Source organism: Bos taurus, chromosome 23 (assembly GCF_002263795.3).
Source record: "Bos taurus isolate L1 Dominette 01449 registration number 42190680 breed Hereford chromosome 23, ARS-UCD2.0, whole genome shotgun sequence".
NCBI classification, from domain to species: domain Eukaryota; kingdom Metazoa; phylum Chordata; class Mammalia; order Artiodactyla; family Bovidae; genus Bos; species Bos taurus.
In genome coordinates, this window is record NC_037350.1 from 28,634,735 (window position 1) to 28,695,768 (window position 61,034).

A 61,034-nucleotide genomic window follows, 5' to 3' on the forward strand; every position below is an offset into this window, starting at 1 on the left:
ATTTCATTTAAATTTAAATAGCCATATGTGGCTAGGAGGCTTCCCTGGTGGCTCAGACGGTATATAATCCTCCTGCAGTGCAGGAGACCAGGGTTCCACTCCTGGGTTGGGAAGATCCCCTGGAGAAGGGAATAGCTACTCACTTCAGTAATTTTGCCTGGAAAATTCCAAAGACAGAGGAGCCTGGTGGGCTACAACACATGGGGTCACGAAGAGTTGGACATGCCTGAGTGACTTACACACACACAGACGTGCCTAGTAGCTGCCATATTTGACAGAACATATCTAAGTGTTTTAGTTTTCATTCTCCCGAGATACTGTATGATTCACAGGTTGAAGTGCACTGAAATTATCTTTATACATTTATTTTTGTGGGTCTTAGACATCACCTTAAAGTACAGAAGTCCAGAAAATTTAATCTGCCTGCAATACAGGAGACCTGGGTTCCATTTCTAGGTTGGGAAGATCCCCTGGAGAAGGGAATGGCTACTCACTCCAGTAATCTTGACTGGAGAATTCCAAGGACAAAGGAGCCTGGCAGGCTACAGCCCAGAGGGTTGCAAAGAGTCGGATATGATAGAGCGACTAATGCTTTCATGTTCTTTAACATCTAGAGTGCACAGACATTAACCAAAATATAATCTATAACTTCAAGTTCATCAGTTTTCAAAAACACCCATCATTGGAGCCAATTTTGGTCTATATTACATTGAGACTCTTGATGTCGTTTTTGCTAACCTGGTAAACATAAACAAGCACTTATGTCTTCACATAGCCACGAGAAAGTACTTATTGAATACCCCATTGTAAAATACCCTGTAGTTCCAACATAGTTAGGAAATACAAAGCAGAAGATGTAAACCCTAGCATTCCACCACCGTAGAATTCTTTACCTGTTATTCCATAGTGTGTGTAAAGTGGTACCTGCCCCCAGTTTCAGCTTTTTGTTTCCTTTCACCCTTGGACACCATCCTCCTCATAGTCTCTACTTAAATGAAAGTACACATAGAATTTTCACAGTTGTAGAATGAAGAATTTTCTAAGCCCGACCCAAAGATAAAAAAAAAAAACCACCACGAAAAAATAAACTTTCTATGGCAACTACAAACTCACAACCACGCAAACACATGTGCATAATCAAATTCAAAGACACATAACAAATCCGACAGACAAAAGGTTAGCATATGTCGATATTTTTCAGCCAGAGACCGCCAGGTACATGCCTAGTTGAACACATTGTGTTTACTGCTGATACAGCAAAGGAGGGCACTCATCGTGGGAAATCATAGGGCATTTTAGAATGAAAGTATAAGAAAGAATGTGTTATTGTGGAATTTGGGCTTTGGTTGGATAAAAGAAAGGCTTACTCTAAATTGAGTACTGCCAGGAAGCATGGTCAGTTACATGACTTGGTGTCCTAATCAGTCATATCTATAAGGACAGATGAGAGCAAGGGTAAAGCAGCAGTTGGTAAAGGAGCTGCCATCACTCATGTTACCCAGGACGGGATGTTCAGTACTTTGTAAGTTGCACTGTACCCTGTGTTCTCTGCCCTTAAACAAAATTATGTATAGTCTTGTCTTGTTTTGTGTCACTTTATTATGGTTTCAGTGTATCTTTTTTTGATATTGGTATTTTATAAAATAGTTTATTCCAAAGAGAATTACATGGCCTAGATGTGAGCACCAGGCTAGCTTCAAATAACACTGAGGTCTAGCTCAGGAGGCTGATTTTTCTTCTTCCTTAAATTCAATATTTTAAAATTCTTACATTGCAAGTGAAAAATAAAATTATAAGCAAACAATTTGGAAAAGAAGAAATGCAAATACCAAATAATTTATTATTAATAAATGGGAAAAATGAGACTATGAAAAGAAAAGTGGAAACAAAAATTAAAATCTGTCAGCTTGGCAAAGATGAAAGGAAGATAAAGGCTAGGAACTTTAGTGGGTCTCCTTGGGAAAGTCACTGGAGAAGGAAATGGCAACCCACTCCAGTGTTCTTACCTGGAGAATCCCAGGGACGGGGGAGCCTGGTGGGCTGCGGTCTATGGGGTCACACAGAGTCGGACACGACTGAAGTGACTTAGCAGTTGGGAAAGTCAAGGGAGGGCAGGGTAAACAGATTAGGATTGGCTGGTATGAATAATTTCAGCAGGCTTTGGGTTAGAGGTACTCTTTAGTTGTCTGGTACCTGGCCCTGGGATCATTGGTGGTGGTGGTGGTTTAGTTGCTGAGTCATGTCTGACTCTTGCAACCCTGGCATCTGTAGCCTGCCAGGCTCCTCTGTCCATAGGATTTCCCAGGCAAGAATCCTGGGGTGGATTGATCAAACCTGGGGCTCCTGCGTTGCAGGTGGATTCTTTACTGACTGAGCCATCAGGGTAGCCCCCAGGTCACAGAGGCAGAGGAATACTGCCTCTTGGGGTCCAAGGCCAGACAGGGGATGGAGGGCTCTGGATTAGTTAGTTTGCATATCAAAGGCTTGCTCCTGCCAGGGGAAAGCAATCTCTCCTCAGTGAGAAAGGTGTTTTTAAAAAATTAATTAATTTTTATCTTTCACCTGGGTCTTCATTGCTGCACGTGGGCTTTGTCTGCTTTCAGAGAGCTGGAGGGCTACTCCCTAGCTGCAGTGCACTGGCCTCTCACTGCCATGGCTTCTCTTGTTGCAGAGCACAGGCTCTGGGCCTGGGGCTTCAGTAGGTGCAGCACATGGGGTCAATTGCTCTGTGGCATGTGAAATCTTTCCGGATCAGGGATCATAACACATGTTCCCTGCATTGGCAGGGGGATGCTTACCCACTGTACCACCAAGGAAGTCTCTCAACAAAACATTCTTAAACACTGAGCTATCAGAGCAAATTTCCCCACATCTTGAGCCCAGGAGTTTAAGTATGGGAAGTTCTTTGGCACCTAGCCTCTGCTCCCATGCCTTGAGAATGCTGGCTTACATGAGTCTTGAGAGACCATGTCTTATTACAGAAGCTGAAAACATACTTCCCTAACCTTTTGTTGTTGTTGCTGAGGCACAGGCAGGCATCCTATACTCTGGCAATCTGGTGCACTTATGCCAGATTTTGATTTAGGAGTTAGTTCCATGAAGAACTAGGGCCTGTTCCATCCACTGATTTCCTGAGCCCGTTCCCTCCTCAACTCTTCATTCTCATTTCTCTATCCAGGAGAAATATACTCATCAGTTGGGTCTGAATCCACTGGGATAGCTAGTGCCAAACACACCTCTGGCTCCATTCCCATCTATAGTAATTACTTCTTCATCCTCTGCCTCCCACCAGATCATATCCACTCTCCATTTGCTTGGACTCATGCATGTGTCTGTTTATATGCTGATAATCCCTATGATCCTCTCAAGTCCTGCTGACTCCTCCTCCTCCTCCCCCTCTCTCTGCAGCTCCCAGCTCTCTGGGTGTCATTGGATCCACCTCCAGAATTTGCAAGCAGGCAGGCACATGTATCCCTCTCTCTTTGCACTCCACAATCCCTAGTAATGTTTAACAAAGTTCCTGTTTTCTAAAATTAGCCAAATTTGTTTTCTGCTGTTTGTAGGTAAGACTGCTAATTTAATATTAAGCTAAGTATCTATTTGTACCATCTCAAAACACAGCTGACATAAAATTTACTTCAGAACCAAATGATTTCCAAAAACTCACATACACCTGAATCTCACGTGGCTTCCTCTGGCCCCTTCCTATTGCAAAAATTATTGGAACACAGCAGATAAAGGAATTCTCACACCAGATACCTCAAATCTCATAGCATATCAAATGTGAAACAGGTATGAATTGCCAAATATTTACTGTTTCCTTGGCTGCTTAGAAGGATGACAGGAGAAACTGTGGGGCAGAAAATGTGCTTTGGAAATATCGGTATGGATGTTGTCATCAATTACTATTTGTGGCAGGGGCTGAAATTCTATGTACAGTCACTCATTCTCATACATTTGTCTCGGCAGCAGATGAAGAACCAAATCAAAGGCAACAAAAGTGATTAATAGTTAACACATTTTAATAAGTACTTTAAAGACACTCCAACCATTCCCCTTAGAGAAAGAAGATCATCTATTACCGTCTTCATTATAGAGACAAAGCAGTGAGGACAGGAGACTCCTAACTCTGCCATAAGGCTCTAGTCATCTGAGTGCTTTCAGAAACCCAGCAGGACCATCCAGCTGAGGCAGAGCTGGGACTGATGAAAAGGAACAAAGGGTGAATGACAAAAGCTGGGGCTGTGCCGGGAGGTCTTCTCTCAGGTCTCAGTGTGAGTTTGGACCTCCTGCAGTTAAGCCACAGGAAAGGGAAAATTCTCCCAGTGAAGGCAGATGAGAATTCACAGATGAACTCTTGAGTTCTGGAATTGGTAAAGGTTACCTTCCCACCATCATGATCCAGAATGACTCCAATGTGCCGGGGGCAGTAGGACAGGATTTGGAAGGGCCCTGGGCTGGTGCATATAGACACCCCAGCTGAGGACAGCTGCAGAGTCCAGACCCCTCCACGGGGGTGAAGTTGAGAAATCCCCTTCTCACCACTGACTCTCTTGCCACGCCCACCAGGCAGAATTTTGGCCATATTCCATTTTCCTGAAACCATTTCTCCTCCAACTCCTCATTCTCCCCTCCATATCCAGGAGAATGATACCCATCAGTGATGCCTGTAAATCCACCAAGATCTCTACTGCTGAACACACCTCTGCTTCCAGCCCCGTATCTCCTTGCGTCTTCTTCCTCCTCTGCTTCCCACCAGATCCTGTCCACTTTCACTTCCCAGTACACTTTGCCCCATGTGAAGCCCTTACTGCCCAGCACCCCGAGCTCCAGATCAAATCTCTGACCACACTGGCATTTGTTCATCCACAAGCCAGTGAACATCATACTCTTCCCATCTGGAGACACTGAGAGGTAGCCATTGGCTGTCTGGGAATTCAGGATGATCCTCACTGTGGGGACAAGGAGACAAAGGTGTGGCCTCACAAAAGATACAAATGAGATTTGTCCCATAGGTTCTGGGCCTTCATGACAATGGTGGGAGGCTCCTCAGGGGACCAGGACAAAGACTGCTTTTGACCTTAGCAACCATATCTAGAGAGTGTTAAGAACATAGAAAATTCAAGGCCTCAGGCAGTGCCATGAGACTTGAGAGGGAAAATGATAAGGCCTGGGACCACTTCAGTTTAGTTCAGTCGCTCAGTCTTGTCTGACTCTTTGTGACCCCATGAACCACAGCATGCCAGGCCTCTCTGTCCATCACCAACTCCCGGAGTTCACTCAGACTCATGTCCATCGAGTCAGTGATGCCATCCAGCCATCTCATCCTCTGTCATCCCCTTGTCCTCCTGCCCCCAATCCCTCCCAGCATCAGAGTCTTTTCCAATGAGTCAACTCTTCGCATGAGGTGGTCAAAGTACTGAAGTTTCAGCTTTACCATCATTCCCTCCAAAGAAATCCCAGGGCTGATCTCCTTCAGAATGGAATGGTTGGATCTCCTTGCAGTCCAAGGGACTCTCAAGAGTCTTCTCCAACACCACAGTTCAAAAGCATCAATTCCTCAGCACTCAGCTTTCTTCACAGTCCAACTCTCACATCCATACATGACCACAGGAAAAACCATAGCCTTGACTAGGTGGACCTTTGTTGGCAAAGTAATGTCTCTGCTTTTGAATATGCTATCTAGGTTGGTCATAACTTTTCTTCCACGGAGTAAGCGTCTTTTAATTTCATGGCTGCAGTCACCATCTGCAGTGATTTTGGAGCCCTCCAAAATAAAGTCTGCTACTGTTTCCACTGTTTCCCCATCTATTTGCCATGAAGTGATGGGACCAGATGCCATGATCTTCGATTTCTGAATGTTGAGCTTTAAGCCAACTTTTTCATTCTCACTTTCACTTTCATCAAGAGGCTTTTGAGTTCCTCTTCACTTTCTGCCATAAGGGTGGTGTCATCTGCATATCTGGGATCGCTGTAGCTGGGCAAATCTGATTTTGAAATCAGGATAAAGAATTTGGATACATTAGTTACACAAAGACCTTCCTTTTTAAAACAGAATTGCTGACCTTGAGTAATGGACCTTCACAGGAAAGCTGCAAACTTCAGCCACTATCCCCTCCAGATACTCACTTGTCTTATATTCCAGATCCCTCATCAATTTTCCTAGAATAAAAGAAAAAAGGACAATTCTTTCTTGTTTTTTTTTTTTTTTTCTTTAGCCACACTGCTTGACTTGTGGGAAGTCCAGCGTTGAACCCAGGCTGATGGCAGTGAAAGCACGGATTCCTACCCACTGGACCACCAGGGAATTCCCAACAAGAAGCAATTTTAACAGCACAGCTTCTAGGTCAAGTTCTCTTACATGGGCTCATATAACTTTAAATGATGACAGGGCACCATGAAAGTTCAAGTGAATTCGAGAAAGCAATTCGGAAGACATCCAGACCTGTGCAGTCTAAACTGGTTCTTGTAAGCATATACACCAACAAGTGCTGAACCCACCTGCTGCTTCATTAAAGAGTACCTTTGGCCACACCACCTGTTGTTAAACTAAGTCTGAAACTTATAGTCCTAAACCACACTGTTTCTCTCCACTTTCACAGATATCTCTTTGAGATTCATTCTCCCAGTATTCTTTAAATTGTTAAAAAAATTTTTATTGTGGTAAAAGCACATGACATTTACCATCTTTACTATTTTTAAATGTATAGTTCATTAATGTTTAGTTCAGTTCAGTCACTCAGTCATGTCTGCCTCTTTGCAGTCCTATGGACTGCAGCACGCCAGGCCTCCCTGTCCATCACCAACTCCCGGAGCTTGCTCAAACTCATGGCCATCGAGTTGGTGATGCCGTCCAGCCATCTCATCCTCTCTTGTCTCCTTCTCCTCCTGCCTTCATTCTTTCCCAGCATCAGGGTCTTTTCCAGTGAGTCAGTTAATCATTAATCATTAATGTTGCTGCTGCTGCTGCTGCTAAGTCACTTCAGTCGTGTCCGACTCTTAGCGACCTCATGGACTGCAGCCTATGAGGCTCCTCTGTCTATGGGATTTCCTAGGTTAAATAACTATGCAATTGATTTCCAGAACTTTTCCATTTTGAAAAATTGAAACTCTGTACCCATTAAACAGCAGCTCTTCATTTCCCCCTCCTCTCTAACCTGGCAACTGCTAATCACTTTCTGTTCCTATGGATTTGACTGCTTGAGAGACCTCATATACAGGGAATCATATATTACTTGTCTCTTTGTGACTGGCTCCTTTCACTTACCCTAATGTCCTCGAGGTTCATACATGATATAGTACGCGGCATGATTTCCTTCCTTTTTCAGGTTGGATAGTATTCCAGTGTCTGCATCTGCCACATTCTGTTTCTCCATTCATCCATCGATGGGCATGTGGGCTGTTCCTGCATCCCATCTGGGGTGAATAATGCTGCTATGAACCTGAGAGTGTGAAGATCTCTTTGAGATTAAAATTCTCTTTTAATTCTTTAGGAAGTGGGAATGCTGGACCATATGGTAACCATATTTTTAATTTTTTGAGGAAATGCCTCACTTGTACTCTCAGTGTTTTGAGATTCTCTCCCAATGTTCTTTTTACCTCACTGTTAGATATGAAATATCTTTTTACCATCTGGAGACCTCTGGCTGTGACTGTATTTTAGTCTAGGTTCCATTCTTAGATTATCATGTGGTGAGGATGAGATGGCTGGATGGCATCACTGACTCGATCGACGTGAGTCTCAGTGAACTCCGGGAGTTGGTGATGAACAGGGAGGCCTGGCGTGCTGCGATTCATGGGGTCGCAAAGAGTCGGACACGACTGAGCGATTGATCTGATCTGATCTGATCTTGGACTTAGATTCCCTCTCCAGCGTCCTTGCCTGGTGTGAATGACACACAAAGAGCAAGGAACTCTGAGAAGTCACAGCCACGCTCACAACCTAAGGACACATTATAGAGAAAGAAAGAAGGTTTCTAGGTTCAGAACCCCCTCCTTTATGATTGACTTCTCTGAGTCCTTTCTCTGAAGAAAGAAGTATATCTGAAAATTCTTCTGCCTGATTTTTGATTGCAGGACTGATCAGCTTTTCAACCCAGAACTTCTTCCAGGGTAGTCAGAGTAATGACGTCACAGTGAGAACTCCTGAGAGAAAGGTGTGATTTCCCACCATCACCTCCTGCACATGCGCACGAGCACTAACAGTAGCCCAAAGACGCGGAGAGGACAAGATGGCTTCCAAGTGGTCGCTTTCAAGGTCAGAGTCAAAGAGTAGAATATGGAGTTCTGAAGAAACGGTCATGATCCAAGGATTCTCTCCCCGCCAATATGTCATTTATAGACAGTATTCAAAAAGAAAGAAAGGCATTTTCCTCCTTTGAAACTCTTTGAAACATGCTACTAATACTACAAGCTCTAAAGAAATTACCTGAGGATATGAACTAGACAAATTAAAATTAAATTTTAAAAGCATTAAATTTAAAATTAAGGTATAGCTAGGCAGATATATAAACTAAACCCAAAATGAAAGAAGTCTGTGGTTTTGATCTTATTATCAAAAAGTATTAGATTCAAGGCAAAAAAAATTTATTAATGAAACAGTGGCTATTTTACGGTACTAAAGATTATAATCATCAATTAGGATATAACTCACCTTAAGAATCATACAGGGACAAAACATCAAAATATAAAAAGCAATATGTGTGCAGCCAAGTCGCTTCAGTCGTCTTACTCTTTGCCACCCTATCAACAGTAGCCTGCCAGGCTCTTCTGTCCATGGGATTCTCCAAGCAAGAATACTGGAGTGGATTTACATGCCCTCCTCCAGGGAGAAGGACTCTTCCTGACCCAGGGATTGACCCTGCATCTCTATGTCTTCTACATTGCCAGGTGGGTTCTTTACCACTAGTGCAACCTGGAAAGACCTAATATATATATATTAGATCTATATAGTGTCTTTTTAGAGATGAGTTTTTGCCCATAGTGTACTCTCACTATCAGAATACAAGAAAAATGGGCAAAAACTCATTGCTAAAAGGAAACTTTGGGTGACTTTTTTCTAGTCTATGACATATCAAAAAGTCAAAAAATCAGCATCAACACAAAATACCTAAATGATGTAATTACTAAGGAAAACCTCGTGGACATGTATCAAATTCTATTCCAAAGACAGAGAGAATGTAGCTTCTTTTTGAATATTTGGAACTGTCCAAAAATTCACAACATACAATACAGAAAGCCTCAATAAAGTCCAAAATAGTGAATTGGCAGCAAACTCATCTAATCCCAAGATTTAAAAACTGTGAAACATAAGAGTATTAGAAACTGCCCTCTTGCCCCCACTGGCACCCCTGACAGAAGAAGAAAAAGATGAGGAGAGTCTCTGAAGAGGCTCTTACCTGGAGGGGAAGCTTACACAGAGTCTCACCTCCTTGTCCTGGTCCTGCTTACCTGTGCTGGATCCCGTCACCTGCTGCCTACAGGACCGTCCTGGCATCGGGCTGGTTACAGACAAAACCATCAGTCTTGGTCTTTGGAGTCAATGCTGCTCAGCAAGGTCTTGCCTCAGCCCTCCCTGGTTTGTTACCACTGACCCTCCAGAGCGCACCCGACCCCCACACACCAGCCCTGAGGCAGGGGGTCACAGTAAGTTTTGGACCACGTGGGCCAAGGTCTTCTCTCCAATCCTCAGCGCACTTCCCACACAAGGACAACACAGATTAGCAGGGTTCCAGGGAAGTCATGGACTGACACTGACCCTCATCAGGGTGAGAGGTTTAGGTCACCAGAGCATAGACCTCAGTTTTCTTCCTGTCCCCAGCAGGGGGCGCTACTCCTGACACACAGGAGGTTCTCCATCAGTTCCCTCCCTCCTGGAAGCTATTTTCCAACAACTATAGACTGTGTTGCATTTGCATGTCATTCCACCCCACTGTGAATCCCTTGGTGTGTCACTCACTGAGACCCAGTACAGAGCCTGACATCTAGTAACCACGTAACAAATGATGAGCAAATCAGTGTGGGGTTTTCTTCAACTAATACATACATAAAGTCTAAAATATTCATATGACATAAAGGGTTACAGTGAAAAGTAAATTTCCTCCTCCATCCCATCCAAAATCTTTCCACATTCCCTCCCTGGACAAGGTAAGTGTTACAGTTTAGACAGTATTCTAGAGACAGAGTCCATGTTGTAAGATGGTATTTTCCATACATTCTATCTACAACTTTGTTATCAATTAGCAATATATTCTGAGACTATTCTATTTTTAAAAATACAAATCTAATTCAGTTTAAGATATTGATAATAATGATTCACCACTGCTGATTTTAAACATTTAAGTATAGGAATAATCCTCCATCTTCCACAATAATAGAATTTTTTTCTAGACAAAGTCATCCAGATTTAAAATATACTCATTCTCCAATCTCCCCGAGGCTGCTTGTCCTCATGAATAATTTCTGGCCAGTATGATGAAGCAGATGTAAATTTTTGAATTTTGATCTTCAAGGGAAGAAACTTTTCCTCCTTCCCTGCTTTCCCTGGTTGCTCCCAAACCATGAACGTGGTCTTAGGTCCTCGGTCCATGCCAACAAGGGCAACGTCCCAGGGAGAACAGAGAGGAAAGGTCCCAGGGACCTGGATGCCTGGACAACCTCGTGTTGCAGGGCCGCCCTAAGGTTAAGATGTTTGTTGCTCAGTCGTGTCTGACTCTTTGCGACCCCATGAACTGTACCCTTCCAGTCTCTTCTGTCCATGGGATTCTTCAGGCAAGAATAATTGAGTGGGTTACCATGTCCTTCTCCAGGGGATCTTCCCAACTCAGGGATTGAACCCCAGTCTCCCGCCTTGAGTGGTGTTCTCTCTACCATCTGAGCCACCAGGAAAGCCCAAGCAGCACTGCAGCCACTCTAGCAGCCCTGGAACTCCCTGCCTCACTGTCCTGGGAGACACACACCAGCTTCCTTCCTGTGAGACCGGTGTTACTTGGGTTCTGCTGCACAGAGTGAATTAATACATATCGGGAGAACAGGATGCCCAGAGTGTGAGTTCATGATGGTCTGTTGTGAGATGAGCAGAGATGTATTTACAGTGTCACCCCTGGCTCCCGGGACATTACTGTGAGCTGGAGGAAGGGAGAGCTGGGCTGGGGGTGGGGGGCAGCACAGGGAGCCTGGAGATGTTACCTTCCTCATCTTCCCAGCCGTGGGGTCTGACAGAGGAGGGTTTGGTCACCAGGTATCCATTTGGGGGCGTTTGCCTCTTCACGTTCCTTCCTGTCCTCTTTACAGACAATTTCCTTCACGTTCCAGACAGGATGAGAATCTGCAGGTGCTCTCTTCCTCCTCGTCCTCCTGTCTGAGGGCAGGGCCTGCGGAGGCTGAGACCTAGAGGAGAAACTTCTCAGGTAGGACAGGAATGCAGGTCACTTATCCTCCTTCTGGAATCTATGCTTCCCCAGCCTGGCCTGGACAGCCAGTCTTGAGACAGCTGAATCCCCAGTATAAGTGAGGCATATGGGGAAAATAAAATAATGTGCATCCATGGGTCCCTCATATCTTTTCCCCCATAATCCCAAAATGTACATTTATTAATCTCCTAATTGTTACCAGAGAGTCACTAGTCCAGCTGATGTTCCTAAAGTGAGTATTATACAGGGGCATGCCTACCAGAGGAGGGAACACTGGGAGCACCTTAGATCTGCCAACCACAGGATGACTTTGGGATCATCTGGCTTCTCACAGAACTGAGGGTAGGAATGCAGAGACTTAAATAAGTAGAGAGTTCAAGTCCAAGGATTTGGAACTCACTCCACAGATATCCAGATCAAAATTAAGTTCCAAAAATACTAGTGCAATCTTCCAGGTTATTTGGAATTAAAAAAGAGAACTTTGTAGGTAGAAACATAAAGGTAGGAAATGAAGAGAAAGTAGCCAGCCAGGCTGAGAGTTAGAGTTGTCTCATTATCACTGGCAGCTATGGTTCTGCAAGAACCACAGTGGTGAGTTAACTGCTATATGATGTGATCACCATGCTTGCATCCTGTAAGTCTTTGAGGATGACATTAACTTCTTTCATTATCCCCAGGACACAATATTGCTTTTAATACTCTGTCTTGGCTGAGCTTTGAAGGCTTTTTCAGGGTCTTCCACTAAACCTTTCTTACTTTTACTCCACACACACAACCACACAAAAATCAACATGTGGGTTCTTGCCAACTCTAAATATGTCTATAGCCATGACTCTAGGTGGAGAAATTGCCACCAAGAGAATGTGTAGATACAGAGAAGCCATGAGATATATATGGCCCTAAGACAGGATGCACATTATTTTCTGTTCCCCATATGCCTCACTTATACTGGGGATTCATGATTGCAGGCAGGTATCAGGGTCAAATCTGACTTGTATCCATAGACCTAGAAGGATCTAGATGTTCCCTTTCATCAGTGAGTGAAATAAGAACAATGGCCATTGGTTCCCACATGGAATGATGTGGGGAATTACTGTTGAACACAACTGCTCTGTATTGCAGGGTATGTCCTCAGGGTACTTAGGTTCCCTTAGGTTCAGGAAGTGAGTTCTGGGTGTGAGAATTGGCTCAGGTCTGGAAATTAGATAAAGGATGGTAACTTTCTACTAGGCAGCTAACCTCAGCCTTCAACTCATTCATTTTGATCTATTAATATAATACTAAGAAACACTCTTGTTGCCTGTCCATCGTCCTTGCCTCTAGAAACATCACAATCTATTAACCATTTCCACAAACCTCTTACAGTTAGAATATCCTGCTTCTATCCTGACATTGTTGGTTAGTTCATAAATTTGGTCCTTGTTCCTGCCTTGCTGTCACCTCTTCCCCTGCTTTCTGGGATCCTGTTATCCACGCTGCTGCTGTAGTCCTATCTCCTAGATCAGCTCTGCCTACACAGGACAGCGAGGTTAACACTGCTCACTTGTTCATTCCCTATTGTCTGATAAACACTTTCCTTCTGGAAATATTTGCCTGAGTTTTTTTTTTTTTTTTTCCAGTTTTGTTTTTATACCAGCATGCCTACTTCTCTGAGTTTTTTCATGACTTTCTGTACAATTGCCACATGATTCAGGCATCAGTGCTTCATTTAATGTGAGCCATAGCACTTGTTCTGGCAGAGGGGCTGAAGTGAAGCTATGAGCCATGCTGTGTAGGGCCACCCAAGATGGATGGGTCACTGTGGAGAGTTCTGACAAAAACGTGATCCACTGGAGAAGGAAACGGCAAGCCACCCCAGTATACTTGCTATGAGAACGTCATGAACTGTATTAAAAGACAAAAGGAATGACAAGGAAAGATGAGTCCCCCAGGTTGGAAGGTGTCCAATATACTACAGGGGAAGAGCGGAGACCTACTAAGAGCCCTGGAAAGAATGAAGCGGCTGGGCCAAAGCGGAAGTGATGCTCAGTTGTGGATGTGTCAGGGGATGAAAATAAAATCTGATGCTGCAAAGAACAGTATTGCATAGGAACCTGAAATATCAGGTCTAAGAATCAAGGTAAATTGGACATGGTCAAGCAGGAGATGGTAAGAATAAATATCAACATCTTAGGAATCAGTGAACTTAAATGGATGGCAACGGGCAAATTTAATTCAAATGACCATTATATCTACTACTGTGGGTAAGAATCCCATAGAAGTAATGGAATAGTTCTCATTATCAACAAAAGAGTCTGAAATGCAGTAATGGGGAGCAACCTCAAAAATGACAGAATGATCTCGGTTCATTTCCAAGACAAGCCATTCAACATCATGGTAATCCAAGTCTATGCCCCTACTGTTGATGCTGAAGAACCTGACGTTGATCAGTTCTATAGAGACTTAGAAGACATCCTGGAACTAACACCAAAAAAAAAAAAAATGCATTCTTCATTGAGCATTGGAATGCAAAAGTAGGAAGTCAAGCGTCACCTGGAGTAACAGGCAGGTTTGGCTTTGGGGTACAAAATGAACCAGGGCAAAGGCTAACTGAATTCTACCAAGAGAATTCACTGGTCATAGCAAACACCTTTCCTTCAACAACACAAGAGATGACTTTACACATGGACATCACCAAATGGTCAAACAAATCAGATTATATTCCTTGTAGTTGAAGATGGAGAAACTGTATACAGTCAGCAAAAACAAGACCTGGAGCTGACTGTGGCTCAGATAATCAGCTTCTTATAGCAAAATTCAGGCTTAAGCCACAGAAAGTGGGGAAAACCACTAGGCCAGTCAGACATGACTTAAATCAAATCCCCTATAAATATGCAGTGGAAGTGATGCATAGATTCAAGGGATTAGATCTCATAAACAGTGTGCCTGAAGAACTATGGACAGAGGTCTGTAATACTGTTCAGGAGCAGCAACAAAATCATCCCAAGGAAAAAGAAAAGCAAGAAGGCAAATGGTTATCTGAGGATTCTTTACAAATAGTTGAAGAAAGAAGTGAAAAGCAAGGGAGAAAGGGAAAGATGCACCCAACTAAATGCAGAGTTCCAAAGAACTGCAAGGAGAGACAAGAAGGCCTTCTTCAATGAACAATGCTTAAAAATAGAGGAAAACAACAGGAGGGGAAAGACGAGAGATCTCTTCAGAAAAATTGGAATTATCACGGGAACATTTTTCCCAAAGATGGGCACAATAAAAGAGAGAAATGGTTGAGATCTAGTGGAAGCAGAAGAGACCAAAAAGAGATGGAAAGAATACACAGAAGAACTGTACAAAAGAGAACTGGATATCCATGATGATGTGGTCAGTCACCCAGAGCCAGACATTCTGGAGTGTGAAGTCAAGCAGGCCTTAGGAAGCACTGCTGTCAACAAAACTAGTGGATGCAATGGAATTCCAGAGCTATTCATAACCCTAAAAGATGATGCTCTCAAAATGTTGCACTCAATATGTCAGCAAATCTGGAAGACCCAGCCGTGGCCACAGGACTGGAAGAGGTCAATTCTCTCATCCCACGTCCCAAGAAGGGCAGTACTAAAGAATGTTCAAACATCAGACAGTTGCACTCATGTCCCATGCAGATGTTCAGGCTAGATTTAGAAAAGGTAGAGGAACCAGAGGTTAAAGTACTGACATCCATTGGATCATAGAAAAAACAAGAGAATTTCAGATAAACATCTACTTCTGCTTCATCGTCAATGCTAAAGCCTGTGACGGTGTGGACCACAAGAAACTGTGGAAAATTCTCAAAGATACGGGAACATCAGACCACCTTACTTGCCTCCTGCAAAACCTGTATGCAGGCCAAAAAGCAACAGTTAGAACTAGACATGGAACAACACACTGATTCCAAATCAGGAAAGGAGTACATCAAGGCTGTATATTGTCACCCTGCTTATGTAACTTATATGCAGAGTACATCATGTGAAATTCCAAGCTGGATGAAGCACAAGCTGGAATGAAGATTGCAGAGAGAAATATCAATAACCTCAGATATGCAGATGACACCACCCTTATGGCAGAAAGTGAAGAGGAACTAAAGAACCTTGTGATGAAGGTGAAAGAAGAGTTAAAAAGCTGGTTTAAAACTCAACATTCAAAAAACTAAGATCATGGCATGTGGTCTCACCAATTCATGGCAAATAGATGGGGAAACAATGGAAACAGTGACAGACGTTATTTTCTTGGGCTCCAAAATCACTGCAGATGGTGACTGCAGCCATGAAATTAAAAGATGCTTACTCCTTGGAAGGTAAGTTATGACCAACCTAGCCAGGAAATCAAAAGCAGAGACATTACTTTGCCAACAAAGGTCTGTCTAGTCAAAGCTATGGTTTTTCCACTGGTCATGTAGGGATGTGAAAGTTGGACCATAAAGAAGGCTGAGCACCAGAGTATTGATGGTCTTGGACTGTGGTGTTGGAGAAGACTCTTGAAAGTCTCTTCGACTGTAAGGAGATCAAACCAGTCAATCCTAAAGGAAATCAACCCTGAATATTCATTGGAAGGACTGATGCTGAAGCTGAAACTCCAATACTTTGGCCACCTGATGCAAAGAGCTGACTCATTAGAAAAGACCCTGATGCTGGGCAACATTGAAGGCAGGAGGAGAAGGGGATGACAGAGGATGAGATGGTTAGATGGATCACCAACTCAATGGATATGAGTTTGCGCAAGCTTCGGGAGATGGTGAAGGACAGGGAAGCCTAGCGTGTTGCTGTCCATGGGGTCGCAAAGAGTCAGACACAACTGAGCAACTGAACAGTGACCCACACTAGTAAGATCATGTTTAAAATCTTGAATGCTAGACCTCAGAATAATGCAAACCAAGAACTTCCAGATGTCCAAACTGGGTTTAGAAAAGGTAGAGGAACCAGACATCAAATTGCCAATGTTCGCTGGATCACAGAGAAAACAAGGGAATTTCAGAAAAACATCTACCTCTGTTTCATTGACTACACTAAAGCCTTTGACTGTGTGGATCATAATAAATTGTGGAAAGCTCTGTTGTCACCTTGTCATACTCTCTCAATACTGAGCCATTCTGTTGTTCTACACAGCATTCTAATTGTTGCCTCTTGACCCGCAGACAGGTTACTCAGGGGACAGATAAAGTGGTCTGGTACTCCCATCTCTTTAAGAGCTTTCCACAAAAAGATTTCCTCTTCTTGGGCTCAAAAATCACAGCAGGTAGTGACTCAGATCAGATCAGATCAGATCAGTCGCTCAGTCGTGTCTGACTCTTTGCAACCCCATGAATCGCTGCACGCCAGGCCTCCCTGTCCATCACCAACTCCTGGAGTTCACTGAGACTCACGTCCATCGAGTCAGTGATGCCATCCAGCCATCTCATCTTCTGTCATCCACTTCTCCTCTTGCCCCAATCCCTCCCAGCATCAGAGTCTTTTCCAATGAGTCAACTCTTCGCATCAGGTGGCCAAAGTACTGGAGTTTCAGCTTTAGCATCATTCCTTCCAAAGAAATCCCAGGGTTGATCTCCTTCAGAATGGACTGGTTGGATCTCCTTGCAGTCCAAGGGACTCTCAAGGGTCTTCTCCAACACCACAGTTCAAAAGCATCAATTCTTCGGTGCTCAGCCTTCTTCACAGTCCAACTCTCACATCCATACATGACCACAGGAAAAACCATAGCCTTGACTAGATGAACCTTTGTTGGCAAAGTAATGTCTCTGCTTTTGAATATGCTATCTAGGTTGGTCATAATTTTCCTTCCAAGGAGTAAGCGTCTTTTAATGTCATGGCTACAGTCACCATCTGCAGTGATTTTGGAGCCCAGAAAAATAAAGTCTGACACTGTTTCCACTGCTTCCCCATCTATTTCCCATGAAGTGATGGGACCCGATGCCATGATCTTCGTTTTCTGAATATTGAGCTTTAAGCCAACTTTTTCACTCTCCACTTTCACTTTCATCAAGAGGCTTTTGAGTTCCTCTTCACTTTCTGCCATAAGGGTCGTATCATCTGCATATCTGAGGTGATTGATATTTCTCCCGGCAATCTTGATTCCAGCTTGTGCTTCTTCCAGCCCAGCGTTTCTCATGATGTACTCTGCATATAAGTTAAATAAACAGGGTGACAATATACAGCCTTGACGTACTCCTTTTCCTATTTGGAACCAGTCTGTTGTTTCATGTCCAGTTCTGACTATTGCTTCCTGACCTGCATACAAATTTCTCAAGAGGCAGATCAGGTGGTCTGGTATTCCCATCTCTTTCAGAATTTCCCACAGTTTATTGTGATCCACACAGTCAAAGGCTTTGGCATAGTCAATAAAGCAGAAATAGATGTTTTTCTGGAACTCTCTTACTTTTTCCATGATCCAGCAGATGTTGGCAATTTGATCTCTGGTTCCTCTGCCTTTTCTAAAACCAGCTTGAACATCAGGAAGTTCAAGTTCACATACTGCTGAAGCCTGGCTTGGAGAATTTTGAGCATTACTGTACTAGCGTGTGAGATGAGTGCAATTGTGCGGTAGTTTGAGCATTCTTTGGCATTCCCTTTCTTGGGATTGGAATGAAAACTGACCTTTTCCAGTCCTGTGGCCACTGCTGAGTTTTCCACATTTGCTGGCATATTGAGTGCAGCACTTTCACAGCATCATCTTTCAGGATTTGGAATAGCTCAACTGGAATTCTATCACTTCCACTAGCTTTGTTCATAGTGATGCTTTCTAAGGCCCACTTGACTTCACATTCCAGGATGTCTGGCTCTAGGTGAGTGATCACACCATCGTGATTATCTGGGTCGTGAAGATCTTTTTTGTACAGTTCTTCTGTGTGTTCTTGCCATCTCTTCTTAGTATCTTCTGCTTCTGTTAGGTCCATACCATTTCTGTCCTTTATCGAGCCTATCTTTGCATGAAATGTTCCTTTGGTATCTCTGATTTTCTTGAAGAGACCTCTAGTCTTTCCCATTCTGTTGTTTTCCTCTATTTCTTTGCCTTGATCGCTGAAGAAGGCTTTCTTATCTCTTCTTGCTATTCTTTAGAACTCTGCATTCAGATATTCATATCTTTCCTTTTCTCCTTTGCTTTTCACTTCTCTTCTTTTCACAGCTATTTGTAAGGCCTCCCCAGACAGCCATTTTGCTTTTTTGCATTTCTTTTCCATGGGGATGGTCTTGATCCCTGTCTCCTGTACAATGTCACAAACCTCATTGCATAGTTCATCAGGCACTCTATCTATCAGATCTAGGCCTTTAAATCTATTTCTCACTTCCACTGTATAATCATAAGGGATTTGATTTAGGTCATACCTGAATTGTCTAGTGGTTTTCCCTACTTTCTTCAATTTAAGTCTGAATTTGGCAATAAGGAGTTCACGGTCTGAGCCACAGTCAGCTCTTGGTCTTGTTTTTGCTGCCTGTATAGAGCTTCTCCATCTTTGGCTGCAAAGAATATAATCAATCTGATTTTGGTGTTGACCATCTGGTGATGTCCGTGTGTAGAGTCTTCTCTTGTGTTGTTGGAAGAGGGTGTTTGTTATGACCAGTGCATTTTCTTGGCAAAACTCTATTAGTCTTTGCCCTGCTTCATTCCATATTCCAAGGCCAAATTTGCCTGTTACTCCAGGTGTTTCTTGACTTCCTACTTTTGCATTCCAGTCCCCTATAATGAAAAGGACATCTTTTTGGGGTGTTAGTTCTAAAAGGTCTTGTAGGTCTTCATAGAACCATTCAACTTCAGCTTCTTCATCGTTACTGGTTGGGGGATAGACTTGGATTACTGTGATATTGAATGGTTTGCCTTGGAAACGAACAGAGATCATTCTGTCGTTTTTGAGATTGCATCCAAGTACTGCATTTCGGACTCTTTTGTTGACCATGATGGCCACTCCATTTCTTCTGAGGGATTCCTGCCCACAGTAGTAGATATAATGGTCATCTGAGTTAAATTCACCCATTCCAGTCCATTTTAGTTCGCTGATTCCTAGAATGTCGACATTCAGTCTTGCCATCTCTTGTTTGAACACTTCCAGTTTGCCTTGATTCATGGACCTGACATTCCAGGTTCCTATGCAATATTGCTCTTTACAGCATTGGACCTTGCTTCTATCACCAGTCACATCCACAGCTGGGTATTCTTTTTGCTTTGGCTCCATCCCTTCATTCTTTCTGGAGTTATTTCTCCACTGATCTCCAGTAGCATATTGGGCACCTACTGACCTGGGGAGTTTCTCTTTCAGTATCCTATCATTTTGCCTTTTCATACTGTTCATGGGGTTCTCAAGGCAAGAATACTGAAGTGGTTTGCCATTCCCTTCTCCAGTGGACCACATTATGTCAGATCTCTCCACCATGACCCGCCCATCTTGGGTTGCCCCACCGGCATGGCTTAGTTTCATTGAGTTAGACAAGGCTGTGGTCCTAGTGTGATTAGATTGACTAGTTTTCTGTGAGTATGGTTTCAGTGTATCTGCCCTCTGATGCCCTCTTGCAACACCTACCGTCTTACTTGGGTTTCTCTTACCTTGGGCGTGGGGTATCTCTTCACTGCTGCTCCAGCAAAGTGCAGTCAATGCTCCTTACCTTGGACGAGGGGTATCTCCTCACCACCGCCCTTCCTGACCTTCAACGTGGGATAGCTCCTCTAGGCCCTCCTGTGACTACATCCATAAAATCAGAATATGATTACTTGTTGGCCAGAAAGCTATGACAATCCAAGACAGTGTGTTGAAAAGCAGAGACATCACTCTGCCAACAAAGGTCTGTATAGTCAAGACTATGGTCTTCTCAGTGGTCAGGTATGGTTGTGAGAGCTGGACCATAAAGAAGGTAGAGTGCCAGAGGATTGATGCTTTCGAAATATGGTGCTGCAGAAGACTCCTGAGAGTCACTTGGACAACAAAGAAATCAAACAGTCAATCTTAAAGGAAGTCAACTCTGAATACTCATTGGAAGGACTGATGCTGAAGCTGAAGCTGAAGCTCCAGTATTTTGGTCATGTTATGTGACAACCAACTCATTGAAAAAGTCCCTGATGTTGGGAAAGATTGAGGGCAGAAGGAGAAAAGGGCTTCAGAGGATGAGATGACTGAATGGCATCACTGATGCAATGGACTTGAACTTGAGCAAACTCCAGGAGATGGTGAGGGACAAGGAGGCATGGCATGCTGCAATCCAAGGGGTCACAAAGAGTCAGACATTGTTGGGATCCGCGTTAGGCATTACTGACAAAATAGAGGCACGGCCCCAGCCCCCCTCCTCATTCTGCAGGCACGGTCCCAGGATGAAGGAGTTAGGTCTTGTAATTCTGACTTGTCTTTTCCTCTCCTCGGCTGAATTGACTGAAAAGGAATATTAAGGTGCTTATTGTTCTTGAGAGGAGCATGAGAAGGCACAAAGCCTTCTGCAGCATTGCTCAGAAAATAATTCATAAAGTTTATCATTGACATTTGTTTAAGGACTTTTACAAAAGAGTGTTCCATGATGAGCACAGAGGCCACAGCTTGAGGCCATGGGAGGGATTGCTATCTGAATCCTATTTGTGAGGAAAATGTTTATGGCAAAGGAGTTTACTGAATTTAGGGCTTAAAAATAATTAAAATAGTTAGAAGTTAAAGATTTAAGGAATGTTGTAAAATTAGCATATTTTACTATAGCTTATAGAAGTTAGGAATTTTAGAGACGCTATAGCTAGAAGCCTTTTTAAGAGTGAGCTCAGGATGTTATGGGCAAACAGGATTTAGGAAGATAAGTAGTAAACTGAGGAATGTAGCACGAGTTACTATGTAATCACAAGTTAACTATAGGACATATTAGAGGAGGTAGATAATAGATGATAAGGCTGATTCCGAGAGAATCACTGAAGCAGGAACTCTGTTTGAAGAGCAACAATGATTTATGGAGATAATAAATCTGGGAGAGGGGGAACTGAAAATGTCAAACCTCTGACCTAATGTTTTTGTAAAAGTATAAAAGAGAATCTTAAACTTGAAATAAATAGGCAGTCCAAGAAAAATGAGAGGCTGCCTCATTTCTCTCACCAACACTGTTCATCTCTTCAGGTTGAATCCCTGGCTGCTGGAGCTGGACTCTGGCAAGACATGACTAGTCAACTGAGCAACAACATAGCATTTGTTAGAACAACTTTAAGTGAAAGTTCCTCAGTTGTGTCCAACTCTTTGTGACCTTATGGACTATACAGCCCGTGGAATTCTTCAGGCCAGAATACTGGAGTGGGTAGCCATTCTTTTCTCCACCGAATCTTCCCAACAATATTGGAATATAATTCACCAATTGAAAAGAATCAATTATAGCATATTCACAGAGAGGTGTGACCATTGCCACATTCAATTTTGAAAGGTTTTCATCACCCAGAAGCGTTTTTTAGAATATTGTTATCCAGGTACTAACTTCCCAGGTGGCTCAGTGGTAAAGAATCTGCCTGCAATGCAGGAGAATCAGGGGACGTGGGTTCGAGCCCTGGGTTGGGAAGATCCCCTAAAGAAGGAAATGGCAACTCACTCCAGTATGCTTGCCTGGAAAATTCCATGGACAGAGGAGCCTGGCAGGCTACAGTCCAAGGGGTCCCAGAGTTGGACATGAATGAGCAACTGAGTATGCATGCAAGCATTGAGGTACCAATTTATTCCTGGGCAGTCAGCCCCTATTTCCCTTCAACATTTCCCTCTGCTGCTGCTAAATCACTTCAGTCGTGTCCGACTCTGTGCGACCCCATAGATGGCAGCCCACCAGGCTCCCCCATCCCTGGGATTTTCCAGGCAAGAGTACTGGAGTGGGGTGCCATTGCCTTCTCCGCAACATTTCCCTCATCTCTAGACAAACACTAAGCTACTTTCTGTCTAAACGGATTTTCTTATAAACCCTATAAATAAAATCCAACAATTAATATGATCTTTTATTCTTGTTTTCTTTTGCAGAGCATAATGTATTCAAAGTTCACCCACGCTAGGCATCTATGTACTAGACATCTGTACTTCCTTCATTTCCAAATAATTTTCCAATGCATGTTTGTACCGCTTTTACCAATTCATTCATGAAAGGATGATGATTTGAGTTATTTCTACTGTTTGGCTATCATGATTAATACTGCTGTGAATGTCAGCTATAAACATGATACTGTGGACTACCGTTTTCATTGTTCCAAGGTAAATACCTAGCAATGGAATTTGAGTCCTAGAGCAACACTAGGTTCAAACTTGGAGGAACTTCCAGACTGTTTTCCAACATCATTTTTATTCCCACTAGCAGGTTCCATGCTTCCAAACTCTCCACATCCTCTCCGAGGATATGAATCTTGGTTTCTGGATTTTCAAGGAGGGGAAGTCACCTATGCTCCCCACATGAACAAGCTCTGGGTTACGTTTCATATCACAGCTCATAAGCTTGAGCAAACCAAAGGTAAAATTTTTCCAGATTTGGCTAATGCTCTAAGGGTAAAAACAACTTCTCCCTCTGAAATACTGCCCACATTTATATTTTGGCCTAAACATTTATTCTCTTGGTACTCTACTTATGGAAGCTTTTTATACTTAACCTGTTATTTTTATATGCTTTCACTGGACAAGTAAGCCTTAAAACCAGGCCAACCATGTTACTAAAAATGGAATCTCCAAGGCCTACTTTTTCAATCCTGCTATTTTTCTGGCACCAGCGTAGTTGTCAGAATGCAAGTCCACCTAAACCAGTGATACTTTTTCTGTGAGCCAGTGTTGGTTTGTGACATGCTTGTTATCGGCTCACAGTAAGAAACATACAGACACTGAAAGTGAGCATAGCAAGTAAACTACCTTATCTTGACCCAGACTGGAAATTGCCAAGAAAAAGATGAGCATTTTTATCATGTCATTGGATCTGCTAAGACTGTTGGATTATTAGTCCTCATGGACTAGAGATTATAGCTTGGTGTCGAAACTAGTACTTTTAAAAGACTTTTGTGTGGGTCACATGTACATTGATCAATTGTATAGATACTTACCCCAGCAAAATGCATATATACAAAGAAATACAAAAGTTCAGTTCAGTCGCTCAGTCGTATCTGACTCTTTGCAACCCCATGGACTGCAGCACACCAGGCTTCCCTATCCATCATCAACTCAGGGAGCTTGCTCAAACTCGTGTCCATTGAGTCAGTGATGCCATCCAACCATCTCATCCTCTGTCATCCCCTTCTCCTCCTGCCTTCGATATTGCCCAGCATCAGGGTCTTCTCCAATGAGTCAGTTCTTTACATCAGGTGGCCAGAGTACTGGAGTTTCAACTTCAGCATCAGTCCTTCCAATGAATATTCAGAACTGATTTCCTTTAGGATTGACTGGTTGGATCTCCTTGCACTCCCAGGGACTCTCAAGAGTCTTCTCCAATACCACAGATCAAGAGCATCACTTCTCTGGTGCCCAGCTTTTTTTATGGTGCAACTCTCACATCCCTATATGACTACTGGAAAAACCATAGCTTTGATTAGACAAAACTTTGTTGGCAAAGTATGTCTCTGCTTTTGAATATACTGTCTAGGTTGGTCATAGCTTTCCTCCAAGCAGCAAGCATCTTTCAATTTCATGGCTGCAGTCACCATCTGCAGTGATTTGGGAGCCCCCCCAAAATAAAGTCTGTCACTGTTTCCATTGTTTCCTCATTATTTTCCATGAAATGATGGGACTGGATGGGATCTTAGTTTTGTGAATGTTGAGTTTTATCTAACTTTTTCACTCTCCTCTTTCACTCTCATCAAGAAGTTCCTCAATTCCTCTTCCCTTTCTGCCATAAGGGTGGTACATATTTGTGGTTATTGATATTTCTTCCAGCAGTCTTGATTCCAGCTTGTGCTTCATCCAGCCCAGCATTTTGCATGATGTACTCTGCATATAGGGCTTCCCTGATAGCACAGTTGGTAAAGAATCCACCTGCAATGCAGGAGACCCCAGTTCAATTCCTGAGTCAGGAAGATCTGCTGGAGAAGGGATAGGCTGCCATTCCATTATTCTTGGGCTTCCCTTGTGGCTCAGCTGGTGAAGAATCTGCCTGCAATGCAGGAGACCTGGGTTTGATTCCTGGGTTGGGAAGATCCCCTGGAGAAGGCAAAGGCTACCCACTCCAGTATTGTGACCTAGAGAATTCCATGGACAGTCCATGGGGTCGCAAATAGTCAGACATGACTGAACCATTTTCACTTTCACTTTTCACTCTGTATATAAGTTAAATGAGCAGGATGACAATTTATAGCCTTGATGTTCTCCTTTCCCAATTTGGAACCGGTCTGTCATTCCATGTCCCGTTCTAACTGTTGCCTCTTGACCTGCATACAGTTTCTCAGGAGGCAGGTAAGGTGTTCTGTTATTCTGATCTCCTGAAGAATTTTTCACAGTTCGATGTGATCCACACAGTCAAAGGCTTTGGTGTAGTCAATAAAGCCAAAGTAGATGTTTTTCTGGAACTCTCTTGCTTTTCCTATGATCCAATGGATGTTGGCACTTTCATCTCTGGTTCCTCTGCCTTTTCTAAATCCAGCTTGTACATCTGGAAGTTCTAGGTTCGCATACTACTGAAACCTAGCTTGGAGAATATTGAGCGTTATTTTGCTAGCATGTGAGATGAGTGCTATTGTGCGGTAGTTTGAACGTTCTTTGGCATTGCCTAACTTACAAAAGTTAACATGCAATAAAATGTCAGTTATATATGTATGGATCCCATGAAGATTTACAGATCTTTTTTAAGCCTGGAAAGAGACAACAGCAGCTGGAGGACATTTTGAATAATCATTTCATCATTCAGTAGTGCACTCTGCTTATCTGAGAGTATAAACTAGAGTAGACAGAAACTGGACCTCATAACGCAACATCACAGAAGAAGTCGAAAGACATCATTGATTCATTCATCCAACCTGACTGGTTACAAAGTAGCAGACCAAGTTCTGATCCAGATCACTGCTCAAAAATATTGAAATTTGTCATTCTTTTCCCCTCCCTCACTCTCCTTCTCCAACCCCAAAATCTGTACTCTCTTCCCAAATGAAGGGAATTTCACACTTGATGATCTTGGTGGAAGGCAGACAGCTTCCTCCATTAGACAGAAAACCTTGCTTCCTAAATATTCCTGCAGGTAGAAAGAGGCTGAGGCTCCACCAGCCAGGTTACCACATGCTGGATGGACTCTTCCTTAGGACATGGTGCCACAGAGAGACTGGAACTGCACTGAATGCGTTAGGTGCATGTGGCACATGGGCAGGGGTGGCAGTGTGCTGTCCAGGTGTCAGGAGCAGCAGAGAGCAGGTCTACCACAGAGTCCATTGTCCAGCATCAGGGCTGAAGTGCTGTGACAGTGGTGTCTGTGCTCACCTGCAGGGGAAGGGGTTCCTGGGTGGGACCCAACCAGGGAGGGGTTGAGGATTCTGTTCCCGGCTGTGGCCTCAGGGCAATTCAGTGGTTTTCCCTGAAATAAACCCAAAACCACAAGTGTGCCTCTCTCTGTTCAATTTAGAACAATTTGAAATTTTTTTTCCTCCATACAGAACTATCTTAAGATTCCATGTAAGGAAATCTCAGAGAGCAAGGATTCAGAGACTTTTCCTTCTGCTTTATTATGATTGATATACAATATTGAGTCAGTTTATGGTGTACAATTGTTGATTTGATATACTTCTGTACTTCAAAATTATCACCACCATAGCTTTATCTGACAACTGAATCATGTCACATAATTACCTCTTTTGCATGTGTGGAGAAAATTTAGATCTACTCTCTTAGCAACTCAGAGACTCTCTTTATGGTGAGCTGATTATCACTTCCTAAATTTTCAGCCTGGCGATAGCACACGGCAGAAACAACATGTAACTCGCACCAAATGTTTTGTTTTTCCCCACAGGAAAAAAAACATTTAAATGTGTGTTTAAGACCCCTTCCCACCTTAATCATTCTCTGATCTTTAACGTCAGTGGATCCCAGTCTGCCAGGACTGCTTGGAGAGATTGTTACAAAATACTCAGGACTCTTCCCAGATCCACCATCTACAGTGCAGGGCACAGAGTCCGGGAATCTATTATGAACGAGCCAAACAGGGAGGCTGGTACACAGCTGGGTGGGAATCCAGATCTGTGTTCTTGCTATGAAATATGTGATCTGAAGATCAGTACCAACCATGTTATAAGTCTATTCCAGACCTTCTGTCTCTAAGAGGAGTGCAGGTGTAGGACATTCCTTCAGGTCCTTCAGGGCCCCTTTCCATCTGCCATCTAGACATCAGAATGGTGCCGTCTGCTCAGGTGTGTAGTCTGATCAGTTCCCATAGCGCAAGGGATTCAGGATTCAGTCCTCGTCCCTCTGCTTGTATAGCCAATTCTCCCCTCATCTGTGACCTCATCTGTTCTCAAGTCTTTAAACATCATTTATATGGTGTCACCTCTTCCATCTATTTCTCCTGTAAGATCACCTCACCTAAACCCTAGACTAGTAAACCCAACTCAGTTGCCACTTTCCTAAAACAAATGCTGATGGCGATGCCTCCTGAAACATGCTCCTTCCAGAGTCCCCTCATTTCCACAGTACGTGCCCCACATGCTTACTTGCAAATCTCAAATTTTGCAGTCCTTCTTCACTCTTTCTCATAATTCAGATTAAATCCACTAGGAAATGCTGTAAAATGCATTTTCAGAATAGATCAAGAATCCACTCACCACCCTCGTCCCTGCTCACACCCCAGACAAGCAGCAGCCTCCCCAGCCTGGACCCTGCGCTGTTTCCCTCAGGCTCCTCTGCGCCTCCCTCGCCCTTCACCTCCTGACTCTGCACAGCAGCCTGGCTGATGCTTCCAGAGAGCAGTCACAGCAGGTCCTTCTCTGTTCCTATCATCCTATAACTCCAAGCTTACTGAGATAAAATCAACCCCTTTTAATATGCTGGAGGCCTACAGGATCTGGGATGGCCCACAGGATCGGACATGGGATCTCACTGCAATTCCTTTTCCTTCAGCCCCAGCTGCTCTTGGTTCTCCCTTGAACACAGACACTCTCCTGCCCTCGTGCATTTGCCCTGGAGGCTCCTCTGCATGGAGAGAACCTCCCCTAGACCTCCTTGTGGACATTCCTTCATGTTCTTCACAGCTTTGCTTAAAGGTTACATTTTCAGTGAGGCCCCTGTCCACCCTAGTAACACAGCCACCTTCCCTGTCCCCACACACTTATACCCTGGATCACCTTCCTCAGAGCACTTACCAACCTGTAAGGGAAACACTTCCCTCGTTTACTAGGCTCATAGTCATGCTAAGCCCTTCCCCCTAGAACACACCACACATGGCTGACAGGGTTTGTCTGTTGTTAGTTCACTGAGATCTCCTAGATGTAAAAAGAGTGTGTCATGTCTCTGTCACACAACAAATATCAGTTCACTGAATGGTCAGTAAAGCGCTTCCCTATTCCAGAGATAGTATCTTTATTGATGTGACCTCAGGCCACATGCTGTCTCATGGCAGTTACAGCACAACATCCATTTGCATTGACCTCAATGCTGCCTGTATTTTACTCACAAAGGCTGATCTCCCTTCCCTCCCCCACCAATCAGCCTGCACACCACACACAAGTCTCTTTATCTCTTCAGAAAGGAAGATCCTTCGCTTCCAGCTCTTATATTCAACCTGCTATGGTTTTATTAGACTCTGCTTTCTAAATCCTGAGTTGAGATGGGAGCCAACAGTAGCCTTAGAACATGTAAGGGCAGATAAGGGCAGACTGCAGAGAAGAGAGAAACCCAGCAAGAATTAAGTCAAGATATGAAACTGTTGGGTCCCTCCTCTTTGCAAGTTCCATCACGTGGTTCCTTTAAGAAGATGAAGAAAAGTTGGAAAGAAGAATCCAGCAAAATCTCTAGAAGGAGAGTAAGAGCTGGATGGCTCTGAAAATCCTCTCTTGACACTGAGAATCCTGTGTGCACAGACCCCTTGAGCTTGTGGGGACAATGACAGGCAAAGTGACCCCTGCTGCTGTCAGAGATGGGGTCACCCAGAGAAGAATGAGACCAGGACTCTACACATGAAATACAACAGTCATTACACCACCAACAAAAATACACAATAACTAAATAAGCAAAATATAAAAACATTCAAAAAAAGACAGGAGCTAAGTATTGGACCAAGGCTTGATCCTAGGATAACTGTTTAAGAAATGCACCCTGCCCATGGTCCTGGATATATAACCAGGCCCAGGTGACTTCTGAGTCCATGATCACAGGTCCTTGGTGGGACAAGGATTTACTGAAGGGACAAGGACAAAGGAATGGAGAAGAGGACCCAGTCCAGGAGTGACCATGGGCGGTGCATGGGCAGTCCAGTGCATGCCCACCATGCACTGATCACTGGGCACAGGCCCTGTCCACACTCAGCTCCTCATAGCCTCTGCCTGTCCCTCTTGCAGCTGACTTAGCACAGCAAATATGGATGGATCTGGAAGGTTCTCAGTGTTTCAATTTATTTCCTGTTTCAAACTTTAGGAATCCTCACCTTTATTATCCAATCCCCCTTCATGGCACCAATTAGAAAAAACTAATTCATATATACAGATTTTATTTTCAATAAAGAAATAAGATATCATTATTCAGTGTATATAAAGCAAAGACAGGGATAGACATGGTCCAGCCTCATTTCTGCTGGAACAGGACAGTGGATCAGGGAAGAGAACACAGGTCAGGGTCGGGAGGGACGGCAGTGGGGAAGGGCAGCAGTGGGCATGGGTGGGCCAGTCTCCCTAACTCCTACGTTATGCGAATAGGAGCACAGACGCATTCAGATGCAGCTGCAGAAAGAGCGGTCCAGGGATCTAATGTCACATAGTGGGATGAAGCATCACTCAGTCCCCATAAGGCAGGTGTCTCACACTGTGAGAGAAGAGAATCAGGAACCAGTTCAGGTCAGTCATGTAAGGGCTGACATTCTCCACAGCCCCCCACATGCTCACATGTCCCACTCAAAGATCCCTGCCACCCAATATGTTCCCTCCGCCCCATTCCCCTTCCAATCTAGACACCCCAGGGTCTCACCTTTAGGAACCGTGAGAGACACATCAGAGCCCTGGGCACTGTCACTCCCTGGGGGAGAATAAGATCAGGATGTGGTCAGAACCCATAGGAGAGAAACTAGAGAAGGAACTTTAAGGAGGGTGAGCCCCCATGGCCTCCTGTCTGCACCCACACAAGGGTCTCAGGAATCACCCCCTCCATACTTACTTGAAGCCTGGATATAATTGCCTCCTTTTTCACCTGTTAGAAGAAAATACAATGTGAGAAGCCAGAGAGAAGACTGAATCATGTGATGCTAGAGGAACCCCTAGTCCTGGACCCCAGAGAACTTTCTGGAACTGTGGCCAAAACTCATGCTAGGATCAGGAACACAGAGAAGGGAGACGTGTAAGGACTGGACCAACTGCCTCGTGGTGGTCTGTCCTCAGCAAGGACCTCCCTTCTGACCTTCAAGTGCTGGAAACCTGGTTCCCAACTGGAATTAAGAAGGTCAAAATTTCACTTTCATTTTCGCATGTGCTTTAGAAAAGGAAAATGTTAGCATCAGATCCAGACTCCACATGTGTGTGAAGGGTACTTTCCAGTAACGAGGCAGGTAAACTTCTACCTGGCTTGAAACCCCCAGTGAGACAAGAAAACTCAGATCCCTCCCTCCCTTCCCTACCTGAGCGCTTCTTCATCCAGATCACAAATCCAGCCACCACAGCTCCAGTGACAAGGAGAACCAGACCAACAATGATGCCCATGGTGAGGAAGGAGGTCTGAGGAGGTTCTGTGGAGGAAAGGGAAGGGGCCCTGACCTCAGGCTTGAGTCCTGACCTTGCTGAACTGAGTCCTGAAGGGCTCCTGCTTTATCTGAGAGGACGCTCCATTCCGATCCCCTCCTTACCCCATCTCAGGGTGAGGGGCTCCTGAAGCCCCTCATGCTGCACACTGCACGTGTATCTCTGCTCCTCTCCAGAAGGCACCACCAGGGCCACCCACTTCTGGAAGGTTCCATCCCCTGAAGGCCTGGTCTCCACAAGCTCCATGTCCTGGGTCTGGTCCTCCCCATTGCGCTGCCAGGTCAGTGAGATCTCTTCAGGGTAGAAGCCCAGGGCCCAGCACCTCAGGGTGACCTCACGACCAGAGATGGGGTGATGGGTCACATGTGCCTTTGGAGGGTCTGAGGAGGAATTGGAAAATTCACAGTTTGTGTTACCTCCATGGGTCACTGAAGCAGTGTCATGTGACCATCCTGAGAAAGGACAGACAGTGATTTTTTTCCCCAGCTTTACTGAGGTATACTTAACAAAAATTGTACACATTCAGAGTGTACTACATGTTGCTTTGATATATATGTATACTGTGAAGGTAATTAATGTATTGATCAACTTACCTTATGTGTGCATCTGTTTGACAGGGATGAGAATGATTAAGATCAATTTTAAAGTATATAATACAGGATTATTATTAACTATAGTCACCAGGCTGTACATCAGATCCCCAGATGTATTATGAACTTTTTTACCCTCTGAGCTACACAACATTCAGGACCATGGTTTTGAAAAAAACAGCACAAGAGCTATATAATAGCCTCATCTTAGAGCTCTATATTAGTCCTTGGAACTTTCTAGAATGAGAGACTAGGATAGGCTCTCTAAAAATGTGAGGGGGAGAATATAGGCTAAAGGTCCTGACTCTGGTGGAGGCTGAATGACTCAGAAAAGCTGGAGTCAGGCCTCCTAAGATGCTCTCAGGGTGAGAACAGGCCTTGAGAGACAAAGTCATGGATCTCAAGATGGTGGCCGGGGTCAAAGGGCACCACTGACCAGCTCTTTCAGGGATGGTTTCCTGCGTCATTCCTTAAGACCCTGTGTTCCTTTATTGTCCTTCAGAGAAGAGGGGCCACTGGTGACTGTCTTGTACAGAATATGAAAACCCGAGCGGATTTCCTTCCTCTCCTGACAAGAGCCTGGGGCGCTGTTCCCACAGGGACCCCATTTTTCTCTCTTCGTGGGAAGCCAGCTCCAGCCCAAGGGGAGATCAGGGCGGCCCCGCGCCCCTCGTACCTGCGCGCAGCAGCGTGTCCTTCCCGTTCTCCAGGTATCTGGGGAGCCACTCCACGCACGTGCCCTCCAGGTAGTTCCTCTGTCTCTCCGCAACATCTGCCGCCTCCCACTTGCGTTTGGAGATCTGAGCCGCCGTGTCCGCCGCGGTCCAGGAGCGCAGGTCCTCGTTCAGGGCGATGTAATCTCTGCCTTCGTAGCCGAACTGCCAGAACCCGCGGAGGAGACGCCCGTCCGGCCCCACGTCGCAGCCGTACATCCACTGGAGGGTGTGAGACCCTGACCCGCCCCGACCACCCGCGGTGATTAAACCCAAACTGAAAATGAAACCGGGTCAAGCCCCGCCGGCTCCTCCCGGGCGGGGGTCGGGCGTGTTCCGCAATGTTGGGGTGACCCTCGGACCCGCAGACTCGGGCGACCCCGCCGGTCCCTGGGGATGGGGGTCGTGACCCGGACCCGGGCCCGCGTCGCTCACCGGCCTCGCTCTGGTTGTAGTAGCCGCGCAGGGTGTTCAGGCCCAGTCGGAAAAATTGTGCGTGGTCCTTGGCCTTTCGCGTCTCCTGATCCCAATACTCCGGCCCCTCCTGCTCCACCCACCGCGCCCGCGGCTCCACTCTCGGATCCCCGGCGTCGCTGTCGAACCGCACGAACTGCGTGTCGTCCACGTAGCCGACAATGATGAAGCGGGGCTCCCCGAGGCCGGGCCGGGACACGGCGGTGTAGAAATACCTCAGGGAGTGGGAGCCTGGGGGCGAAAAGGGGTGAGACCCGGCCCGACCTCCCCGCGGCGCGGGTCCGGGTCCGAGGTGATGGGGCCGGGAGGGCGGAGGGGGCTTAGGGCCAGCGAGATGGAAGCGGTCGAAGACCGGCCCGAACTCCGGAGGGGGAAGAAAAGAGGGGTCGGGATGCAAGGGAGGGACAGGCCGGGACCAGGGTGAGGGGGCGGCTCTGGGCAGGGGCGTCGGGATCGCTCGTTCCCTGGGGTCCTGCCCCCAGACTCCCGGGCGGTCCTCTCGCCCCTCCCCGCAGAGTCCGTTCCCTCCCGACCCCGCACTCACCAGCCCGGGTCTCGGTCAGGACCAGGACCCCCGAGAGCAGCAGGAGGAGGGTTCGCGGCCCCATAACTCGCATCCTCTGAGTCTGGGAAGAAACAGAGTCCTGACGGGTCGGTGGAGACCTTATAACTGGGATCCGCGGAGACGCTGATTGGTTTTTCTAGAAACTGAACACCCAGTGGCAGTGAGAACTGGGGCCGCATCATGAGTGTCTAGGCAGGAGGGCGCGACACAGGTTGTGAGAGAGAAAGTGAAACTCGGGGAGAAGGGGAATCCCCAACACGGAGCGTCCCAGCCCCAGACACAGCCCTTGACCCTGAGATCCTGAGCGGCTCGCCCACCAGGGACCTGGGACTTTGCCCCGATCCCTCCCCTCCTGCTAGGTAGAATGTTCAAACTACCAACTAATTGCACTCATCTCACATGCTAACAAAGTAATGCTCAAAATTCTCCAAACCAGGCTTCAACAGTACGTGAACAGTGAACTTTCAGACGTTCAAGCTGGATTTAGAAAAGCCAGAGGAGCCAAAGATCAAAGTGCCAACATCACCTGGATCATCAAAAAAGCAAAAGAGAAAACATCTACTTCTGCTTTATTGACTATGCCAAAGCCTGTCTGTATGGATCACAGCAAACTGTGAAAAATTCTTCAAGAGATGGGAATACCAGACCATCTGACCTGCCTCCTGAGAAATCTGTATGCAGGTAAAGAAGCAACAGTAAGAACTGGACATGGAAAAACAGACTGGTTCCAAATCGGGAAAGGAGTACGTCAAGGCTGTATGTTGTCACCCTGATTATTTAACTTATATGCAGAGTACCTCAATGGCACCCCGCTCCAGTACTCTTGCCTGGAAAATCCCATGGGCAGAGGAGCCTGGTAGGCTGAAGTCCATGCGGTCGCAAAGAGTTGGACATGACTGAGCGACTTCACTTTCACTTTTCACTTTCATGCATTGGAGAAGGAAATGGCAACCCACTCCAGTGTTCTTGCCTGGAGAATCCCAGGGACGGGGGAGCCTGGTGGGCTGCCATCAATGGAATGGCACAGAGTCAGACACGATTGAATTGACTTAGCAGCAGCAGCAGCAGCATCTCATGTGGTCTAATGCACCTGACTTGAGGCCCACTAATCACAAAGAGCAGTCCATTCCAAGAGAACATTCTGTGGTGAAAGAATTGTTCTATGTCTGTGCAGTCCAGTTAGGTAGCCAGTAGCTACATGAGACTCCTTAGCACCTTAAAGTATCTGTTGTGCTGAGCACTTTTATTTATTTTAATTTAAATAGTAATATATGGCTATTAGGTAGCATATTGGTCAATGCATATCTAGAATGTTGTTAATTAATTTCCCATCTCTTTCCCTAAAAGATACTGTGTGACTCATAGGTTGATGCATACTAAAATAATATTAATATTGAAGTCATGGATTTGTCTGTGCAGGTCTTAGATATGTCTTTAAAATAAAGCATGGTCTGAAAGTTTCTTTAATGTGTATTTTAACAGAGTGTTCAGACATTAGCCAAACCATGGTTTATCACCTTAAGGTCGTAAGTGTTCAAAACTGCCCATCACTGCTAGTTGTCCAATAATGAGAAATGGGTATAATCCTTGGTCTCTTGGTGTTTTCCTTAACCTGGTAAACATAAGGACACACAGAAGTTATCAACTGAACACAACAGATATTAATACTTGGTAGAGCTTGTACATACTTGTAAAGTTATGAAGCGGAAGATGTAACATTAGAATCCACCACCTTATTACTTTTTACTTACTACTCCTGCTATATTTTCTCTTTGAATTCAGTCAGTTCTGTTTCCCTTCACCCTTGGACCCCTCTCTCCGAGACAAAAATATACATGAAGTTTTTACTCTTGTGGAATGAAGCATTTTATGACCCAAAGATGAAAAGCCATCAAAACACATAAATCTTCCCTATGTCAAGCAGACACTCACAAGATACAAACATATGCCCCTATTCTGATGGAAAGACACACAAAATTTTTGGCAAACAGGTAACATGTCTCAATGTTCTTCAGTCAAAGACCACCAGGAACAAAGCTGTGAGCCATCAAGTTGGATTTATTCTGGATGCAGCAAGGGAATCACAGAGCATCAGGGACCATGGCGTCTCTTGTGATGTGTTAGAACATATACGGCAGGGGGTCCGCAAGCTCTGGGCTTGGCCCGGTATCTCCTGTCAGATCAGTGCCAACATTAGATTAGAAATAAAGTGTACAATAAATGCAATGTGCTTGAATCATCCTGAAACTACTTCCCCCTCCCCTGGTCTGTGGAAAAATTGTCTTCCATGAAATCAATTCCTGGGCCAAAAATGCTGAGGACTGCTAACATACAGGATATGGACTTTGGCTGGGTAAGTTTGAGGGGCATCTGTGCAAGACTGTGCTTCCCTGATAGCTCAGTTGGTAAAGAATCCACCTGCAATGTGGGAGAACCCGGTTCAATTCTTGGGTTGGGAAAATCCACTGGAGAAGGGATAGGCTACCCATTCTGGTATTCTTGGGCTTCCCTTGTGGCTCAGCTGGTAAAGAATCCACCTGCAATATGGGAGACATGGGTTTGATCCCTGGATTGGGAAGATCCCCTGGAGAAGGGAAAGGCTACCCACTCCAGTATTCTGGCCTGGAGAATTTCATGGACCATGTAGTCCGTGGGGTTGCAAAGAGTCAGACTCAACTGAGTGACTTTAACTTTCAGATGCAAGACTGGCTCACTTTGATTGGGTGTTGTTAGGAAGTGGGGGTATTTCTATGACTGGGCATCTCAGTGAGTCTTCCCTGTAGGGAGGGCAGACTAGAGCGAGGATACAGATGTGACTGGAAAGAAATAGCGGTCACTGGTATTAGCACAGGGAGAGGTTTGGTACATGGTGAGGGGCACAGTGCCACTTCTTTGGTCTGTGCTTAGAATGATGTCTTGGTCTTGTTTTGTCTCTCTGTGTCACGCACTCGATGTCCTTGTCTGATGTTGGTGTTCTGTGAGATGGGCTATGTCCAACAAGAGAATAACACAGCCGTGTGGTGAGCACCAGCCCAGCCAGAGGATCAGAATGTACGTCCTAATGTATGAGTTGAAGGTGATCTGTCAAGTGTTTACAAATGTAAGAGATTTTTGCTGCTGCTGCTGCTGCTGCTAAATCACTTCAGTCATGTCCAATTCTGTGCGACCCCATAGATGGCAGCCCACCAGGCTCCCCCGTCCCTGGGATTCTCCAGGCAAGAACACTGGAGTGGGTTGCCATTTCCTTCTCCAATGCATGAAAGTGAAAAGTGAAAGTGAAGTCGCTCAGTCATGTCCGAGTCTTCGTGACCCCATGGACTGCAGCCTACCAGGCTCCTCTGTCCATGGGATTTTCCAGGCAAGAGTGCTGGAGTGGGTTCCCATTGCCTTCTCTGAAGGGATTTTTAATCCCCTGTAATTTTTGAAAGCATTATTTACCAGCTGCTGCTGCTGCTAAGTCACTCTTTAGTCATGTCCAACTCTGCGACCCCGTAGACGGCAGCCCACCAGGCTACCCCATCCCTGGGATTCTCCAGGCAAGAACACTGGAGTGGGTTGCCATTTCCTTCTCCAATGCATGAAAGTGAAAAGTGGAAGTGAAGTCGCTCAGTCGTGCCCGACTCTTCTCGACCTCATGGACTGCAGCCTACCAGGCCGCTCCATTCATGGGATTTGCCAGGCAAGAGTACTGGAGTGGGGTGCCACTGCCTTCTCCGTATTTACCAGCATGCAAGAGAATTGAAAAGATACTTAGGAATATACAAAAATAAATAATTCATGTTCTTCCCTTCATTCCCCATTCACCCACCTCCTCTACTCAGAAATGATTGCAGTTAGAAATTTCTTATTTTTTCTTCCCAGAAAAGTCGATCTGTTCATTAATGAATATTGTTATATCAGTAAAAGAGCTCAGGCCACAGCCTGGGAGAACTTATTGCAAATTCACATATCTGATAAAGGACTTGTTTTAAAATACACACAGAACTCTTAATTTCAACAAACAATAACTAGTAACCTTTTAAAAATAAAGTCTGAACAGATAGATACCTCTTCAGAAAGACATAACAATGGAAATGCATATGAAAAGATGCTAAACATCTTATGTTTTTAAGAAATGTAAATTAAAAAATGACAGTAATGTATCATTACGCCTAATAGAATATCTAGAATCTAAGAACAGGTGATGCCAAGTGCTGACCAGGACATGGTGCAGCAGAAACCCTTGCTCACTGGGGCAGGAATAGGAAGCAGTGCAGCTGCTGGAAATGAGTCAGCAGTTTCTTACGAAGCTACACAGAGACTCTCCATCCAGTCTATCCATCAATCTAGTACTTGTTCAACTCATCTGAAAACTTATTTTTGTACAAACACTTACAACACTTGTTGATAGAAGAGCACCCCTTAAGTGTGGCATGTGCATGGAACTTCCTTCTAAAGACTATAGTGTGGAAAGTAGGGAAGTAAAAATAGAAGTTTACAAAGAGAAACCTGGGACATGCTACCTTAACTAGGTGATGAGGTGAACTTACTAGTGATATTCGAGTGGACAGTGTATACCCTCGGTGAACTGGAGAATGTCACTCATCTCTGTGGTCCTCTTCCCCAAAACCCTTTGCCCCAGTCAAATAGAAAGATGTTCTACTATGTTTCTGAGCAGTACTCCACAAAACATCAAAGTCATCAAAAACAAGAGAAGTCTTGTGTGACTGTCACAGCCAGAGGAGCCTGAAGGAGACATGATTCCCAGACTTAAAATGTGTCTTTGATAGGATCCTGGATCAGGTTAAAGGAAAAAGAGATGGGAATACCAGACCACCTGACCTGCCTCTTGAGAAACCTATATGTAAGTCAAGAAGTGACACTTAGAACTGGATTAGAACAACAGACTAGTTCCAAATAGGAAAAGGAGTACGTCAAGGCTGTATATTGTCACCCTGCTTATTTAACTTCTATGCAGAGTACATCATGAGAAACGCTGGGCTGGAGGAAGCACAAGCTGCAATCAAGGTTGCTGGGAGAAATATCAATAACCTCAGATATGCAGATGACACCACCTTATGGCAGAAAACAAAGAGGAACTAAAAAGCCTCTTGATGAAAAGTGAAAGAGGAGAGTGAAAAGTTGGATTAAAGCTCAACATTCAGAAAACTCAGATCATGGCATCTGGTCCCATCACTTCATGGCAAATAGATGGGGAAACAGTGGAAACAGTGTCAGACTTTATTTTGGGGGGCTCCAGAATCACTACAGATGGTGACTGCAGCCATGAAATTAAAAGATGCTTATTCCTTGGAAGGAAAGTTATGACCAACCTAGATAGCATATTGAAAAGCAGTGACATTACTTTGCCAACAAAGGTCTGTCTAGTCGAGGCTATGGTTTTTCCAGTGGTCATGTATGGATGTGAGAGTTGGACTGTGAAGAAAGCTGAGTGCTGAAGAATTGATGCTTTTGAACTGTGGTGTTGGAGAAGACTCTTGAGAGTCCCTTGGTCTGCAAGGAGATCCAACCAGTCCATCCTAAAGGAGATCAGTCCTGGGTGTTCATTGGAAGGACTGATGTTGAAGCTGAAACTCCAGTACTTTGGCCACCTGATGCGAAGAGTTGACTCATTGGAAAAGACTCTGATGTTGGGAGGGATTGGGGGCAAGAGGAAAAGGGGACGGCAGAGGATGAGATGGCTGGATGACATCACCGACTCGATGGACATGAGTTTGGGTGGACTCCGGGAGTTGGTGATGGACAGGGAAGCCTGCTGTGCTGCGATTCGTGGGGTCACAAAGAGTTGGACATGACTGAGTGACTGAACTGAAAAAATCTGATAGACAAAATATTAGCATGTGTCAATATTTTCCAGCTAAAGACCACCAGGAACACACCTAGTTGAACACATTGTGTTTACTACTGAAAGGTTGTTGTTGAATCATGTGAAGACACCGGGATTCTTGGCCCCTGGAGGAGAAGAATTCAATCCGGGGTCAGAGACGGGGCTTGATCACTCAGAGCTTTTGTGTAATAAAGACTTATTAAAGTATAAAGGAGATAGAGAAAGCTTCTGACATAGGCATCAGAAGGGGGCAGAGAGAGTACCCGCTTGCTAGTGTTAACAATGAAGTTATATAATCCAAAGAATGTCTGGGGGTTGTAAAGACCTCATCAGACCTACTCCCATAATTTACATTTTAAGATAACACTGTCCTCAGGAAGGATACATCCTTGTAAAGACCTAGGTCTACTCCCATAATTTACATTTTAAGATAACAGAAGGTTTAATCCAGAGACTGTTCTTAGGCAGGATACATTATTGTTATATAATCCTAAGGAATGTAGAGAAAGAAAAAAAGTTTGTCTTTTCTTCCTCCTTGAGAATTCCAGACCCCTCTCTACTTGGGGACCCCTAGACTCCCTATCAACCTGCCTAGGAAATGACTCTCTCACTACTTGATACAGCAAGGGAGAATGTATACTGTGGGGAACCACAGGGCGTCTTAGAGTGAGGGTATAAGAAAGAATGTGTTATTGTGGGATTTGGGCTTTGGTTGGAGAAAAGAGGGGTTTACTCCAAACTGAGTGTTGCCAGGAAGCATGGTCAGTTACATGATTGGGTGTCCCAATCAATCATATCCATAAGGAGGGCAGACTAGAGCAAGGATAAAGGAGCATTTGCAACCATCAGTCCTGTTACCCAGGATAGGGAGATGTTCAGTACTTTCTGCATTGCACAGTGCCCTGTTTCTCTGTGCTTAAATGAAATTATGTATAGTTTTATCTTGTTTTGTTTCACTTTATTATGATTTCAGTGTATCCTTATTTGATGTTTCTATTTTATAAATGATTTATTCCAAAGAGAACAACATGGCCTAGCTGTGAGCACCGGGCCAGCTTCAAGTAACTATAAGGTCTAGCTGTGAGTGTCACACCTGTTCCCTGGGGTCAAGAGGCTGATTTTTCTTCCTTAAATTCAATATTTTAAAATTCCTACATCGAATGTGGAAAATAAAGACTATAGAAAACAATTTGGCAGAGAAGGCAATGGCACCCCACTCCAGTACTCTTGCCTGGAAAATCCCATGGATGGAGAAGCCTGGTGGGCTGCTGTCTATGGGGTCTCACAGAGTTGGACACGACTGAAGTGACTTAGCAGCAGCAGAAAACAATTTGGAAAAGAAGAAATGTAAATACCTAATAAATTCATTATTGATAAATGGGAAAAATGGGAATGTGAAAGGGAAAATGGAAATAAAAATTAAAATCTGTCAGCTTGGCAAAGATGAAAGGAAAATAAAGGCTAGACCTTTAATAGGTCTCCTTGGGAAAGTCAAGGTGTAGGGCAGGGAAAACAGATTAGGATTGGCTGGTGTGAACAAGTATCAGCAGGCTTTGGGTTATAGTAATGGTCTTTGGTTGTCTGGTACCTGGCCCTGGGATTATTAAGGCAGAGGAATATTGCCTCTTAGGCTACAAAGGCCAGATGGGGGAGGGTGGTGGGGGGTAGGGAGGGTGGTGGGGGGTAGGGAGGGTGGGTGCAGTGGATGTCTGGGTTGGTTAGTTTGCATATCAGAGGCTTGCTTCTGTCTGGGCTGTAGTCTGGGAAAGCTGTCTCTCCTCAGTGAGAAAGATTTTGACATTTTTTTTAATTATTAATTTTTATCTTTGATTGCACTGGGTCTTCGCTGCAGCTCATGGGCTTTCTCTACTTGCAGAGAGCAGAGGCAGGGGCGGTGGGGGGGTGGCTCCTTTCTAGCTGCAGCGCACAGGCTTCCCACTGCCACGGCTTCTCCTGTTGCAGAGCACAGGCTCTGGGCCCAGGGGCTTCAGTAGTTATAGCACATGGGATCAGTTGCTCTGAGGTACTTGGAATCTTCCCCAACCAGCGTTGAATCTATGTCCCTGGGTTGAACCTGAATACAAGGGGATTCTTATCCACTGTACCACTGGAGAAGTCCTTCAGCAAAACATTTTTTTTTTTTATCTTCAGAAATATTTAATGATGTGGGCAGATGGTCAGATATGATGTTAAAAGTATACACTATGAGATTACATATAATGCAATTTCAGTTTTGTAAAATAAGAAATATGCAAATTTTTACACCAGAAAAGGTTAGAAATATACCAAAATGTTAATAGAGAAAATGTTTTGTTGACAAAAAGACTTTGGGATTAAAAAAAAATCTCTTCATTTTTATAGTGAATTTATATTCAGTTTACAATCAGAAAAAAAATGTTGTTTTTTTTTTTTCTTTTAATTGGAGGCTAATTACTTTACAATATTGTGGTGGTTTTTTCCATACATTGACATGAATCAGCCATGTGTGTACATGTGTTCCCCATCCAGACCCTCCCTCCCACCTCCCTCCCCATCCCATCTCTCAGGGTCATCCCAGTGCACCAGCCCTGAGCACCCTGCCTCATGCATCAAACCTGGACAGGTGATCTATTTCACATATATAATATACATGTTTCAATGCTATTCTCTCAAATTATCTCACCCTCGCCTTCTCCCACAGAGTCCAAAAGTCTGTTCTTTACATCTGTGTCTCTTTTGCTGTCTAGAGAAACATTTCTAAACAACTGAGCTATCAGAGCAAATTTCCCCACATTTTGAACCCAGGAGTTTAAGTATGGGAAGTTCTTTGGCACCTAGCCTCTGCTCCCATGACTTGAGAATGCTGGATTACATGCGTCTTGATGAGACCATGTCTTATTACAGAAGCCGAAAACACACTTTGCTTTTTTGTTGCTGGGCACAGGCAGGCATCCTATACTCTGGTGTGCTTATGGCAGATTTTGATTTAGGGGTTAATTACATGAAGAACTAGGGCCTGTTCTGACTACTAATTTCCTGAACCCATTCCTTCCTCAACTCTTCATTCTCATCTCTGTATCCAGGAAAACTTGACCCATCAGTTGAGTCTATGAATCCACCAAGATAGCTATTGCCAAACACGCCTCTGGCTCCATAAGTAAGTGTTCTTACTTCTTCCTCTTCTGTTCCCCACCAGATTATATCCACATTTGAATAGCTTGGATTCATGCATGATGTATTCTGTTTATATCCTGACAATTCAACAATCCTCTCAAGCCCTGCTGACTCCTCCACCTCCTCCCTCTCTCACTGCAGCTCCCACCTCTCTGGGGGTCACGTGGACGTGCCTCCAGAATTTGCATGCAGGCAGGCACACATATCCCTCCCTCTTTGCACTCTACATGCTTGTGATATTTAATTAATTTCCCTTTTTTAAAAGTTAATATTCCTTTTTCTAAAATTAGCCAATTTGTTTTCTGCTACTTATATGTAAGATTACTAATTTAACATTAAGCTACATATCTATTTCTACCATCTCAAAACACAGCTGACATTAGACATGACTTCAGAACCAAGTGACTTCCAAAAACTCATATACACCTGAACCCTACATGGCTTCCCCTCTCGCCCTCCCATTGCAAAAATTATCAGAACATGGCAGATAAATAAAGGAATTCTTATGCCAGATATCTCAAATCTCATAGTGTATCAAAGGTTAAACAGATATGAACTGCCAAATATTTACTGTTTCCTCAGCTGCTTAGAAGATTTGGAAAAGACCTTGATGCTGCGAAAGATTGAGGGCAGAAGGAGAAAGGGGTGACAGAGAATAAGATGGTTGGATGGCATCATTGACTCAATGGATATGAGTTTGAGCAACCTCCGGGACATGGTGAAGGACAGCGAGGCATGGCGTGCTGCAGTCCATGGAGTTGCAAAGTGTCAGACACGACTGAGCGACGGAACAACAACAACTGCTTAGAAGGATGAAAGGAGAAATTATGGGACAGAAAAGGTGCTTCAGAAACCAATATGGATGTTGTCATCAATTACTATTTGTAGCAGGAGCTGAGATTCTGTAATATAGTCACTCATTCTCATACATTTGTCTCAGTGGCGGGTGAAGAACCAAATTAAAGGCAACAGGAGATATAAATTAGTTAACACACATTTTAATAAGTACATTAAAGACATTCCAATCATTCCCCTTAGAGAAAAAAGATCAACTATTACCATCCCCATTTTAGAGACAAAGCAGCGAGGACAAGAGACTCATGACTGCAATAAAGCTCCAGTCATCTGAGTGCTTTCAGAAATGCAGCAGGACCATCCAGCTGAGGCAGAGCTGGGAATGATGAAAAGGAACAAAGGGTAAATGAAAAAACCTGGGGCTGTGCCAGGAGGTCTTCTCTCAGGGTCTCAGCGAAAGTCTGGATCTCATGTAGTTAAGCCACAGGAAAGGGAAAATTCTCCCAGTGAAGGTAGATGAGAATTCATAGATGAACTCTTGAGTTCTGGCATTGGTAAAGGTTACCTTCCCACCATCATGATCCAGAGCAACTCCAATCTGCCCGGGGCAGTAGGACAGGATCTGAAAAGGCTCAGGGCTGGTGCATATAGACACCCCAGCTGAGGACAGCTGCGGAGTCCAGATCCCTCCTCAGGGGTGAAGTTGAGAAATCCCCTTCTCACCACTGACTCTCTTACCACCCCCACCAGGCAGAATTTTGGCCATATTCCATTTTCCTGAGAACATTCCTCCTCCAACTCCTCATTCTCCTCTCTATATCCAGGAGAATGATACCCATCAGTGATGCTTATAAATCCACCAAGATCGTTACTGCCAAACACGCCTCTGCATCCAGCCCCGTATCTCCTTGCGTCTTCTTCCTCCTCTGCTTCCCACCAGATCCTGTCCACTTTCACTTCCCAGTACACTTTGCCCCACATGAAGCCCTTACTGCCCAGCACCCCGGGCTCCAGATCAAATTGCTGACCATGCTGGCATTTTTTCAGCCACAAGCCAGTGAACATCATACTTTTCCCATTTGGAGACACTGAGAGGTAGCCATTGGCTCTCTGGGAATTCAGGATGATCCTCACTGTGGGGACAAGGAGACAAAGGTGTGGCCTCACAAAAGATACAAATGAGATTTGTCCCATAGATTCTGGGGCCTTCATGACAATGGTGGGAGACTCCTCAGGGGACCAGGACAAAGACTGCTTTTGACCTTGTGTTCAGACTATTAGCAACCATATCTAGAGAGTTTAAAGAACACAAAAAATTCAAGGCAGTGCGATGAGACTGGAGAGGAAAAAAAGATAAGAACTGGGATCACTGCTGCTGCTGCTGCTGCTAAGTCACTTCAGTCGTGTCCGACTCTGTGCGAGCCCATAGACGGCAGCCCACCCAGGCTCCCCCGTCCCTGGGATTCTCCAGGCAAGAACACTGGAGTGGGTTGCCATTTCCTTCTCCAGATGAGCAAATCTGGGGAAAGGTTTATGGCTCTGAACTCAGGATAAAGAATTTGGATACATTAGTCACATGAAGACCTTCCTCTTTAAAACAAACGGGCTGACCCATAAGTAATAAGAGCTTCACAGGAAAATGGTAATTTGCAAACTTCAGCCACTATCCCCTCCAGATACTCACTTGTCTTATATTCCAGATCCCTCATCAATTTTCCTAGAGTAAAAGAACAAAAGGACAGTGAGCAATTCTTTCTTGTTTTTTTTTTTTTTTCTTTAGCCACACTGCTCGGCTTTCGGGAAGACCAGGGATTGAACCCAGGCCGACGGCAGTGAAAGCACTGAGTCCTACCCACTGGCCCACCAGGGAATTCTTGACAGGAAGCAGCTCTGGCACCACAGCTTCTCGGTCAAACTTTCTTATGGTATCACATATAACTTCAACAGTTAACAGGGGATCATGAAAGTTCAAGTGAAACAGAGGAATTAATTCAGGAGACACCCACAGCTGTCCAGTCTAAACAGGTTCATGTGAATATCCACGGCAACACATGCTGAACCCACCTGGTGCTTCATTAAAGAGCACCTTTGGGCATACTACCTGTTTTTAAACTGAGTCCTAAACTTCTAGTCCTAAACCACACTATTTCTCTCTACTCTCAAAGACACGTCTTTAGAGTCATTTTCTCACTATTCTTTATTTTCAATTGTGGTTAAGACACATAACATTTACTGTCTTTACCAATTTTTAAGTGTATAGTTCATTAATGTTAAGTATATCTAAATTGTTGTGCAACCAGTTTCCAGAACTTTTGCATTTTTTTAAATTTAAACTCTACACTCGTAAATCTACTTTATGTTCCTATGGATTTGACTACTTCAGAGACCTCATATACATGGAACCACACAGTACTTGTCTCTTTGTGACTGGCTCATTTCACTTAGCATTTTGTCCTCGAGGTTCATTCATGTTAGAGTATGTGTCACAGTTTCCTTCCTTTTTAGGCTGGATAGTATTCAATTGTCTGCATATGCCACATTCCATTTCTCCATTCATCCAGTGATGAACATTTGGATTGCTTCTGCTTCCTGTCCATTGTGAATAATGTTGCTATGAACACGAGAGTGCAAATATCTCTTTGAGGGCCTGCTTTTAATTCTTTGGGAAGTGGGAATGCTAGATCATATGGTAATTATGTGTTTAAAATTTTGTGGAAATGCCATACTGTTTTTCATAGCCTCCCAATGTTAGATATGAAATATATTTCTACCAACTCCGAGAACTATTAACTATGATTCTATATTATGGAACAGTCTTAGACTATCACATGGAAGCCTCCACGGTTTGGACTTAGATTTCCTCCCCAGTGTCCCTGCCTGGTGTGAATGACATGCAGGAACTCTGAGAAGGTGCAGCCATGATCAAAACTTAAAGAAACATTACAGAGAAAGAAAGAAGGTTTTCTAGGCTCAGAACTCCTTCCTTTACCATGGAATCCTCTGAGTCCTTTCTCTAAACAAAGAAGTTTATCTGAAAATTCTTCCGTCTGTTTTCTCATTGCAGACTGATAGGCTTTTCAATCCAGAACTTCTTCCAGGGGTATCTAGAGATAATGAAGTCACAGTAATTACTCCTGAGAGAAAGGCATGGTTTCCCACTGTCAGAGTATATGCATGCGAACAAATACCAATAATGGACCAAAGAGGCAGATAGTTAAAGCTGCTTTTCCAAGTGGCTGGTTTCGACATCAGAGTCAGAGAGAAGAATATAGAGATCTGAAGAAAGAGCCATGATCCAAGGATTCTCGATCCACCAACATGTCATTTATGGTGGTTTAGTTGCTAAGTCATGTCTGACTATCAAGACCCCATGGACTGCAACCTGCCAGGCTCCTCTGTCCATGGGATTCTCCAGGCAAGAATACTGGAGTGGGTTGCCATTCCCTTTTCCAGGGCATCTTCCCAACCCAGGGATCAACCTGCAAGAGATTTTTTTTTTTTTTACCACCAAGCTACCGGGGAAGCCCCAAAACCTAGAGCTATGCCTGAACAGGGACTTAAACAGATTAAAAGTCTGATGTTTGATCTACCGACTGAGCTATCTGGGCCCTCTTAAGTACCAAAACAAAATAACAAAATTACTAAGGAAAACCTCATGGAGATATATTAATCCTATTCCAAGGACACAAAAAATGTATCTTATTTTCAAGTGCATAGAACCGTCCAAAAATTTAAAACATACAATAGGGAAAGCCTTGATAAAGTCCAAAATAGTAGAGGTGGCAACACACTTGTCTGATCACAAAATATAAAATCTATGAAACATAAGGCTGTTAGGAAAAAAAAAACAAACACAGCACCATTGACAGATGTCCTCTTTTTTAAACAAATCTTATATTAAATAGCAAATGAAATTTAAAATTTTAAAATATCTAGAAAACAACAAAAAATACTATGGACTAGTAATTATAGCATATTTCAAAAACAAGGCTCATAAATATATATACACAAAAATATAAAATATTAAAAATAGAAAAAAGAGAAAGGCAAGTAGAGAAGGCAAAAAAAGATATAAACAAAACATATTCAGATATAAACAATAAAATGTAAGGATATTATTTGTCAAACACTCCAAATACTTTTTAAATTATAAATGTAAGTGGTGGTTTTCCAGGAGCTATAAATACTAAATATTCCAATTAAAATGTGTCAGATGAATTTATTTTAAAAGAAAACAAAATTTTATGTTGCTTATAAGAGATACATAAAAATAACAGCCCAGAGAGGTTGAGAGTTAAAGAATAAAAAGTTTAATAGTATGAAAACACTAATCAAAAGAAAACTAGAGTAACTACTGATATCAGACAAAATACTCTAGAGCAAGAAGTCTTACACATTCTGTATCACCCTCATTTCTTATATAATCACTCATCTCCGACAGTCTCTGTCTGGTCTCCCCAGCCAGAATCTGGCATCCTGTCTCCTTTCCCCACCTGGTAACTGGTCCATGGTAAATGCTCAGATTATGCCAACAGTCCTGGTGTCTCTGGGATGAACTGTGTATTCTCAAAATACTTGGCTTTTATCTCTGTTCAAAGCTTCTGCATATCATTATGGGTATGGTTGTTGAAAACTGTCAGTGTTTAATGCCTAACACACTGGCTGAGAACCACTACCAAAGAAACCATTATCCCTGTGACGCATATAAATGTCTTCTTCTTATGATCCAGCAGAGAGCAGGAAACATCACTAACAAGCATGGAGGGCAATCTGATGAAGAAATGTGCTCTTCAAAATGTGGGGGAGTGCAGGAGGAAAGGCGGCTGGGAACCAAATAGGAATAAAAAGAATGAAAGGACACTGGGTCTTAGAAACAAATGTGTATTTTAAATTTTTTCAAATACTCTGTCACAATCTCCTCCCATTTCAACTCTCCCTATCCTCTTACCATGCTAAGTTCCAAGAAAATAATTTTTCTAGGACGTTCTATGGAATATTTTTCATATTAAACTTTCTAGAAGAACCTCTCTTCTTCTAAATAACCCCTTTCAGCCCTTGCCAAATTTCTATAAGTTATGGTGACAGAAAAAACAAAGGAACACCTAAGTGGCTAAAAAATATAAAGCAACAGAACCTACCTGCTTGTTATGTCACTTGGGTCCTAGAAAGGAAGAGAAGACAGACTGTCATGGAAATAAGGTTCCCAGGAGCTGCCTCCGTTCCTTACGATGAGCTCGCTGGGAATGGGTACAGGATAGGACTGTACAGAGAATTTTCTGGTGGGCTTCGACCTGTACTATTCTCCACTGTGGTTTATGGGGACACACGTTTCCCCTTCCTTTCCTCCATTTGAGTCTAGAATATCGTCTCCAGGAAAACTCCCTTAATCTGGTAAGACTCTTACTGTCTATCAGATTAAGACTGAAATCTCAGAATGCCTTCGAAGGCCTCTACTCAGCTGGCCCCATCTTACCTAGCCCATCTTCCCTTTAACTTCTTCCTCACTTAAGCTGACTCCTCCAGAAAGGTAGCCCCTTTCACTCGATGTACCTTCCTATCTTCCAAACGCTCTTCCTCAGCACCTGCGGGCTTCCCAGGTGGCTCAGTGGTAAAGAATCCTCCTGTCAGTGCAAGAGCCACAAGAGACTCAGGTTCAATCCCTGGGTCAAGAAGATCCCCTGGAGGAGGAAATGGCTAACCCACTCCAGTATTCCTGCCTGGAAAATCCTATGGACAGAGGAGCCTGTGGGCTACAGTCCATGGGGTTGCAAAGAGTTGGACAGGACTGACATGCATGCTGCACCTACACCCACCTTTTTATTATCACACTCATTAAGTTTATCATCACATTCATGTGTTTCATTTTAACCAATGCACCTCCACAAATGGAATGTTCAACTCCTCTTTTCTGCTAACACAAATCTTTACATTTTCCTCAAGGCTACCATTAAGAGCTGCTTCATCCATGAAGCCTTCCCTGACTAGCCTTTTCCAGAATTCCTGTGGCTTCCAGTCTGATCATAAGATTTAACACTCAATTATTTCTTATAATTATAAATGTGCATGTTTGGATGTGAGAGTTGGACCATAAAGAAAGCAGAGCATCGAAGAATTGATGCTTTGAACTGTGATGTTAGAGAAGACTCTTGAGAGTCCCTTGGACTGCAAGGAGATTAAACCAGTTAATTCTAAAGGAAATCAGTTCTGAATATTCATTGGAAGGACTGATGTGAAGCTCTAATACTCTGGGCACCTGATGCAAAGAACCAACTCATTGTAAAATACCCTGAAGCTGGGAAATAATGAGGACAGGAGGAGAAGGGGACGACAGAGGAGGAGATGATTGGATGGCATGACCAACTCAATGGACATGAATTTGAACAAGCTCCAGGAGTTGGTGATGGACAGGGAAGCCTGGTGTGCTGCAGTCCATGGGGTTGCAAAGAGTCTGACAAGACTAAGAGACTGCACTGAATTGACTGACAGATCTCACTATCTCAGTGTAACATCTGTGCATATTGCTGTCTCCTGCCCACTGTGATTTGGGACTTACAACCTATTGGTTTGCTAGTTAACCTGTCAAGAACTCAATAAATGAGAACAAAACCTTGTCTCTCCTGACTCCTGGTCCAAATCTCATGCTAATGGAGGGGCCAGACTGCAGCCTGGAGCAAGAGGTCCAATTTAACTGGTCCCTCACCTGCAAAAGTTCAAGTGCTTGCTGCCGAGCCTTCTTCTCTAACTCAGAAATCAGGGTCTCCAGCCGGATGACCTCCTCAGAGCCCTTGGTGACATGGCTGTTCCTCCCTTCAGTGAGCTGTTGCTCCGTTCCCTCCAGCCACTCCAACAGGTGCTGCTCCCTTTCTCTCAGGAACTGATGGCCCTGCTCAAACACTGATGCTGCGTCTTGCTTGTGGCTCTGGAATTTTGCCTACAGTAAAGGCAGAAAGACAAAGAGGATTTCTCCTGAGAGGCTGGAAAACACCAGAATGTTTGTCTGAGGATAAGTTCAGAACTAGAATCCCTTCTATCACACCCACATTCTCCTCATCCCTCATTATCCCCCTCCCCTCAACATATATATATATATATATATATATATACACACACACACACACACACACACACACACACACACACACACACTTCTCTCTCTCTCTCCTCTACCCAACACAGGTACAAAGAACATTCACTCGAAACTTCTCGTACCAGCAGGGCCTGAATCTCATCTTCTCCTGTAGACTGAGAATTCTGAATTCTGTCCCTGTCTCCCTTCAGAATCTTCAGATGGTTTAGAATTTTACCCTATGGGGGGAAAAACATGAATAATCTCAAGATGAAGATGAAAATGCCCTCAATAAGAAAAGACACCTGCAAAATGATTTCAGAATGAAATCAGATAGTCTTTGATCTTATGTAGTATTATAAGATGACTAGGTTGGAATAGTTTTCATCCTAGTTAATGAAGAAGAAACAGAGTGAGTGCTATGTTGGCTTAGAGTAGCTTCTCAGAAGTGAGATAAAATGCATGTTAAACTTATACTATACTGTATGTCAATTACATCTCAATAAAACTGGGGGAAAATTAGGGGGATAAAATTAAATTTATTATCATTACAACTACTAAGACTTATAGTGTGGTTTTTATATTTACACTGTTTCTTTCCACCAAAATATAGATAATTTATATTAAAATTAATTGATAACATAGAAATAAAAAAGAAAATCAACACAAAATAATGAAGGAAAATATATATACTAACTCCACATCACTGAGTGAATGACTAAATTGATTTTAAGAGTCCTGTTAACCAAGGACAAAAGGGAAATAGTGATTCATGTAATCCTTTAGCAGACAGGAGGAAAACTACTGGTACATCAGAAAAAAATAATATTTTCCCTGAGATTAAATTCTGAAAGGAAATTCATACAAGATGCAATATTCTCAAAAATATTTTTATAATAGAGATGAAGCACACACTTTGAAGCTAAGTATCAAGATGGCTATCAAGAGCGCTGGTATTCCATACTGCTGGTTGAGGCTTGATCAGATGCTTCAGAAACTAAAACATCAAGGTAGTGGGACAGACTTGCTATTATAAAAGATATGAAAACAAACCAGTTTATTATTCAAATTAGAAGAATACATGTTGCCAAGAACTTACCGTGCTACAGAATTTGAACCTTCCCCTTAACAATTATTAGAATGGCTATTATTTTAAAAAATGAAAGATAACAAGTATTGGTGAAGATGTGAAGAAAAGGAAACCCTGGTACACTACTAACGAGAATGGAAACTGGCACAGCCATGGAAAACACGATAGATGCTTCTCAAAAAACTAAAAATAGAACTACCATATGACCCAGCAATCCTGTTTCTAGGTATTTATCTAAAGAAATTGAGATCAGGATCTCGAAGAGACATTTCCACTCCCATGTTTATTGCAGCATTATCCTCAACAGCCAAGCTATGGAAACAACCTAATGTCCAATGGATGAATGGATAAAGACAGTGTGGTATATACATACAATGGCATCTTACTCAGCCTTAAAAAAAGAAGAAAATCCTGCCATTTGCAACAACACAGATGGACCTGGAGGACATTATGTAAAGTGAAATAAGCCAGGCACAAAAGACAAACACCAAATCATCTCACTTGTATGAGGAATCTAAAACTCGGACAGAAGCAGAGTAGGATGGTGGTGGCCAGCAGCTGGAGGGAAGTGTAAAGGGGAGGTGAGGGTCAAAGGGTAAAAGTTTCAGTTATGCAAGATAAGTAAGTTCTGAAGATCTACTCTATACCATAGTGCTTACAGATAACAATGCTGTGTTGTACAATTAAAATTTGCTAACAGGATAGATCTTGCTAAGTGTTCTCTCTCTCACACACACAGTAAGACAATAATAATAATAAATCGGGTGGGAGGAAACTTTGGGAGGTGATAAATATGTCTCTTGCCTTGATGGTAGCGACATACTTATCCCCAAACTTAAATTGCATACAGTAAATATATGGACAGCTTTTTATGTGTCAATTATACCTCAATAAAGTGTTTATTAAAAAAATTTTGGACCTTATCCTGAAGGTACAATAGAACTTTTCTGGCTCCAAGAACAGAGCTGGGGTCCAGCAAGCTTCTTACCTGATAAGGCTGCGCAGCCTTCTCCAGCAGAACAGCAGCGTGGTGCCTGTGCTCCCGGGACTCCTGACACATGACACACAGTATCTGCTGGTCATCCTTGCAGTAGTAATGCAGCTTCTCCAAATGCTGCCCGCACAGCTGCTCTGCTCTCTGCGCGAGTGGTCGGTCCTCTCTGGGTTGTCTCTCCTCATCTACTTTCATCCTCCAGATATTCTTCACTATGCTGGCCATCTGCCACACATGGCGGATATTCTCTTTCTTAAAGGCTGTCTTGCAGAGAGAATAATATAATGGCTGCTGAGCAGATTCACAGACCTTAATGATGCAGTGATAGCAGAAGATGTGACTACAGTCGATGGTAAGAGGGTCTTTCAAGTAGTCAGGACAGATAGAGCACATCACCTTGTCCTCCAGTTTCCTCAGAGGAGAGGCAGTGGCCATGACAGCAATGCTGAAACCCTGCAGAACGTTCCTTCTCAAAATGAAGAATGACTTTCTAAGAGGACACGAGGTAAAAACAGAAATTGTGAATTTATTCAACATTAAAATGGAACTCATGAGAAAATAGTTTTTATGTTCAAACTGTTCCCAACCATTTCCCTCCAAATCCAAAGTTCCTTTCAGACCACTATTCAGAACAGATTCCAGCCTGCAAAGCTAACCTGGTGTTAGTTTCAGGTAGTCAGCTTTTCTGTAAACATTTTAAAGGGTACTAATACGTGTAATTAAGTGGTGAGTATTCTAGAAGATTATAATATTGGGAAAGTAAATACCCAATAAAGTCTAAGGAATTTCCCTCACTCTAAGTAGATCAGCTTTAGTGAAAATATTTGCTGTAAATGATTCAATAGTAAAGAATAGGAATTACAAAAATTTAGGGCTTAGGTCCAGTGGTTAAGAATTTTCACTCCAACTGCAGAGGGCATGGGTTTGTTCCCTGATTGGGGAATTAAGGTCCCACATCCTACACGGTGTGGCCAAAAAAACTATAATTATAAAAACTTTAGGTCTATATTTTAAAACTCATCTGAGAACATGAGAGTTAGATTATTAGAAATCATTAGGTTCAATCATAGGTCTTTTATTCATATGCTGCCTTGTAAACATCATTATGTTTAAACTAATGGATTTAAACTAATGGTTTTCAAATATTTTTGGAAACATCACAGTTAGAAACACATTCACGTCTAATAAATTAACACGTGCACATATGCATATGCACACACATACTAAAACACAAGTTTTGTTCAATATCATTTACTGGCTTTTAAAACTGCAGTCCGTTTTAAAAATGCTGGTTAGAACCCACAAAATTGATGCCATGATATAAGCTATTGCAATTGATAATTTGAAAATCACTGATTTAAACCACATTAACTTTATCATTTGGAGAAGGCGATGGCACCCCACTCCAGTAGTCTTGCCTGGAAAATCCCATGGATGGGGGAGCCTGGTAGCCTGCAGTCCATGGGGTCTCGAAGAGTCAGACACAACTGAGCGACTTCACTTTCACTTTTCACTTTCATGCACTGGAGAAGGAAATGGCAACCCACTCCAGTGTTCTTGCCTGGAGAATCCCAGGGATGGGGAAGCCTGGTGGGCTGCCATCTATGGGGTCGCACAGAGTCGGACACGACTGAAGCGACTTAGCAGCAGCAGCAGCTTTCAGCTTAAATTCACATCTCCAATTGCATTATTTTCCTCATTGTTCTTATTCCTTGGTAAGAGCTACCAACAACTACCCCATTACCCAAGCTAAAACCTAGGTGTGAAAAATCACACCTCATTACCACCTCCCATATCTGGTCACTGAATTAAATAATAGAATATCTGAAATAAAAATTTCACTGCATGAAATTAACAGCAGCATGCAGATGACAGAAAAAAAAAAAGTCAATGAACTTGAAGAAGGTGCAATAAAAATTACTGAATCTTAATAGTAGAATTTTTTCTAAAAAGCAGACACTCAGTAACTTATGAAATATCAAAAGGTCTAATATTCATGTCATTAGTGTACCAGAGAAGGAAAAGAAATTGGTAAAGGAAAAAACAGAAAAAAAAAAAAAAATAGCTGAAAACTTCTCAAGTATGTATGGCAAAAGACACAGATTTACAGATTCAAGAAGCTCAGCAAATGCCAAAGAGAATAACTTAAAGAAAAACCACCCCAAATACACCATCACCAAACTGCTGTAAAGCAAAGATGAAGAAAAAAATCTTGAAAGCAATCAGAAAAAAATAACATCACAATGAGGGGAAGGATGATGATTCAGATGTTGGCACATTTCTTGTTAGAAGCCATAAAGGTCAACAGACAGTGGGAGAAACATCTGGAAAGTGCTGTGAAAAGTCCTGTCAATCCAGGGTTCTACAGCAGTAAAATATCCTTCAGAAATGAAAGCAAAATATAAATATTTTCAGATGAAAGAAAACTGAGAAAATGTTATCACCAGTAAACCTGCCCTAAAAGAACTGCTAATGGAAGTTCTTCAGGCTAATGTGAAATTCCACAGGGACATTTGGAACTTCAGGAATAACAAGAGAACAGAAGAAATGGCAACAGAAATGGTAAACATTTGGATAAATACAGTAGCTTATTTTACACCTCACAAGTTCTTTAAGATATGTAGGACAGTTGGAAGCAAAAATTATAACATCGTTAGAGAGATTATGTAGATGTAATACATTAGACAATTACAGGGAAAGTGATCTATATGGTTGTAAGGCTTCTACATTTTACTTGAAGTTGCAAACTTTCAACTCTGCTTATCTTTTTAACTCTAAGGTCTGTATACTGTAACCCAGAGACCAACACCCAAAAATACTGTGAAGAGATATAGGCAAAAGCTAACAGGTAATTAACTTGGAATATTTAAAAATATTAGAAATAAGAGAAGGCAATAAAAATGAAATAGAAGAGTAAAAAAAAAAAATAAGGTACAAATAGAAATAATAAAATAGTGGACCCAAGTTCAATAATGTTAATAGTTACATTAAATGTGAATAGTTTAGACACACCTACTAAAAGATTTGTCAAATTGGTTTATAAGAAAGACAAAACTATGTTCTATCTCCAAATAGAATGTTAAATGTAGTAATATAGATCTCTAAATATCTATATTATTGTTAGATATTAAATATAATAATATAGATCTCTAAAAGTAAAAGAATTGAAAAAAGTGTACCATCTAGCAAACTCTAATCAAAATAAAGCTGGAGTAGCTATGTTAATATTAGATAAAGTAGACAAGCTATGTTACAAGGGATAAATAGGGCTATTACATAATGATAAAGGAGTTATTTTTCCAAGAAAATATGCTAATCACAAATGTGTGTCCAACAACAGAGCACCATCAAAAGAAAGAAAATCTGAATCATTGGAGTTCCAGAAGGAGAAGAGAGGGAGACAGAGACAGAAAAACTATTTGAAGAAACAATGGCTAAAACTTTCCTAAACCTGGGAGAAAAAATTTATGCATTCAAGTTCACAAAGCTATTAGATCACCCTATTACTTCAGTCTGAAATGATCTTCTCCAAGACACATTATAATAAAACTGCCAAAAATATAAGACAAGGACAGAATCCTAAAATCAGCAAGAAAAAAGAAGACTGTAAAGTACAAAGCTGCTCCTATTAGGCTAGCAATGGATTTCTTAGCAGAAATCCTATAGGCCAGGTGCCGGGAGCCAGCACGGGAGTTCCCACCCATGACAAAGGTCTTGTGGAGAGGCCTGATATGCAAATGTGAGTCAGGGCTCGAGGGGCCCCCCTGGTTCTGCCTGAGCATCTACCCCCAAATCAGAATCTGTTTTACTATTTTACGACTTTCACCAACTCCTCTGACATTAACGGGGGCGGGGGGGTGGGGGGGCTATCCCCGACCACTTTTCTCTGAAGGAAATCAACTTAGAGTTCTACCTAATTAGCCTCCTGGGCATAATAAAAGTGTTTCAATCCAAACCCCTCAGACGGCTCTCTAACTTGCCTGACAGGTTTACCCGGACTCCTACAGCTACGCATACAATTGTTTACAGGAAGAGGCACCGGAAGCTTAAGATATTCAAATAGTATAGAGCCTCTTGGAGAGTTAGAAATTGTTAGAACTAGTAGAAGATTTCATTGTTGAGCCAATGCTTGCTGCCGAGTTTCCACATCCCCTGTATTGTATCCTTGGAAGTGTATTAATTAATATAGTTGGTACGTAGAAAAAATAAGTAGTGGCCTTGGTGTTAACAACTTTAGACCCTTAAGGTAATAAATTCTTTCCTTGTTGTAAACCCACTGCACCTCTGCCCTATAGGAATGCAACTTTATCTAACACCTTTGGAGGATGGCGCCAAACTTTAAAATAATTACTCTTAGAGAAAATAAGTCTTATGGTTGACAAACCTTTATCAGAGTCATAAAATGTTAACAGGCCTTCTGGCCAGAAGATGATGTAAATCACCTAAACCATCTGTATATGATGATAAGTTTGCAGAAAAGAAAGCCTGGTCTCGATAAGGATCAAAGACTGCTGACTTTGCATGATTTCACACCCCCTATTATCCTCTATGCACAACTTAAGGTATATAAGCTCCCTTTGAAAATAAAGCTACGGGCCTTGCTCAAAGCTTGATCTCCCTGTGTCGTGTTGTTCTTTCTTGTTTCCTTTTCCTCCTTTTCTTTTCTGTTCTTCCTTCAGGACATTTAATTGGAGCGTGGGGGCCCTCTGGGACTACTTATTTGCCTGGGCTTCTAAGACCCACTTGAGAAGGCACCCAAGGTGGGGCACCTTCCCCTATTCGAGAGGGCGCTTGCGGCCTCCATAGTCAGAGCTAACCTGGTGTCACAGGTTATATTGATTTTCCGCATAAACCAGTTATAATGAGCCTCTAATATCTCTCAGCCTTTGCTATTCTAATCGCCAACGCCATCCTCCTGAGGGAATCTCTGGATCCAACCAGGGCTGGACCCCGGTAGCCAGGAAAGAGTTGGATGATATAGTCAAGAATTAGATGTCAGTTACGTATTGAGAATTCTCTGTCTGACAAAGTTGTCCTTTACTAAGGAGAAACAAAGACTTTGGGCTTCCCTGGTAGTGTAGCAGTAAAGAATCTGTCTGCAATGCAGGAGATGTGGGTTTGATACCTGGGTCAGAAAGATCCTCTGGAGAAGAAAATGGTACTCCATTCCAATATTCTTGCCCAGAAAATCCCACGGACAGAAGAGCCTGGCAGGCTACAGTCCATGGGGCCGCAAAGAGTTGGACATGACTTAGCAACTAAACAACAACAAAAACTTTACCAGATAGTTTGACAGAAAACAACAAAAATTCTGTAAAGCAATTATCTGTCAATAAAAAATATAAATTAAAAAAAATAAGTAAAAACATAATTTACAACAAAAAGGAAAAAAAAAAAAAAAAGACTTTACCAGATGGGATTTCTCTGGTGGTCCAGTGGTGAAGAATCCACCTGCCAATGCAGGGAACATGGGTTCAATCCCTGGTCCAGGAAGATCCCTCATGCTGTGGAGCAACTAAGCCCGTGTGCCACAACTGCTGAGCCCGAGTGCCACAGCAAGAGAAACCACTGCAATGAGAAGCCTGCACGCTTCAACAGAAGTGGCTGCAACTAGAGAAAGCCCACACACAGCAACAAAGACCCAGTGCAGCCCAATAAATAAATAATATAACACACAAAATGTTTACAAAACACCATTTACAAAAGAGAGACTTCACCAGACAAAAAATGAGGGAGTTTATCACCGATAGACCTTCCTTACGAGAAATGTTAGAAGTTCTTCAAGCTGAAATGAAAAGATGCTAGTTAGTAATATGAAAACATACAAATACATAGACCATACAGGTAAAGAGTGAATAAATAGTCAAATTCAGAAAACTCTCATACTGTAATATGAGAGTGTGTTGGCCTCTTAACTATAGTATAAACGTTAAATGACAAGAACATTAAAAATTGCTATACAGTTACTATAATTTCTTAATAAATACACAATATCAAAAGAGGTAAAATTTGACATTAAAAGTGTAAATGGGTGAGAAGTAAAAGGGTAGAGTTTTTGCATGTTAGTGAAATTAAGTTGTACTCAGTATAAAATAGACTGATAACATCTACAAGAGGTTTTATGTAAGCCTTGAGGTAACCATAAAGCACAAACTTTTACAAAATGATTTGTAGATTCACAAAAGATAAAGAGAAGAAAATCAGAGCATAGCACCACAGAAAATAACCAATTCACAAAGGGAGGCAGCGAGAAAAAAAGAACTGCAAAACAGCCAGAAAGCAATCAATAAGATGGTATCAGTAAGTCCTTACATATCAATAATTATCCTAAAGGTAAACATATAGAATTCTTCAGTCAGAACGTACTGGATGGATTTTAAAAATTCAACTATAAGCTGCCTGCAAGATACTCACTTTCAGCTATAAGTTCACTCATAGGCTTAAAGTAAAGGGGTGGAGAAAAAATAGTCCATGCAGGTAGAAAACAAGAGAGTGAAGGTAGCTTTACTTGTATCTGAGAAAATAGACTTTAAGCTGAAAACAGTAATAGATAAAAAGGTTATTATATAATAATAAAGGGGTCAATTCATCAAGTGAGTGAAAGTTGCTCAGTCGTGTCCAACTCTTTGCGATCCCATGGATTATACAGTCCAAGGAATTCTCCAGGCCAGAATTCTGGAGTGGGTAGCTTTTCCCTTCTCCAGGGGATCTTCCCAACCCAGGGATCAAACCTGGGTCTCCCATATTGCAGGTAGATTCTTTACCAGCTGAGCCACAAGGGAAGCCCAAGAATACTGGAGTGAGTAGCCTGTCCCTTCTCCAGAGGATCTTCCCAATGCAGGAATCAAACCAGGGTCTCCTGCATTGCAGGTGGATTCTTTACAAAATGAGCTATCAGGGAAGCCCAATTCATCAAGAGAATACAGCAATCACAAATATATATGCACCCAACATCAGAGCACCTAAATGTGTTAAGCAAATGCTAACAGGTCTGAGGGAGAAATAGACAACAATAAAATAGTAGCAAGGGACTTCAATATTCCAAGCAATGAACAGATCATCCAGACAGAAAATCAGAAACATTGGACTTCAACCATACTTTAGTCTAAACGGACCTAATAGACATGCAACAGCAGCAGAATATACTTTTTTTGTTGTTGCCATGCTGTATAATACATCCCAAGAATGTACATATCTTATAACTGGAAGTTTGCACCTTTTGACTACCTTCATGCATTTTGCCCACCCTACTCCCACCTCTGACAACCACCAATCTGTTCTCTGTGTCTATGAGTTTGGTTTATTAGATTTCTCAAAAAAGCAAAAATAGAACTACCAATAGATCCAGCACTCCAACTTCTGGGTACATATTCAAGGGAAATAAAAAGAGGATATTGAAGAGCTAGCCGCATTCCCATGTTTTTGCAGTATTATTCATGATAGGCAAGAGATGGAAACAACCTAAGCATCCATCTATGAATGAATGGATAGAGGAGGTGTGATATATATATTAATGGGCGTGTGTGCTCAGTTGCTCAGTCATATCCGACTCTTGGTGACCCATGGACTGTAACCCGCCAGGCTCCTCTGTCCATGGAATTTCCTAGGCAAGAATACTGGAGTGGGTTGTCATTTCCTCCTTTACAGGATCTTCCCAACCCAGGGATCAAACCCACTCTGTGTCTCCTGCATGGGCAGGCAGATTCTTTACCACTGAGCCATCTGAGAAGCCCTCCATATATTAATAAAATATAAAATTTTGTTGTTGTTTAGTAGCTGAGTCATGTCTGACACTATTGTGACCCCCATGCACTATAGCCCACCAGGCTCCTCTGTCCATGGGATTTTCCCAGGCAAGAATACTGCAGTGGGTTGCCTCTCCCTTCTCCAGGGAATCTTTCCCATCCAGGAATCAAACCTGCATCCCTTGCATTACAGGTGAGTTTGTTTATCATTGAGTCACCAGGGAAGCCCCAATATGCAGTATAATATATCTAATGGGATATTATTCAGCCATGAGAAAGAAGGAAATCCTGCCATCTGTGACAACTTGGATAGACCTTGATGGCACTATGTTAAGTGAAATAATTCAGACATAGAATGGCAAATACTGTATTATATCACTTATGTGGAATCTAAAAAACACAACTCACAGAAATAGAGTATAGAATTGAGGTTACTAGGGGCCAGGAGAGTGGGGGAATCAGGAAGATGTTGGTCAAAGGGTACAAACTTCCAGTTAGAAGATGAACAAATTCTGGGAGCCTAATGCGCTGCATTGTGATCACAGGTAACAGTACTGTACTGTATAATTGAAAACTGCTAAGAGAGTAGATCTTAAATCTCACCACAAAAAATAAACGGTAATTATGTGATGCAGTGGCGGTGCTAGCTAACACAATGACGGTAATCATACTGTAATATATTTGTTTCAAATCAGCACACTGCACACTTTAAACTTGTGCTCAGTCCCTCAATTGTGTGCAAATCTTTGTGACCCCATGGACTGTAGCCCACCAGGCTCCTCTGTCTATAGAATTTTCCAGGCAATGATACTGGAGTGGGTTGCCTTTTCCTACTCCAGGGGATCTTCCCAACCCAGGGATCTAACCTGTGTCTCTTGCATTGGCAGGCAGATTCTTTACCACTGTGCTGCCCGGGAAACCACTTTAAATTTATATATCAATTATAGCTCAATAAAGTCTGGGGCGGGGGGAAGAAAATGCCAAAGATTCTACAAAAACAAAGCAGAATAAATGAGTTTTACAAAGTCACTGTTTTAAAAATTGTTAACATATACAAATAAATGGACTAGTGAAGATTGACAATTTTTTAAAAGTATATTTACAACAATACTGTAAAACATGAAATAAATACAAATCTTACAAAATATGTGTAAGATCTTTATGGCATAAGCTAATAAATTACAAAAAACATGAAAGAAATCTAGGTAAATGGTGAAATACACTATATTAATAGGATAGAAAGGCTCAGTATTCTTAAGATGCCATGTTAAACCATGGAAAAGCCAAGGGGGCACCACTGTAAAGCTGTTCTTAGGGCATCAGTTGGCCTTAACCCAGCCATGAAGCTCTCCACCAGCACCACCATCATTCCCATACTGGGGGATAATAATAACCCGTACATCCCAGAGGACTGCAGAAAGGATGCAACAAGGGCAGGTAAATAAATGAAATTCACTCTGGAAAGCAGAATACCCTACAGAATGCTGGTTCTTTCTCCTCTGCAGTGCACCCACCGGCACAGCACCTGGCCCACCCCGCGCCCACTTGGGCCGCCTGCCACTCGGCAATCACGGACAAGACCTCAGTAACTGGGCTTTGCTGGAGCCTCTGCGACCATTGCCAGGCCCTTCCGGGCAACCCCATCCCTGCCAGCGCCTCCGGGAGCCCAGCCCCTCAGTCTCGCCTCTCGGACCGTCCGGAAAGGCCTCCACCGGGCAGACCACAAGGTGTAAGGGTTCCTCAGGGACCCCTGTGTCCGCAGACTTGCCCCTCGCGCCCAGGTCAGCTGGGG

General features: G+C 43.2%; 2 protein-coding genes and 3 long non-coding RNA genes across 5 annotated transcripts in view; 2 read left to right on the forward strand and 3 right to left on the reverse strand.

Annotated features, from left to right (window-relative positions):
* LOC104975666 (uncharacterized) overlaps window positions 1–6,537 on the forward strand; it is a 9,813-nt gene extending 3,276 nt beyond the window's left edge. Inside the window, exon 2 of the long non-coding RNA XR_814853.4 lies at window positions 6,219–6,537. This is a non-coding gene — a long non-coding RNA (uncharacterized lncRNA). The remainder of the gene's footprint in view (window positions 1–6,218) is intronic.
* Window positions 1–11,262, reverse strand: part of LOC132343677 (uncharacterized) — a 12,011-nt gene extending 749 nt beyond the window's left edge. The window contains exons 1-3 of the long non-coding RNA XR_009492634.1: window positions 7,268–11,262; window positions 6,130–6,162; window positions 1–5,987 (exon numbers count right to left, since the gene is read on the reverse strand). The exon at window positions 1–5,987 is cut by the window's left edge and continues 749 nt beyond it. This is a non-coding gene — a long non-coding RNA (uncharacterized lncRNA). The remainder of the gene's footprint in view (window positions 5,988–6,129; window positions 6,163–7,267) is intronic.
* A 17,714-nt stretch (window positions 11,263–28,976) lies between these two features.
* On the reverse strand, window positions 28,977–32,618 carry JSP.1 (MHC Class I JSP.1). Its single transcript, NM_001040498.1, has 8 exons — window positions 32,552–32,618; window positions 31,969–32,238; window positions 31,497–31,772; window positions 30,335–30,610; window positions 30,110–30,217; window positions 29,653–29,685; window positions 29,467–29,514; window positions 28,977–29,304 (listed from the first exon to the last, which is right to left on the reverse strand). Exons 1-8 carry the CDS (start codon window positions 32,613–32,615, stop codon window positions 29,300–29,302), a joined length of 1,080 nt encoding a protein of 359 aa, NP_001035588.1. The 5' UTR covers window positions 32,616–32,618; the 3' UTR covers window positions 28,977–29,299.
* Window positions 32,619–42,749: 10,131 nt separating this feature from the next.
* On the reverse strand, window positions 42,750–51,968 carry LOC132343676 (tripartite motif-containing protein 26-like). Its single transcript, XM_059880724.1, is given in 9 exon segments — window positions 42,750–43,031; window positions 43,034–43,480; window positions 44,032–44,064; window positions 45,337–45,411; window positions 45,414–45,451; window positions 47,486–47,508; window positions 49,048–49,278; window positions 49,557–49,652; window positions 51,492–51,968. Coding segments are annotated over 9 exon segments (1,626 nt in total). The 5' UTR covers window positions 51,933–51,968; the 3' UTR covers window positions 42,750–42,789.
* On the forward strand, window positions 43,397–49,667 carry LOC132343679 (uncharacterized). Its single transcript, XR_009492636.1, has 2 exons — window positions 43,397–44,372; window positions 49,524–49,667. It is a non-coding gene; the product is annotated as an uncharacterized lncRNA (long non-coding RNA).
* Window positions 51,969–61,034: the final 9,066 nt, after the last annotated feature.

What these genes read in the sequence shown, in the direction of transcription:
- JSP.1 (NM_001040498.1), bottom strand. Translation starts at nt 32,615, where the DNA reads ATGGGGCCGCGAACCCTCCTCCTGCTGCTCTCGGGGGTCCTGGTCCTG. An exon ending in CTACAACCAGAGCGAGGCCG is followed by an intron (nt 31,773 to 31,968) that starts GTGAGCGACGCG and finishes GGGGCGGGTCAG; the next exon opens with GGTCTCACACCCTCCAGTGG. An exon ending in GGACACGCTGCTGCGCGCAG is followed by an intron (nt 30,611 to 31,496) that starts GTACGAGGGGCG and finishes ATTCCTCCTCAG; the next exon opens with ACCCTCCAAAGGCACATGTG.